This window comes from Cygnus olor, chromosome 1 (genome assembly GCF_009769625.2).
Source record: "Cygnus olor isolate bCygOlo1 chromosome 1, bCygOlo1.pri.v2, whole genome shotgun sequence".
In the NCBI taxonomy this organism is placed as follows: domain Eukaryota; kingdom Metazoa; phylum Chordata; class Aves; order Anseriformes; family Anatidae; genus Cygnus; species Cygnus olor.
The window spans coordinates 110,551,923-110,611,053 of NC_049169.1; the positions used below are offsets into that span (position 1 = coordinate 110,551,923).

Genomic DNA, 59,131 nt, shown 5'->3' on the forward strand with positions numbered 1-59,131 from the left:
AAAAAAAAAAAAAAAAGATAATAATAATAATAAAAAAAAGGATAATAAACCCAAAGGCTCATCAGTTGTTCTGCAGTCTTGGGAAAGCTCCTCCCTGAATCCTCTGTGACTCATTCCATTTAATGTTGGTTTTGTACATCATGTTTGATAAGTTCTACGTAAGTAAAAATGAAATCTGTGGCAAAAAGGAGGTATAAATCATTCATAAGACAGTTACAACTATGTGTCATTTTAGCTTCTTCTTGCTGAGACTTAGTTTTTCTAACTATGTATGCAAAAGACACCCCCTGAAGTCCTTAATAGCACCACACTGATTTTTCTTATGGTGTAGCTGGTCTCACAGAGGCTGATTTTACATCAAATATACTACATCTGCGCTAAAGACAATTATATAGTAAACCAATGGATGAAGTAGATTGAATTAAAAGCAAGCTGACAATCTGCATATAGCTTCTTTTAAAAGTTAAATGGAGCAACAAGGACAGTAAATGCCTAAGACAGAAACCTGTGCTGCTTTTCATTTTCCTGCAAAGAATGCTGATAAGGGCTTTTCTGGAGTGTGGCTAGGCTTAAAAGCAAAAACATTGTTACAGCTTTTGGCTCTGAAATAGCAGTTAGAGAAATCCAAGAGAGATTTCAGAACATGTTTCTGTTGAGTTCAGTGATTATTTTTTTCCAGTCAGCTTTAATATTGGCTACCTGTTTCAAGTGCATGTCCAATTAAACACACAGAATATGCAAGATAAAGGCCCTGGTTGCAGACATGCTTTCCTTTGCAATGCAGACATTGGTCCTTTTTCTCTGGTCAAAAAATAGTCTGCCTACAGAACTGAAGGCTCGCAGTAGAGAAGGAATGCTTATTCCAAGCTCTGCTCCAGAAATTCTGTGTTAGTGTAAGGAAACTGGTCCTTCTTTTTCTCTGTGACGTGATTCTGACTTTGTTCTCTTCCACTACTGCCTTTTTTAGCTGTTCTCATGGTCTTTGAAACAAGTACATGTAATATACTTGGAAAAAAAAAAAAAAAAAAAAAAGTTGTTTCAAGCAGTACTTTAGGAAACAGAAAGCCAGCAACAATGTTGTTTTTTGCCTCTTTTTTTGATGTCTACTAGCAAGACATAGATTTCCAAGAGAAAAACAGTAGCACCCTTTGCTCTAATCAAGGTTTAATTGAGTCTGCACTGTCAGTCAGAAAAAGGGCTGAAGGAAAGAAAACAGGATTTGAGAGAGTAGCGTTGGAGAACCACAATTTAGTAACTTCCAGAGGTTGCCAGCTGGGTGACAGAAGTGCTGCTGAGCTCTTTTTAAAACAAGCTTTTCTAATTACTAACGTTTCTGGTTTCCCTAATTATGTGCTCATTGTTCTATAAAGAACTAAGCACTTTTTTAGCATTCCAACTAAGAAATCATAATATGCTAGTAATACAGCAATATAACAACATATAATCTGGCTCCAGCAACAGCTGATGTCTCCTTCTGTGCCAGCCTGGACCCCTTCTGCCTCTCCAGATAGAGAACACGATCCTTCACTTTTTCTCTTTTTAATGCAGCTCACAGCATCTTCTGATGAACCAGTCAGCAGGTTTTGTTCCTCCTCTTCTTTCAGACTTCTATTCCCTAATAACAGTGGAGGTAAAATGACATACATTTTAAACAAATCAGTGCTTTTGTTTTTTAGCATAGAGCAAGAGAAGCTTTTCTTTTCAGAAAAAAGCAACAGGAACATTTTGTTTACTCGCAACTTATGCGCCTCTGGAACGCCATAGGAGTACAGTTTGGGAAAAATGAGAAGTTAAAAAGTTGTACTTGAAGACCATCTATGCTGGAACAGGACTTGTTCAACTGTTCCACCAGCCCTGCATACATATCTCAGCCACCACTCCTTGGTTGGAATTAACAGCTTAGCAGCTAACTCACATGACACTCCTTGCCATTTTGCTCAGCACTGAATCCCACATCTTCCACAAGCCTCCAAACCAGAGTCCCTACAGGGATCTGTGAAAACATATTGATTTTGGTGACCACTGGTACTCTTTGACTCAATTCTAGTATAATATGGCCCTGCACTGTAGATCAACGTGACCTTTTGAAAATGAGTATCAAACATTTGTTTTTAGAAGTTACTGTGTTTGCTTTAGAATATAATAATCCAGTTTGTACTGCTAATGTATTGTGGTCACTGCACACTCAATGAAGTCAATAATTGCTTGCTATACATCCAAACCTTTCAAAAATATTGTACTTTTCAGAGAGTATCTATAGTACGTCTGTTATTGCTTGCAAAACTGACTTCAGTGAGCTCTCAATAACCATGTATGCCTTTGGAATAATAATTTGATTTTTTCTTCTCATGGAGATATGGCAATGAGTCAAAATCATTCTGAAATGTAAACCCATTGATTACTGGTTTTTCATTCTCAAAGCCTTGCTTTGTTTTTCTTTTATTTGAGAGGCTTGTAGCTTGTGGAAGACTTTTATCAAATGTACTTCATGTAAATTGAATATAACCAGTGATTTGCTACTGACATTTTTTACATCTGGAGTTACAGCTTTTCCTCCAATGTTTGTCTCTCTTTGCCACCTAATCCTGCTGTAATCTAGTATCTTCTATGTCAAACGAATGGTAGCAATGAAATTTGTCACAAATCCATGAGTCTGAGTCTAGTTCTTCTTACCTTTAGTGTAAAAGCTCACTTTGGGCTAAGTTAAGGGACTTAATATTTCAGTTTTTCGTTGTCATATACACGAATATATGACAGGTATTCTTCATTTCTCAAGAGCATTTGTTTTAGGTTGATGGTAGTTTTCCTGGTGGAACAGAAGGATGCCAATACTTGGTTGTTTTACCTACAGAAGAAAGATTTTTTGGAAAATGTGACGTGTACAGTGTTTCTTAAGAGATAGATAGTCAACCTCTCTTCCATGGGAGCTTCCTCCAGGTGGAGTGAGGATATTCTGTCTCGTCTGCTATAATCTTTCTGCTGGTCTTCATATTCTGTATTTTCCCAGGTATCTGCAAATGAGATTGTGACTCCTGCATCAAAAAATATGTTTGTTTGTTTGTTTGATGGACCTCATGCTTTGTCTGTTAATCCACACTTAACATATTCAGCAGGGAGTACTCGGCTCTGGTGAGGCTCTGTACTCGGCTCTGGTGAGGCCACACCTTGAGTACTGTGTTCAGTTTTGGACCCGTCACTACAAGAAGGACATCGAGGTGCTTGAGCGAGTCCAGACAAAGGCAACGAAGCTGGTGAGGGGTCTGGAGAACAAGTCTTACGAGGAGCGGCTCAGGGAGCTGGGATTGTTCAGCCTGGAGAAGAGGAGGCTCAGGGGCGACCTTATCGCACTCTACAGGTACCTCAAAGGAGGCTGTAGTGAGGTGGGGATTGGTCTATTCTCCCATGTGCCTGGTGGCAGGACGAGGGGGAATGGGTTAAAGTTGCACCAGGGGAGGTTTAGATTGAATATTAGGAAGAACTTCTTTACCGAAAGGGTTGTTAGGCATTGGAATGGGCTGCCCAGGGAAGTGGTTGAGTCACCATCCCTGGAGGTCCTTAAAAGGCGTTTAGATGTTGAACTTAGTGATATGGTTTAGTGGAGGTCTTGTTAGTGTTAGGTCAGAGGTTGGACTCGGTAATCTTGGTGGTCTCTTCCAACCTAGATGATTCTGTGATTCTGTGATTCTGAGTAGATTCATTATTACTACTTTAAGAAACTACCACTGCCAGACCACTTTTTTGATGTTTTTACTGCCTTTATGAACTGTAAGTGAGGGTAGATATTTCTTACAGAGCTGAGAAATCACCCCTGAGTGATGTCTTCCAGATGGACGGTACAGAGGATCCTGACTCTAGCTGTGACCAGGTCCCAGGGCGAGCTCTTTCTCCTCAGAGAGGCAAGGTCTTGCCTTGGTATCGAGTGTAGGGGCAGTTCTGGCTGTTTCCTCCAGAGGCACATACTGGAGCTAATCACCCTTCCTGCCAAGTGTACTTTGCTTTGAATTTCAATTGTTGGCATGTATACAACAGCCACACTAGGAGATTAAGAGTTTAGACTAGCATCACAGTCCAAGCCACACATGGGGCACAGCTGTGGGCCAATATACCTGCAGCAGCCCAAACCATGGAAGGAGGAGACAGCTGCCCTCTGGACCAACCCAAAGCATGGGCATCATCTTCTCCCTTGGCCTTGAAGTACAGTGAATTCCAGTAATCCCTCCCAGAGGCTGCAAATTGCAGGATTATTACGGGTTTCTACTCCTGGCAGAGGGAAGACATTTTTTTCTTGCAAGCTACAAGTGAAAAAAAAAGAGCCTTTTCTTTAGAGTTTTTGTGTTAAGCTGGTTGTCCATGTTTTCTTCTAATACTAGAGAGAAACAGAAGTAGTGGGCAAAACAGCATTAAGCAACATTTGATAAACACACATAAAGTTTTTTACAGACAGGGTATCTGCTGCCAGATCCAAATAATATACCTTCACACTATACAATATTTATATACAACTGGTGGGAATCAGTGTGGTCCCACTAACGCTCTAGAGCTGGGTAACACTGGGTCACTAGCAAAGAGTGACCTTACTAGGTGTCCTCCCTTAAGAAATATGCCTAAAATGCCCATTCACTCTAAGGTATCACTGACCAGAGCACTGTACCATGGAGAAAAGCACAGTGACAAGTGGGAAGGCAATATCCTTTAAGAACTTGGCTGATTTCCCTGAGTTTTGCACAGATTGTGCCCACTTCAAATAGAATTATTCTGGTCAGGGTGATTATAAAAAGAAAATAAAACAGTTCTCCCATTACACTTTTGTTTCCTCAAATTGAGGATTTTTTTCCGGATCTTTTGCTAGAACTTCAATTTCAGTGCAATACTGATCATACAAAATTAACCTCATACTTCTGCATGGAATGGCTGCATGGAGGTTTCTTCTTGGGCAGAAAAATGGAGGCCTGGTGGTATACTGATGGATCATCAGCATATCAGACGGGAGATTTCTAAATTATTATTGTGAGTTCATAACAAATATCTTCTAAATATGCTTTTTCCTGGTGTCTTGGCATGTCCAAATCTGAGTATGCCAAGAGTCATAAGCAACACTCTTTGGCTTCCTCTGTGGCAATAAGGGAAATGTAACCTATACAATGGCCAGACATGGTAGAGTTATCACTGGAACATTGTCTGCAATAATTGTTAATTCTCAGGATTTAGAAGCTGGGATATTTTTAACAGTTGCTTTGTTGACCCAAGAATGGTGCAGGGTGATATAGTACAATCCATTATAAAACGTCATTATCAACCTGTTGCAAATAGGTCTCTCTCTGCTTTGGCAGAGGTCTGTTGCATCTCCTGTAGTTATACATGCTTTCCAGGAATTTCCTGAGAATCAGCCTATGATTGTAACAGACATGGCTTCCAAATCTATTTCAAGTCTTCATCATTCATTTTGGTCATAATATGGCTATAAATAAATCTGGGCTATGATAATTATATAAAAGGTATCAAAGCAACATTAAATAACTTCTTCTTTACTTCTTTAACCCAGCCCCACTCTCCAGTTCCAAACAGCAGAAGTTATTGGCACATTTTGTATGATATTAACACTGTGCTCGATTTAAAGCCTTTGAAGTTGACAGAAAGATTACCAGGGCTTTCATTCTGACCTTGACCAAGAAGGTAAACGCTAGCAGTTGTGCGTGGGTAGAGAAAGATGAATAGCATGTGGGTTAGAATTTGGAGGCAGTACTTCTAGGAAACAGTACTTTACCTCCTCACTTAATCCCAGGGAGAAATGTTGGCCCTGTTGAAATTACTGGCAGTTTTGGTGCTGGTCTGAATGTGACCTGTTTTGCCTTCCTTACCTGCACCTTGTGCAAACCATTCTTTGAGAGGTTCTAGAAGTTGTCTTGGATTAAAAGCTAGGGTTTTAAAGAGAAACAATGCAAATAAACATTGTTACTGTGGCAGAAATTTCCCTTTTGTAGAGGCTCTGAACAATCTGCTCTCCCCCTCACCCATATTTGTCCATAACATAGATGCTAGGATACAGTGGTCAACCCCAGACATCAGCCTGAGTGTTGTTCTTATGGAGGGATTTTAGATATTCATCCAGCAAAAACACACAAAAAATATTTGGCTGCCTTTGTAAAGCAGACTGTAATTCCAAGCCATTTGTGCTTCTTTCTTCCATAGCTGTCATACCCAATTCCACTTGAATATATCACATATACAGATATATACATGCATATATGTCTTGTTCATGAACCCTCCTCTAATCTTGCTTCATATTTTCTTTGTTACTAAAAAGTTCCTGTTGCAAAGTTTTACAAAACATACCATAAATATTTATTGAGGTGATGATGAATTTGCTCTTGAAGATGACTCAGTATTCCACGGAGCTTCTTTTTATTTTGGTTAATTTTGAAAGTGCTGGAAAGAATGCTACAGTTAACCAATGGGATCATTTTGAAAAAGGCCACTTATATATTTGGTACTTCTCTTAAGTGCTCATACTTGCACTTTAATGAGACAATATTTCAATTTCAAAGTAGCTTAACAATGAAGCCAGAGGTTTATAACATATCCCATGGTGGGAAATAGAGTCAGTTATCCTACCACTGAGAAGAGTTGTAATGCAGTGAGTTTTAAAAACAGGAATAGAGAAACTGCACTTCACTGGGGTGTTTTAACTTCCTAGTGTTCTGAAATAAACAGCATTACAGTCACAGCACTGAGAAATGAGATGGTGACTGCATTCCTCACCCTCCTGGAAGTGCAGTGCTGTAGGACCTTGATGAAGTTTTTTGCATCCCCCAGTCCAGAAGATGCATAAGACAGTGACAACAAAAACACTGGAATTCACTGTTTTCCACAGTTCACCCAAAGGCTGGTATAATGTGGGAAGGAGCATCCCCTTCTTGGGTGTCCAGAGGACACACAGAAGGAGCTGGCCTTCTGTAGGTGGCTCAGCCCCACAAGGCGGTGAGCTGCCACCAGACATGCATGTGTAGCAGCTTGGGCCATGGATTTCCAGGAGCTATCACAGGTGCCTATCTGCCTGCTCTCTGGGCTCACACAGCCTGAACTGTCACCATGTCAGGGATGTCAAGGGTGTCTGAAAGACATTTTTTTGTCTGATGGATGATATGTGCACAGCTTAGTTAAACTAGCCTACAACTTCCACAGAAGTAGAGTCTGGACTGAGACATCCTTAAAGCCAGTCTAACTGGCTTTCACCCACAGAAGACACTAGCAAGGATAAATGCAGAGTCTTCTTAGCAGTTTGGTCTGCTGAAGTTCAAGCTGCTCTACAGTATGAGAAATGATGGCAAGGTAGGAAATGATCAATTTAGGTCTATCCACCTATCCACAAATGCCAATTACAAGAAAGGCATTTTCCCTGACAGGTAATGAGGGGTTGACATGTTGTCTCTCTCTCTCTCGCTGTAAACACATAACTTTAAGTCTCCCATCTGAGGGAAAACATTATTCCTCTGTACTTTCCTTGGAAACGGAAAGTACTTGACAAAGGTAAATATATTCTACTAGAGGAAATATTTCACTGTGTTATAACTCTCCCTAATTATAGCTGTGTATCTGCTAGACAAGAAGCCATACAGGACAGCTGGTGTTGGTCCTGTCAGCATCAACTAATTTCCCATCTGGTATTGCTACATAAAGCACCTTCCACTGGCCCTGTTGCCTGTAAAAACACTGCTCCTATCCCTTAATATGGGGTTTTTAATATACTTTGCTTTAACTGAGATGTTCTGAAAGACATGTAAAACCAGGGATCCCATCTACTCGGAATTTCCAAGGGTCCTTTTTAGAATGCAGATTTTTCCATGCATCCTGTGGTTAAATAATTAATTCTGACTTTTCCCCATATTGTAGAGCTCTTTGTTAAGTGCATATTGCATTTCTCCTCAAGGTGGATTTATTTCATTGGTACTGCCTGTATATCACTTGCAAAGCACTTAGGTATCCTTCAGGGTAAAATGTACTGCATTCTGTTTTATTTCATATCATGTCCTTGCCTGGATCCTTGAAAGTTTTTTATTACTTGGCATATGTTGGTTGTTTTTTTCTTTCTTTCTTTCTATGTTTTTTCCACAATCAGTTTAAATGTAATGTGTCCCTTGTCCAAGTTAATTACTTGGTTGGGTTAATGACTCATTGCTTCAGGCACTTGAGTAGGGATCATAGCCAGTCATTAACGCATTGGCTATTTTACTGCCACTAAGCTGAAGTTTTGCTCCAAAACCTAGACTCCAAAGTGGTTACCTTCATCAGAATCAGGTGAAGGTAGAATATCTATTCAAAGATGGTTTCTTATGCAAAACTACCACTGAATTCAGAAGCTATCAGATTAGGTGTTTAGCAAACTTGACAGCTGAGAGTTAAGGGAATTGTATCAGATTAATATCAACGTGACAGAGGGCCAAATCCACTATAGACAATCAGATCAGCCTGTTTGGCATGGTATCTGCTGGCTGGAGAGCAGAAAATGAGCCCCCTGAAACAATTATAGAATCTCTGAGGACACTTAAAGTTACATCAGAATACATTTTTGGGGTGAAAAAACATAAAACTCAGAAATCATAAAAAGCCTAGTCAACCTGAACTGGAATACTGAGAAGAAATTAAGCAAGAGTTTTGAAAGCTGTGGTCCTGTCTATCTGTGGGAAGCAGGCATTACATTTGTTTTGGGAGACAGATGCCCATCCGTCACTGCAATTCTCTGTAGGAGTGAACAGAAAATCCCCTTCAGCACCTTTGAAAATCCCCATCTGTTTTAAAAAATAGATGTCACTGACCACCGGAGGCATTTCTTCCTTTGAGAACAAGAAGCAGAAGGAGTGAGGAAGTGGAAGGCTCATGGGCAAGTTTCATTATGATGCTAATTATAAACTCCTCTTCTGAGCTGGTTAGCACTTATTTCGATTAGCTGATGATCAAGACCACTTTCTGTCAGAATGTTGGCAGTTCTGGTGAAATGAAATACTTTTCTCATGCAGCTCTGCTCCCCTCCTTGGGTAAGCCAGTTCTTTGCAAGCCTGAATGCATCTCTGTTTGTATACAAGTCTCCCAAAGGCAATGTTTGTTTTCTTTGTTTCAGTAGACAGAGGAATTGGTTCTCTCATGTTTTATTCATGAAAGTATATCTTGTGAATGTGGCCTCCAATATGTATTAGAGGCAAAAAATATCACTAACAGTAACGCCTGAAAGAATCTTTACTTGTGTAACAAATGGACACACAAATTAAATTACCACTGGTAATGCATGCCCACTCCATAATTGTAGCCCGGGTTGGAATGCTGCTGAAGCAATTATCTTAGTTCAGAATTGCAAATCAGGAGTTCGTTTTAATCAGGAAAGTAGGACATCTCATCTTAAACAAAGACAGTAGTGCAGGTCTGTAACATGTCTGACAAATTACTGTCAGGTTGGCAGAATGTATCAAATTACCCTCTCCTGACACCCAGCCTTAAAATGAACCTCTAGCTAAGCACTCCTTTTCTTTGTTCATTCCCAGCAGCTGTACTTGGTTGCAGAACTGCTAATTAGCACAAATATTTTGCTTTATTTTCTCATTTATGACTTTGTCATTCCACCTAGATACAGCCCTTATATTTACCTGCAAAAATGATTAAAGACAATGGGAAGTGATTATTCAGCTGGTGATATCCTATTTGTTATAATTTAATCACATCAACACTGAAATGTTTAGAAGCCAGTGCAGGGTGGTAGCTGAACTGATCTAAGCAGGTGCACTGAAGCACCACATTAGTTCCTCTTTCCCAAAGCAAATGGATGTTGAGCCTCACAGTTCCACTGTCTGGATCTGGAAATCAGTCTTAGACGTGGATTAACATCAGTAGTACAAGCCGCTGCTTCTTCAGCAGATGTGTGGCTCAGTCTGACTTCATCACTGTACTGAGAGCAACAAGCTAGGGATCAAAGGTGGTTTCAAATTCTTGGACTCTCAGCTAGGAGAAACGCTCATCCAATGACTTTTGGTGAGAGGTTGGCTCTGACCCCCCACTGCTGCCTCAGCAGGCTCTGGGGAAGTGCATGATGTTATCCCCTCACACCTGGTTGCTTCTCTCTTGCAGATGACCGCTTGGTAGCACAACAGATCATGTCCCAGTGCCCCAGTCACTCCAGTTCTGCTGGTTTCAACTCAGGTGTTGAATTAGTTAAGGTGGCCCAGACATGCACACAAATTCCCACCTGTGGACTCAGTCCCAAAGGCATCGACCTGCAGCAGAGGATCTGGGCAGATGGGTGGGAGCTCATCCATCTGAGACCTAGCTCCCAAGTGTCATTTGTATCACTGAAAATCTCTCCTAAATCACTTTTATTAATGAGTTCAGCTCTCCATGTTTTTTTGATGTGACTGAAAGCTTGACTCAAGATCTTATATTGACAAATTACTATTTCATAACAAATAAGACATTTTTATGTCAACACACTGAAAAGAAATCCAGTTTTTAATAAAATAAGGTTGGTGTCAAACTGTAAATGACATTCTACTTTCCAACTAAGCTTAAGTAATCTGATCTGACTGAAGATTTATTTATTTCTTACCACCATTCACATTCTTTATGAATATGAAACAGCTTGCATAGAAAACAGAGCCTTCTATTTTGCAGAAACCAGAGTGGTTTTTGGAGGTCACTAAGGAAGGCAAAACTGGTTTTTATTTTCATTGTGTTGTTAACATGTCCCTAGCCACAAGTTTCAGCCAACAGTTTCATGGAAAATTAAACCCTGCTAGAAACTAGGAACTGTCTACTCTGTGTCATGCACACGCAGAATTCAGGAAAATACTTATGAGCTGAGGAAATGTGAGAAGTTCAGAACAGGGATGTCTTCTCAGCTGTAAAAATAGCGTTATTAGCACTATCATAAGAGAAAGAATAAAGTGCAGTTATCTTTTCTCCTGAGGCTTAGTACATGTCCTCCTAACTTCTCAGTGCTTTCCAAATATTTCACCCTTTGATATCAGAACTTAAAAATTTTAAATTCCCAGTAGAAGTAAGTTTTTAATAGGTCTTTGAATAAGAATTTCCATTCCCCAAACTCAGCAAGGACTGAGTTAGCTGCACAGTGCACAGGCAATAGATATCTATTTCTTACCTGTTCTCCTGAGGTGGTTTAATACTAATGATATAACATTTCATCAGATTTACCAACCCACCAAAAAAATCCTGACAGGCCCAAGCAGGTCCAAGAAGCAACCACAAGAGAAATAACTTTTCCTATCTTTCTCTTCTCAGGCAACGGAGCAGCTGTAGATCTACTCTTCCATGAAGTTTTGTTCAGCTCCAGAATCACAACAGAATTAAATAATATAAAAGTTCCTCTTTTCTTTGTTAGGCAGGAGTAATGTTGGACAAAACAACAGAAAAAAAAAAAAAAAAAAGATCGAGAACTAATCAAAGGACATAGTTTCAAATATTCTTGGATTACTTATGCTGGAGATTACACACATGGCCTCCAGGAATCAAAACCTGTAAGAACTGTAAATTCCTTTAAGGAAGGGAATAGGTCTTTTTATTATAGTTATGTGTCTATATGCAAATGCATATGCATATATATCTATATGAATTTAGTATGGCAACTATTAGGAATTAGTTGAAAGTCTAGCTTTTTTTGATCTTAAAATCCCTTGAATCAGCAGATTATGGAAAAATCTCAAATTCTTCCTAACTTAAAACACTATTTCGGATTTTATGATATCAGTGCAGAGTTCATGAACAAAAACCTAAGGACCTTAAGATGCAGAAGGCATAAATAAAACTAAGCCAGTCATTTTCTTTTAGAATATGATTTAAAGCCAATTCTGATTAATTTTGTGGCAGTGACAAATAATTCTGCAAGTTCTGGTGTAGGCAAGTTTGTGTCAAGTCCCAGGCTTTGATCCACACACTTCAAAACCCACCATATTTAACAATGTCTGCTTCTTTAATTCAATTTAATGTCAAAACTTTCAAAGTAAGACACTCAAATACTATGCTGTTCTTCATCTCTCTGATAATAAATGCCCAAAAGAAAGAAGTTGAGGTTCAGTCACCTGAGAAATAGTCAACACAGAGTAAATGTCTTCTTCATCCTCTCCAAGTGAAAAGCTAGTGATGAGCTACACCTCTTTTACTCCATGTTGATGTTTCTTTAGCCGCATTACCTGTACAAACTTGTATAAATGAGGGATAAGTTTTGCAGTGACATGGGCACATGCAGGTGTAGTTCTCAGTGGATTAACATGATGAAATCTGGGCTGTTCAGTCTCTCCCAGCCCTCCAGCCTTCCCTTGTGCCAGCACTCATGTCAACATAACCACAGGGTGAGCCATTTCAAGACAGCTGATCTGGCCGAAAGCTGATACTTCTTTTTTGCTGGATTAACTTCAGCGTTAGCTATCAGCTCAGTGACCTTCCTGAACTGGCTCACCATGGGGCCACAAAAGAGCTTTTGACAGCACCTTGCCATGTGACCAATTTATCTGTATTATAACAACGCACCTTGAGCATGTTTTCGTATTTTGTTGGTCTTCATAAATCGTTGCAACTGTTTTCTACCATATGTCATAAATAAATGCATTTGTTTGCATTTTCCCTACCCTATTTGAGTTAAGATTCTTTTTCAGGCAACTGGGTTAAAAAAAAAAAAAAAAAAAAAAGTGTTTTTCATTCCAGGAAAGAAGGCAAAAAGACACTTTATGAATTTCTATAGTTTCCCAAAGCATCCAAAGCATAGCAGAGTATATCCTATTGCAGACGCAGGGCAAGCTAGTATCACAGAGGCCAGGAAAGTCAGAATCATTTTTCAGTGACCAGTGGTAATTGCCTGGCATGCAATACAGCCATAGGACGCATGCTTAAGTGCTGGGGCTCTGGGGACTATGCCACACAAAACAGATATTTTAGGAATCTGCATTTGTCAGAAAGAAAGCAAGTGCTCTCCAGGGGACAAGGGGATACATCATCTCTGATCACAGGAAAAGGAAATTTTGAGGAAGGGCTGAAAGGCAAAGATATTCTGGAAGGGCAATCAGATAGCAAGAGAGAAATAAAGGAGATGGCTAGGTGAAATGCCAGCAGCACGACTCCAATAGTTTAAGAGTACAGAATACCACAGGTTTTCTGAATCTTTAGATGAGAACCAACCAGCACAGGACTTGTGCTATCTAGAGCTGCTTAGTGTAGAGCCACAGGGTATAGACATTGCTCTAAAGCTTCCTTCATCATGCTGGCATGTATTCATTCTACTTAGGTTATATAATACTTGTTTTAGTGGGGATGCTTTGGGTCATGACACAACCTGCTAGTCCGAGCTCTCAAGTGAAAGAAAAGGAATAATAGGACCTGCTGAGTGCAAGCCTTGTTGGTAGACTGCACACTAGAACCTGATCTCCTACTGTTTGTGTGGGAAAGACGTGGTGGTTGATTTTATTTCCTGAGCAGTGTTGCTGCCAGGCCTTCTTTAACATGCTGGGACAGAGAAGACTCAGAAAAATAGTTAACTCCCAACCATGTCAGTGGGGCTTCTAGCACAGATGGAGCAAAATACCTGTTTAAAGATTAGAAAAATGTATTTTAAGGAAGAAAATAGTCTAAGAAATAGGTCGTCCTGCACACATTTCTTTCTGAAATGCGCAAAACAGACAGAAGTGTATTTAATCATACAGACCTACTCAACAATCATTTATTAATCCATGATTAAAATATGTCTCTTCACTTGAAAGCCCTTGTAATAACTGCAGTATTTACATTATCTTGTCGCAGTCACCTTCCTAGCCGAATGATGAAGATGGAACAAAGCTGAATATGTCTGTGGCCTAGACTATACTTACTAAATTATAACTTTCCTAGTGGGCCAAATTCTTCTTTCTTGACAAGATCCCAAAGTCATGGAGATGAGTTTGAGATTTTAACACATGGGAAAATAATTTTAAGAACCATTTTACATACAAAAGGGTCTACCCTTTGGGTTTCCTAGAATACACTTAGCAAGGTTACCTAGATACGTACACGTCAAATTCAGATATAAAATGTGTATTGTATAATCATTATCACATTTACTGATTTCTCCTTAGCAGAAATTTCTCTCAGTCTTTGATCCCCTGTGCCAAGCAGGTGATTACAGAGCTAGCTAGCAATTTCTCTCTCTTACAGCCTCCCCAGTTGTAATTGCTGGTGGCAATTTTTGGACATCCATGCAGTAGGGTCAAATATATCCTTTTAGAAATCATAAAGCTTTCCAGGAAATAGATTTCTAGGCTAAGCAATACCATCTGATCGAATTTTCCACTTTTTTATTACATAATAAGCCTGAAAGTTTCCATCATATAGAAAGCAGACAAAGGAAAGGACCTCTTTATCCATGAAGTATCCTTTCACAGCTCATGAAAAAAAATTTCCTCCAAGAGACAGGCATTTGGCAAGTATGCCAACTCCACTAATTTCCATAAAGCTATGTTGATTTATGCTCCTGGACACCCTCTGGGTGTCTAATGTGGACGGAGCCTGTTTTTACCTGCGTGACTGTGAGAGTCATACACCCACTGCCAGCAATTTGGGGTTTGGGGTGAGAAAACCACTATAGATACAACTCACATGTAAAGACAACTTTGAAATCACTCTTTGGTACATCGTATAGGAAAGGAATATTGACTTTCTTTCTGGATAGCTCTGACTGCTCCTTAAGACAACATCCCTCTTTTTTTTCCAAATTTTGGCGTTTAACTCCCTAAATTCATTAATTTCCAACACTTTTATGCCTGACTCTGATGATTACTCTCCACAGCCACTGTCAGAGGCCAGTATTAATCTTCCCTGCTGTAACTAGACCTGATTTTTACTTTGGCATTCTGTAGTGAAATACAAGCAAAACTTACATTTTTTGAAGCACAGAAAGGGACCCCTATTGTGACCTTACCATTAAAATGTTAAAAAGTTCTTCTGCTCCAAGAAAACTAAAAACTGCTGATTTACATATTAGTAGACCTTTTATGCTCAGGAAAATAACAAATGCAATCTTTGGCCAGATGCAGAGAATTAATTACAGCAATAGAAAGTATCCCATGAAATATACAAAGCAAACTCTGAATATTCTGAAAGAATATTTTTATGTGACATTTCAGTATATACTATAATACTACAGGAAGAGTGATTTTTTTTCTGTTTGTTGCAGGGTTTTAGGGTAACAGAGACTAGGTAGATATTAGTATGTGCTGTCCACTCAAGACACTGTACCAAAGCAGATACAAAACAGATTAAATAGATACAAAGAAGGCTACTAAGCCTGCACAGCTGAGCTTTTTATCCATCTGAAAAGTTGGAAATCTGTAAAAGAGTTCACTACTGGCAAATAAACAGCCCAGTTCAAGGAGAATCAACATACTCCAGAAGGTAAATAACTTATTGAATCTGTTGTGGCTGCAGAACAAATAGGGGAGATGCCTGCCTCCGAGCTACTGCTTGCCAGCAGCATAGATAAGGCAATGTCAGAGACAGAGAGCTGCTGCTCGAAAGACATGAAGCAGAAGTGATCATTTAAACTGCAACAAGTCATCAGGACCAGAGATTTCAGCTAAGTGCTCTGCAGCAAATCGAGAGTCCTGAAAACTGGGGATTAGTCAGTGTTCCTTCATCCAGAATATTAAAAACCAGGTGGCATTTCCTCATGTTCAGTTAGATTTGATGAATAGGTAATTAAAGTGAGAGACATGAAACATCTATTTATCTCTTCATCTATATTCTTAAACTGTTGCTTCATCACTGTATTATTTAACAAGAACATCCTCTGCTAGACAAACCTGCGTGACTCTGTGAATGTATACCCACACTTCCCGGATTGTTAGAATTCTTTGAGCTAATAGAGACACAACGGAAGGACAATCTTTTATGATTTATTTGTGCTTTTCAGAAGCACTTAATAAAACCACTGACAGGACGCTACTGGTGAGCATAGGTAGTTATACTATACACTCACACATACTCACGTGTAGCTCCATCAGGAGCTGGCAGCTGGTCAAGATGTAAAATGCAAAACATTGATGAAGACTTTTCAACATTGGCTGGACCTATACAGTCCAATGAGAAACATCAAGTTCCTGTGCAGCACCCACAAATACTATTGCAGTGTATTGGCTTTACTGAGTTTTGAAAAAGGCCCTACATCACTGATTTGCATATATATTTAAGTCCCAGGCATACACATGCGGAGTGTGAATCATTTCTTCTTTAGTGAGCCACTTAGCTGCCACACACCATCCCCTGGATCATCGGATTCCCAGCCACCTATAGAACCTTTGTTAGATCCTATTAACTACCTCCATGTTGGAAATAGCTTGTCTCTCCCTACACTTTTATTTTTGATACTGTTTTGATAATTCCTAGTTATCCATTTTGAGCATAGATGAGTGGTCTGATCTTATGGCTAAGAACTAAATATTTCTTAGCCTCATCCCCTGTATGGTACAAACCTTTCAGGTTTCACTGGGCTGATGGAGCTGACAGTGTGCATATAAGGAATCTGGCCCTGGAAGTTCTAGCACTGTTTTGCTTCCTGGGTCTTGAAACATAGGAAATCACTGTGGCATCGAGTCAGGCATGCAAGAAGTTAGCAAAGGCAAGCATGTGCTTGCATGCATTGCATAACTAGGGCCTTAAAATTTCTTCTGTCTATAAAACCAGAATCATATACCTTCCCAGTTGAACAGAAAATGCAGACAACCCTTTACATAATATATGGACAATCATTTAAAGACACACACACAAAAAAATGTGGAAGTGCTAATTTCTAGTAGCCTCACCCTCTCCTTCTCATATGGTCTATACAGCCATGTTTCCCAGCACAGACTTCTCTCATTTGGGTGCTCGTAGCGTTTCTGAAGTCTGGCTGTTATTTGCTAGAAAACACTATGTATGTGTTGACATTTCAAGTGCAAGTACTGTAATTCTTATTACAGTGTTCCAAATGCCACTAGCGCTGTTTTTCTGCACTCTCTAAACCTTCCAGCCTCCCTCTGCTCAGTCATTATCCTTTTAAAATAGGTTTTTGCTTTTCTCTGTCCTTACCCACTCATAATTATTCCTTCTATCTATATCATATATCCTACCCTTCACACCCGGCTTTTATTTTTATGTATGGATTTCAGTAAAGTCTAAGGCATCCTCTAATAGTTCTGTTAGAAGATACTTTGCAGAAATAAATTGTTCTGTGCAACTAATCTGATCACCCGGTTTGTCACAAAAGAAAAGTGCAGAGTAATCTAAGAATACTTGGTTTTCCTGAATAAATAGCTGCACTGGGAATTTGGGGAACCTAAGATTCGTGACTTAACAACAGAGTGACAATATATATTTTAAATCTTAATAATTACAGTAGATATAAAAGTAAATATTCAAATGTATAAATAAAATGTGGGTGTGGGGGGGTTTAGCTAAAAAGGGACAGGGAATTCATCTCTTTTATTCAACAAAAACTCCAGTACATTGAATGTTGAATTTTGTTTTCAGTTGTTTTTAAGATTGATTGCTTTAGGCCTCATTATACTTCTTGTGGCTAGCAATTTCATTATCGCCACTGCTAAACATGCTTTTGGAAAAAATAAATTCTGAAGGGAGGGTGTCAAGAGGATGGAGCTGGTCTCTTTCCAGTTATGCCCAGCAACAGGACGAGAGGCAACGGGCACGAACTGAAGCACAGGAAGTTCCACCTCAATATGAGGGGGCGCTTCTTTACTCTGAGGGTGACAGAGCACTGGCACAGGTTGCCCAGCGAGGTTGTAGAGTCTCCTTTTCTGGAAATTTTCAAAACCTATCGGGATGCCATCCTGCGCAACATGCTCTAGGTGATCCTGCTTGGCAGGGGGGTTGGACTAGATGATCTTCAGAGGTCCCTTCCAACCTTGGCCATTCTGTGATTCTGTGAAATAGAAATTTGAATTCATTCATCTACTTGCATGGTTCCTGTTTTTGCAATTAGCTTGAAAAATAAAACAACTCTGTACTTGTAAAATTTAATTATTATCCATTATAAAAGGTAAGAGCTTTTCATACTTTGAATATTACATGGAATGGTATGAATATTTCAAAGAGATTGTTTTTTCTATCCTTCCCTCAGGTCACCTCACCCTTCCTCACTTAATTAAAGATCAATTAATAATTTTGTACAGAATTGAAAGAAAAAAAGAAAATTAAACATTCTAGAGTAGCACAAAAACAGCATTTTTGCTGTTCTGGAATCACATTCTTGAACAGTTTTTATCCCAACTGAAGTTTTCATTATTAATCCTGCTACTAATTTGATCTTTCTATTTTAATAAAGTGGTGTGAGATTTCTTATGCATTTTTTAAAAAAGCTTTATTTGTCATCATTTCTTCTTTGACGGTAGCATTAGGTCATCAAGTTCTAGACAAATCATGCCTTTATAAAAGCCATAAAGCCACTGGGATTTCTCCCAAAGAAATCATGCACAATGAAACAGAAGCCCAGTCATTTCTATTTCTGCGTTTCTTTCTCTTAATTCAGAATATTAGTAATAATTTCTAAAGTGCTATTGCATTGATTTCCTGGAGCAGCACTGCTCTGCTAGTAAAACAAGATGCATAATCAAAAGCATTACATTATTTCAACATGTAGATACCACTATTTTATTCTGCTGATGCCAACTGATAATTTTTTACATAACCAACTGCATACAGTCACAGACACACAATGTAAAATGAAAGTTGAATAATAAATACAGGGAAATATTATTTAAAATGTGATGGGAAGATTAAAAAGCCTAGATGTGAGAGTTTTACATTATGATGTTGGAAAGATTTCTACAACGCTGACATTAAAGAAGAATCAATTCTTATTAACTCAATTAGAAAAGGAAAAGACCACAGCAATAACCATTACTAATCTAGCTACTGTGCAAAAGATTAGTTTTTGTTGTCTGCTGGTTTGGAAGTTGAAGTTAAATAACTAGGCAATTCCCACAGCAGTGCTAGAAACCACTTATCTATCATATAAATAACATAGGAAAATATGTTAGCATCAAACCTCATTAAAAACACATTTTCAGCTCTTCTCATGAACATGAGTTTTCTGCAGTTATTCTTTCTGTCTGTCCAGCTCCCACAGTAGCTCAAGTGAGTAAATCTGGCCTGGGCAGCAGATGGCTGGTGGGGGGCTGACTGTGCCCAGCTCTGCATCCATGGTCTCCTACCAACTGGAAAACGACTGGCAGCTTGCACTCCCTTAAGACAAGCTACTGTAAGGGAAATAGTACAGTAACCTGAATGAAACCTGGATTCATAAATTCCCCTACTGACAGGACAACATACTTTCACAGAATCACAGAATCACAGAATCGTCTAGGTTGGAAGAGACCTCCAAGATCATCTAGTCCAACCTCTGTCCTAACACTAACAAGACCTCCACTAAACCATATCACTAAGGACTACGTCTAAACGTCTTTTAAAGACCTCCAGGGATGGCGACTCAACCACTTCCCTGGGCAGCCCATTCCAATGCCTAACAACCCTTTCAGTAAAGAAGTTTTTCCTAATATCCAATCTAAACCTCCCCTGGCGCAACTTTAGCCCATTCCCCCTCGTCCTGCCACCAAGCACATGGGAGAATAGACCAACCCCCACCACCCTACAGCCTCCTTTAAGGTACCTGTAGAGAGCGATGAGGTCTCCCCTGAGCCTCCTCTTCTCCAGGCTAAACAACCCCAGCTCCCTCAGCCGCTCCTCGTAAGACTTGTTCTCCAGACCCCTCACCAGCTTTGTTGCCCTCCTCTGGACTCTCTCGAGCACCTCCATGTCCTTCTTGTAGCGAGGGGCCCAAAACTGAACACAGTACTTGAGGTGCGGCCTCACCAGAGCCGAGTACAGGGGGACAATCACCTCCCTAGACCTGTTGGCCACGCTGCTTCTTATACAAGCCAGGATGCTGTTGGCCTTCTTGGCCACCTGAGCACACTGCTGGCTCATATTCAGCTGCCTATCAACCAGTATTCCCAGGTCCTTCTGGGCCAGGCAGCTTTCCAACCACTCATCTCCCAGCCCGTAGCGCTGCTTGGGGTTGTTGCGCCCCAGGGCGCAACATATAAAATACTTTAAAAAAAATCCCAAAATGTATCTTATAGGGAGGGGTGGATTTGCAGCTGTTAATTAGGGAAATAAATACACAGTGAGTAAATTGTACTTGAGTATGTTCTCATCTTTGTTAAATCTTGATGTTTAGCAACATTCATTCTATCAATGACATAACAGATTGTGTAATCTGGAAACACTTTTTAAATAATGGCAAATAATTTCAGTGTACATAGCCACTATGTCTCTATCATGTGAGTGTATGTGCAGATGTGCATGCATGAGGAGTTGGTGGACTGTTCCAGAAATGCCAAGGAGAAAGAACACCCAAACCCAAATTTTGACAGGCAGTTTGCAGGGTGTTATTCATCTCTATATGAAACTCTGAACAACTGAGCAAACATCTCCAGGAACGCTGACAGCTGATCCCAGACGAACATAACTCACACTGACATGTCTGATACTTAAAAGATCTATTGGACATAACATGAACCTTTCCATTGACTTCAACAAATTTTGAACTTTTCCCTCACTCCTAACTCATGAGTGTACTAAAACAACTTGAACATTTATATCCAAAGTCTTGTATCCCTATCCTATTTAGTTTAATAAAAAATATTATCTCTAACTTCAAACCTTTACTTCACTCCAAAAGCTTTTAAGAGTGTTTTGGCTCTCCACGTGAAATGGTATTGGTCTGAAATGATTTGCTGGTACTGTAAGGCCAGCTGAGTCATGGGTTTACAAACAGAGCATTACAAAGGAATGCTCAGTTTCTCTGGAAGGATAATTTGTTACTGGCAGTGCTCAAAGAAAGATTAGCATGTAAGTAGCTCTTGACAGTGGAGCATTTCCAAACTGTGGGATGTCAAACACATTTTTGGATGGCACACAAGCCAGGTAATGGGTGCGGTGAGCCCAAACACCAGGGAGAGGAAGTGGCCGCTGCTCTGCCCAGAGACAGATCGGTGTTTTTTGTTGCCTATGTTAACCAACACTTCATCACCCTGTACACATCCCTCGGCAATTTGTCTTTTAATCCACAAACTTCATTTCCTGGTAATTACTTTGATAATCACTGTATTTTCCTGCTTGAAGAGACATGCACAAAAATAGATTTGGGAAATGGGGGCAAGCACTGGTAGAGAGAAGGCACGTACTAACACAGCACCATGGACATGTGAAAACCTGGACTCCAGGAGATCTTCGAGCCCCGACACAGAGCCACTGCATTACACTATTATGGCTGGGGAATGTCAGCCCATGCATGCACCAACAGGCTCCACATCTTCCACTCCACCCAGTGTCAGGATGCTGGTGCCCAAGGCCAGCTCCGGTATGGTGCTGCCACATGACCTGCCTGCACCCTTGCCTACCTCCAGTGCCACCCTTGCCCTGGGGGCTGCTGTCCCAGCTGGGCTTAGTGCTGGCTGAACGGTGTCCAGCCCCAGCAGCATCCCCATCCCAGGTCAGCTCACCTCTCTTGGCTGAGGGCTGGTGGGCAGGAAGGGCACTGCACCACCTTGACAGCACCACAGCCATCCCTCACCACTGTACTCAGCAGGAAAATTTCTGTGGAGTTACATGTGGGTGCAGGTACCTAGGTACTGGCAGTGGGGTGCTGCAGGGCTGCTGTATGAGAGGAGGCATGGGCTGCACCATGCTGGATACAGCCAGTTCCAACCAGCTCTAAGGGCCCCACCACATGGCACTAGGGTGGTGGTGCCTCAGGGACAGCCTGGGGAAGAGAGGCAAACACCACACAGCAAGGAGCAGTGAGGGGAATGGTGTGAGAAATGGCCCTGTAGACACCCAGGGGAGAGGAGGAGGGGGGCAGGAGGTGCCCCAGGCACCTCCAAACAAAGATGGCCCTGCAGCCTGTGGCAAGCTGACACTGGAGTATATAACCACAGGGCAGGCTGTGGAGGACCCCATTCTGGAGGGGGCTGGATGTGCCATGAAGGAACCTGTGGCCTGTGGAGAACCCATACTGAAGCGGGGAATGAGTGTGAGGAGGCAGGGTGAGTCTTGCAGCCAATGTCAGCCCATCACACAAGTGCCTGTGGGCACCTTCATGCAAGGGGATGAGAGTGTTGCTCCTTTATAGCCCTGCAAAGCCCTGCTGTCATGTGTCCTCTATTCTGGGACTGCAGGCAGGAGCTTAACACCAGCATTGTCCTTCCTCACATTTCCACTTGCATGGCTGCAGCAGCCACCAGCTTGGAGCAGTAAGAGCTTGCGGCTGGCATTTTGGATGTGCCAATAGGCAACATGCTGGGCCTTGAGAGACCAGGACTCAGGCTAACCTGTGAAACTTGGCCTCACAAAAAGTACTTAGTTAACAACATACTTTTCTTCAACACGTGGAGTTAATGTTGCCAATTTTTTACTAAATTCAGGATGAATGTGACAGTATGCGAGGCAATGTTTGTTGGGGCCTAGAGATTATTTTCTGTCTCCGAGCACCATCTGGCATTACAGTGGAAACTCTGAATGAATAAACATTGCTTATCATTCTGTCAGTCACTCATCCATCGGATAGAAGCTGAAACGCTAATGTACTAGCATCATCATCTTTATCATTTGGCAATCAGGGACTACTTCACGGTAACGAGACAAAGACCACAGATTAAGGTCCATAGCAGAAATGGGCAACAGAGATTTAGCGAGTTTAATGCATTATTCAGTTTGACAGAACAGAACTTGATGGGTTTGTGGTTTCTATTTTTTAAGTGTCTTTTTTTTTTTTTTGCACACAGGTGCTGGATTTGTCAGTTAAATTGTGAGCTCTTCTTGTTGTTATTAGAAGAAGTGAGGTGTCAACAAAAAAGGGAATGCTGGAGAGAACTGCATGCTAAATTCATTTCTAGTAATGGATACACAGGTAGTGTTTGTTTATTATTGAGGCAACAGAAGTAGGATGATCAGTTCAAACATCTTGAGGCAATTCTGTCAGTTCCCTCCTCAGAGCACAGAGCTGCCTCCAGATTCTCCAGCTCTGCTTCCCTTGTCACAGCAGCAATCACTACAACTCGAGCGGTGAGCACTCCTGGATAACAGGCAGATCCAGAATTCTTGATTAAAATGACACTTCTTAAAACTCATCTTACCAGCAAGATTTCTTCTGTTTTGTAGGGCCTACATGAAGGAGGCATTTTGAAGAAAAATGTCACTTTGATACAAAATCTCTGCAGGAGCACACACGTGCCACTGGGTTTCCTACTTGAATCGGATGGTAACAGCAAGTAAAAGCACAGTAAAGTTTACTTTTCTATAATGCCTCAAACTTCACACTGTTCAGGTGATGGTATATTCAAGTGAGGAGACTTTTAGAAGGGACAGGTAAATGACAGGATAAAAGAATAAAAAGCCTAATGGTAAAAGTAGCTCACTCTTTCATTTTTAAAGGACTGGAAGTGTAGGGATAAGATTCTTGGGTAGCCTTTTGTATTCTGCTTTTCTTTTGGTACAGACAGAAGAGTTCAATATAGTATTTTCCCTTTTTCCTTTAATTGTTTTTAAAATGATGCTGTTGGTTATATTGTCAGTGAGGACACACCAGTGTCCTTCCATTCTGATACCTGGAACTGAACAGACCCTCTGGTGCTGACTCTGTGGGTGCACGTGGCTTGTTAGCACTGATATTACAACCCTTTCCCTAGCCAGTTCTGTTCCTTGATGTTGAAAAAAAAAAAAAAATCTTTGTGCTTTTGAATATTTTTGGTTTGTCCTCATTGATGGCTGGAACATTTTCTGCAAGGGGCAACTGAACACAATAAGCACTGTCACAGATCTTTTCTGCTGAAAATGTCCTACTTATCAGGGTATTTTTTGTTTTCTTTTTCTTTTTGTTTCTTAAAGTAGTCATAAAATGTCATAGTAGTCTTACTTGGACTCTGAAACTCAAATCAGGTTACCAAAGCATTCAAGTCAGAGAACATTTCTGTACCAGAGAAAAAGTAAAGGAAGTGTTTATTTGGAAGGTCAGCTCTGTCCCAGTTTTCAAAGACGATGTAGGACTCAAGGAAAGACAAGAGGAAAGACCTCTTGTGCCTTTTTCAAAGGGACAGTTATAGTCAATCAGAAGGACACAATCAAGATCCCATTTCTGACTTTCTCAGTCTTGTTGATTTTCAGGGCAGTTGTAACATTTTTTAACATAAACTTGTTTAGTGATAATGTTCTTTCCACAGAGGTTTTTCTCTGCATATCAGGACCGATGACTGCATGCATTCATTTGTCTCAAAACCCATCCGATTCATCTTTCTGTTATAATGAAATGTTTTGCTAAGCCATCACTTTTTGCAATAAATATGTTCCCTTGGCTGCATCTTAGTGGGGGATTATTTGCTCCACAGTCTTTTCATCTCAGAGATGAATATATATTTCGGGACCAGCTTTTGAAATATTGACTTGCTTCAGGAAACTTCTTATAAGCAAGTCTTGGAAGTCAGCACTAAATCAGTTTTGTGTATTTTATTTCCCAAGGAATCAGACCCACTTTGTTTATTATCTACTAAAAACTAACACATAATGTAAAAACAAGACTGAATCAGAAAAGGACATTGTAAAAATACTGAAGCTGTCTTTTCCTGCAATAGGGAAGTACATTCATTCCCTTTAATACAAAAAAAAAAAAAAAAAAGAAGCAACCTGAAGGCTTCATATATTTATTTCAAATACATAGCCAAATATCGGCTATTCAGTTCTATTTTCAAAGCCATTTTATCCTGCGGTTACAAAATATTAAAGTATATAATAGCATCAGGATATTAAACTAGATATTTAACCACAATATTTAATTAACTGTTATTAACAAATAGGGCAGGCCTGAAGTTTCTGACAGTTGTGCCTAGAGGAATGTGAACATAATACCACCAAAGCAAAGTTTGCCGCCTCCACTCCTCAATGGAAGCAGAGCTGCAGCACGTGAAATCCTGACACAATGTTTTAGTAATCTCTAGCGCATCCACATCAAATGACACCCACATGTTACGCCTTTTCTTCTGAGAGAAAAGTCCTGTTAATAGCCCTTACTCATGGCCTGCTTCCTCTTGGTCCTCCAGCACGTAGTGTGTAACCACTGCTCTGTTTTCACAGCCCTACTGCACTAAGTAGAGTGAAGTGGCTGTTTCCCTAAATGTCTTCACCGCAGAGCACGTGTTTCTGAGCATCTTTACTCTCATCCACATCACACAAGGAGGAGACATTCAGACATTTAAATAAGCACCAAGAGTTACTGTAGACACAGGGAGTTACTGGAGATCAGCTCTGTCTGGATGTAACCCAGAAGGGGCAGAAGCTCTTCTGGAGCAGGAGCCAGAGGCTAGAAAGTGCCGCCTTGGGCCCTAGAGATGTGTGCAAGATCCTCCATCACCCCCTCAAGCCCAAATCTTGCTGACTGATACCCTCAGATAACTCATGAACAGCAACAGTTTATTTTTGAAGCTCACCCACAGTTTTTGTTTGTTTGTTTGTTTTGTTTTGTTTTTTGTTAAAAAACTTAGAACTTCCTTTTCTTTCTACACCTCCAAACTGCAGCTTCCAGCTAGTCAGTTCTGAGCATCACAGTTTGTGAAAAGGGGAAAAGGAAGGAGAAAAAAACTCTGTCTCCTTTAACAGATGCAAATACACCCATGCAGTTTACTTAAACAAATGCGTTCCTCACATACAGAGGTAAAATATTTTGTAATCATTTTATGGGTTTTCCCCACACCGGCATCGCCTACAACGGAATTTCTATTCTGTTCAAAGGCAGAAAGTTAACCACTGTGTTGCATCTCTTGCAAATTAGCTTCTCATGAGAAATTTGTTCCTGTATAAAATTCAGAGATTTTAGTGCCACAGGCTCTTAAACATATGTGGGTGAGTGTAAAGCGCTAAATCACATCACTGGAAATTGCCATTTGTGTCAATAAAATCCCACACATCCAAACAGCAGCCCAGCCTAGCTGTACAGTTGGAATCAAGGTCAGATTCCAAACACACACAAGTACATTATTGTCTGAGATCAGAGATTTTGTCTGGGCTCATCTTTAGGTTAACTGGCAAAAGAAAAATATGGAGTAATTTGCAGCCATCAGGTGTTAATATTAGACATAAAAAGCTCAGGTTTTCTTTGAAATGAACGCCAAATGCTCAAATAGAGCAGTTTCATCTTTAAATTCTTTGAAAATAATGTTACTACTGTAAATGGCACACCCAGTTCAAATTTGATTTCTAGATCATCCCACTGATAGTGGAAGCATTCAGGATCCTTTAATTAATGTTGTAGAAAACTGCACTTTATTACATCTTAAGCACTTGTATCTACATAAAGTGGCATTATATTGCATACATCGTTATTTAAATCCATTACCTACATATAAGTATGTATCAAATTTGCATTGCAAATGTCTTTGTCCTCTGCTGGGTTAATCACAAATGTCAGATCTAAATCAATCAAAAATCTGAAACTCTGGCTCACAAACCAAACATTTATTAAACAAAATATGTATTATAGGACACAAATACAATAAAATATCAGGTGAAGTTCTTCAGGGTAGTATAAACTATAACCAAAGTCAGAAGAATAATTCCATTGAAATGAGCTGTCTGGCCCAATGAGAGCTGCTGTGACAGGCACTGTGTGTACCACAAATATCGTAGCAGCAGCAGCTATGAGGCAACATTAAAATATATACTTTAGTACCAGAAAATCTATTTACAAATGTTCTCTTAAAGGCTTATCTGGAATTAATAAGTGCTGATTTGACAGTTCAAGTGATGAGCAGGATACTTTAAGCCTGTTTCCTGGTGACTAGAAAATTCCCACTAAAAGACGGTTTGCCCTAAGTGTAAATGAACATTAGCTAATATATATAATGAATGTCCATGTTTGATGGCACTGTTTCATTTAGGTTCATCCGAAGTCAAGTTAACAAAAGGCTTTTTTAATTAAATGCAGCTTTCCACGTTCTTCAAATTGAACAGTCGAATGAATATATAGAGGCATTGCTCTGCACAACTTGAAAGGTCATTAAACTTGGTTTTCAGATACCAGTCAAAGGCATAGAAAAGGAACAAACTGTCTACCCGTGTCATTAAATTATCAATGAAATGGAACTATCTATTACTACTGTGTGAAGAACAAGAAAAATTGTTTTTAAATGGAACTTCTTTGGTCACTTATCAATATTGTGATATGCATGCATTCAAAAGCAGGTTCTGAGTTTTCAGCTGTGAAAAAAAGAATAGCTGCAAATACTGTTGGATTCTGCACATTGGACAGGCAAGCATCAGACTGCTTGGCTCATGCTTTAAAGTGAGTCTTGCAAACACAGAGCAGTCAGAACAACATTGGGGCTTGGCTTTTGTGAGCATGATGGAAGATATAGGCAGGAACTCTTGATCCCCCAACGGGCAAGTGGGGATTGCACATTAACATTTGCCTGGCTTGTTTAATTATACTTGACATTACCACAGTGCTTTAAAGTGCATAAAGACAGGTAGTCTGTCCTGAATTTTACAGAAGAGGAGATGCTATCTATAGAACAGGAGAAACCATTGAAGATGGAAAGTACTAGGCAACGGTAAGCTAATACATTCATGACAAAGGTTGGTGAAGTGAATAAAAAATTTATTATTCCACGAGATGGATTCTGTGCCCTGCAGAAGAGGTAAGAAGGACACATCAACTCTGCAAGCATCTGTGAAACACATAGTCAGTCATGAAGATCTCTAACAGGGGAGCATGAACATTTGTGTGCTGATATTGAAAATAAGATCACTGGGGGCTTCTCCAGTCATTCAGCAACTGCTTCCACTGTGCTGCCAACTCCATGCTTCTCATCACTGTCCTGGGACAGTCCTGACAAAGACTTTACCTTAGAATAAATGCACTGATCCCCTTGCATGTCACAGGTTTAGGGGAGGGCAAAGGTACTATTGCACAATAGGTGCCTGCCTTCCAGCCCAGCCATACTCTGTTAGTCTTCTGTGAGAGGCTTCTAGCTGCTGCTGTTCCCATGCCAGTTTTCATTCCTATAAAATAGTGAGATTTTTCTTCTGGCTGAGGTCTAACATAATGCCCGTGTAATAACATTTCCCGTAATCATGTTAGAGAGCAGATATGTATGTTAATAGTAAATAGCAAATTAAAAAGTTGTTCCTCCACTACAGACTCACAGTTTAGTTAGGTACTGAATCAATCAGTACATACCAACATGCTAAGCAGAAAGATCACAGGTAGCAGCTACACATATGCCTGCATGCTTACGGATGGCCCTCCTGCAGAGGCAGGTTTGTGCAATCTGTTGGGGGAAAGTGATGGATACCTGGATTTTGGGGATTTACCAGCCCAGCACCAGAAACTACAGTACATTGCTCCCGCAGCGATGAGAAGTGCAGCGCTCACCCAGCCCACATAGAGAGCAGCTCCCAGTTCTCGTTTCAGTGGTGTAGGGACTTTTGGATTATAGAAGTCATGAATGATGCTGCCACCAGTCCAGGACACGGGGATCAGAATGAGGATGCCCGTCAGGAGAAAGGCAATTCCAGCTACCAGGATGAAGATACTGATGCTCTGGGGATTCTCCTTGGTCCTGCGAGTGTACTTCACACCAACAATGGCCAACAAAAAGGCAATGATTGACAGGAGCACCGCAATGCACATGAGGGCTCTGAATGCCTCTAAAGATGGGGGGAGAGCCAGGATAGATTTGTAGAATTTGCACTGCAGCCTGATGCCCATCTGACTGACGCAGTTCATCCACAGTCCTTCCCAGATAGTCTCAAACACCACGATGTTACTCTCAATGTGGGCAGAAACTCTCCATTGTGGCATAATTGTAGCTGCCAAAGTCCCGACCATGCCCACACCTCCGAATATTAGCCCGGTGATTTGTAATGCACAGCAAGCCATGCTCCTTCTGAAAAAAAGGCACCTCAAGCAAGATGGCCTAGCGAGTCTTCCAAAATCACTCTTTCGTAGAAGAATTATGAACCCTGAGAGACAACACTTTCTCCAGTAGCTTCCTCATACAGCAAGTTGGGTTTTTTTAAGAGCAGCTCTCCCCAATCGGAGGTTCACACAGGTGGAAATCCATTTCTGACTGGCTAGAGGGAGCTGCTATTTATTTGCTTTGAAATCCCCTCTAACTAGTGCACCTACCCATCAAGCCTAACAAGTTTCCAGCCAATGGGGAACTAGGGAGGGGTTGATTTTACTGCTTTTCATATTGTGTCAGTAGTGATGTTATAATTAAGTGCGTGCCAGGGATTCAATTAAAGGCACCTAATTGCAGGGCTAATCATTTCCTAACTGCAAGATTGCAGCTATGTTGAAATTCAGTACAGAAAGTCTGAACTTCCATCTGCTAAAATATTATATAAAATAGGTCATTACGGTTGTTCTTATGACAAAAGCTAATCTTAGTCTTGGTGTGGGACTTACCTTCTAAGTACTATAACCCTGGGAAAACATCTGATTTTTTTATTATTTTTTTTTTTATTTTAAATCAAGCTGGGAAGTAGTTGGTGTAGCTCTTTAATGTAGATTCCTCATTTTGATCAGACACAAAAGTATAATCATGATATTAGACAGGTACAGGAAAGTCAAGTATTCCAATCAACATCAAAGCTTTACTCTACCAGCTGCATAATTCACAAGGATGGCAAAATAGCTGGCAGGGTTTCACAGCTTCTTCTTCTGAATCCAGGAGTAAGATCACTGTTAGGAAATAATCTTCTATGAGAATCTCTCCCTGTTAGGATAGTATTAGGATAGTGTTGTTACTATGTTCTGTACTAATAATCTTCTCTAGGTAACAGTTGTACAATTCGAAAAGGGTGAGCTTTTCTTTCAGTATATAATGTACATTGAAAGAAGTCAGAGGACCCTCCCATAAGCATTTATCTTGGCCTGCACAGAGAGCTACAAGTCTGGACAAAAATGCACACCAAAGACTGATTTGCCTTGGGCAAGTTAGGAATAACTGCTTCATTATGATTTTTTTTTAACTTTCTTCTCCCTACCTGGAGATAATAATATATGATGACACCTCATAGGTGTAATTAAAACAGAGGTGTTTCTGGTTACCCCAGCTCTTTGAACCAATAGGGCTAGTTAAAAAACTTGTTGGCTAAAGACAATGAAGGCCTCTAGAAGTGTTATCCAAGAAAGACGTACTCTTAGATTGCTTGTTGGTTGTTGTGCTGTGGGGTGTGTGTGTTTAGAAATTTCAGACTTTGACTTTGATGGAATTCATTTAGTTACAGCCTTAGGTGTAACGTATTCAAAGCAAAAGCTAAAACCCAGGGAAAAGTGAATTGCCTATCTAAAGCATTCACAGCCTACAAAATCCCCTTCTTCCTATAATCACTAGCTGAAAGTAAGGACTGCCAGGTAGTGTGAGTTATATAGTATAACGTTACATGTCCATGTGGAAAATACTCCCAAGGGCTCTGGGTAATTCTTTTTTTGTCTTCAAGTCTGCCAGCATGAATCTGGGCAGAAAAAAATGTCCTCAGCTAAGATGTCAAATTTAACCTTTAGAAATCAAATATGTTCTTGGACTTGTTCTTATAGAGATGAATATTGCATCACTCTTCTGCTTACGCAAAAAAAGAATGGTGTTGAAGAAAAGATAAGACTTTTTGTTTGACGCCGTAAAGATAAAATAGCAGAGATGAAATCCAAAGTCATAGATGGCTACCTGTCTAAAAGAAACTCCTTCATCTGGCAGGAGACTGCTCTCTTAGAAGTAGACAGTCTGCACACTAGACCTGTGCTATTTCATTTGAGTCCAGTCTCCGTTTAGCTTGTAGAACATTTTTACCTCTAAATTATCAAAACTGAATTTTGATTTGTTATTTTAATGTCAAAAAATAGAAAATCTTTTATGGAAAAGCCTTCTCGAAACTAGCATTTAATTTTTATTTATTGTTTTTCCAACAGAAAAACCCTTCATGTAACATTTTCAGGCAGCCAGCTCTTGAAGGTATACGCAGCTGGAGAACTGACCATGCCTAATGCCCTGAATCTGTTTATCTGACTGCCTTATCTAGCAGGATTGCTCTGAAATCATTTTTCCTTACATGACTCTGGGAGGGTCAGCTGTTGAGGTCATGCATAAAATTACACTCTGAGGCAGTCAGGGCACGGTTTGTATAGAAAATAAACTGCTCCCAAAAATACTATAAAAATGCATCATATGCTGGTTGTGTAAGAATACACCCAGAGAGTGCTAAACAGTTGAGTGTTTTTTGATCTCTAATTGGCAGTAGTACCTACAGTGAGTGACATCCGGATATAGGTGTCAGGCAGGAACACCCAGGCTACGATGCTCCCTGTACTGTCCGGTGGCAGAATGGTTCTTGTTATTGAAACCTGAGGGGAAGAAAGCAGGAAAAGAAAATGAATAAATGACAGTTTTGAAACCTGAAGATACATTTCAGAAATGAAAATGAGCCACAAGAGACAGGCTGGAAAATAAAACCAAAAAACAATACCACTATCTTGGAAACTCATGAGGACTGGAAAAACTTATCAACCTGTTAAATGCCAAGGAGTTCCTGGACTTGCTGATCACCAGAAGATCTGTATTTTGCAGCTGAGCCCTGTGTTTGATCAGCCTGGAGGGAGCTCTTACTTCTATACCCTAGAGAGCTGTACCTCCATTTAAAGGCTCACCCCATCTCTGAGAAAGAAATTCACTCACAAAATCACTCTCAAAAGCAGACATCTCTCAAAGTAGAACTTAAATACGTGCGTACATAGTGGGTATGACAGACACAATGGCTTTAGAGTCAGATGAGCAGAAATAAAAGGAAAACCCCTTTTCTGCCTGTCTAGACCTCAGAAGTCTCACCATGCTCTGTGTATCATCCGTGAATCTCTTCTGGGTATCATCCTGTCATGCTACTGGCATGCTTACCTGCCTCAAGATGAGAGCACCAGTTCTTATGCAAACATGTCCACCCCAAGATTTGCCTTCAAAGAAGAAAACAGACAATGGAGGAAGCATGTAGGCTTTACATTTAATCTTCCTCTGAATGTCTGTTCGGATTTACATCTTCTCTTCCCCTCAAATCAGGAAGTTCATTTGAATCTTTTCCTGAGGGAGTACCTTACATTCCCTCCCTAGCTTTTAAAATGATGATGCCACTTGAAAAATAGGAAGTAGAGCATCTCCAGTCCAGAAGATTAGCAGAACCTGTCAATGATCCCCAGTGCTTAATTAATTATAGGCATCAATAATGTAAACATTTCATTGCCTCCTAGAAACCAGGTTTCATTTCTCTGTGTATATCTTCTATGTACATTGAATTTTACAGTCCTTATACATATACGAACACCTATATATAGTGTGTATGTGTGTATATATATCATCATGAGTTCATGTCAAAAATAGGTTGGTTATGTTACAGGCTAATGAACTAAATTTAAGGTTCAGCAACATTATTTGAACAGGCAAATATATAGATTTATCAAAAGCACACTTTAGTGATTATTAAGAATTACAGCTAAGTCTCTTAACCTCCTGGAGGCTTTTGCTGTCCAGTAAGGCTGCAAACCTGCCTAACATCAGCTGCAGACCCTGGCAATGGGGAGTCCACTGAGCAGTGGCTCTACAGTCCCTCTGCATCCTGTCACCTTGGCCAGCGGTGCTGTGTGAAGCCACGCAGACTTCAGTCATCCTTTACATGCAAAATCTGCATCAGACATACAACAGGTAGGGTTAGGATTGTCTGCAGATCGTTTGTTTTGGAAACACATGTGAATAGCATCAGTTTTATGGCAGCCTATTTGTGGCTGCCACCGGGCAATTCACTACATGCTGGGGTGACCTGTTTGTTTTCAACTCCTTACAAAAGCTGACCACACATTTAAGGTAGTGGTTCCGTTGATTGCTATGGTATTTTGATTCACTACTGTATTTCCAGCCTACCGGTGAAGCAAAAATTACTTTAATTCTGTTTTAATTTAATGGACCGAAGCCAATGGAGGCCTTTTTATAAGTGCTTGCTTTAATAATGCTGCCTGCACGTACGTTAAAAGATGAAGCCACATCTCCTTCCCCCTCTCATCAAGACTGACACATTTTGGAGTGAGAGGAACATCTGCTCAGTGTAGCCTAGAGAAGGATTTCCTCCAGACACATAAAAGGCACTGTACTTGGGGTGTCGACCTCTAACTCTAGCTTTGAGGCAACCCATGTCTGACAGCTGAATCAAAAAGAACTACTTTGGTTTTAGTCATTTTCCTCAGCATGCCTGAAATCCACAGCCTGACAGAACTGCCAAAGGCTTAATGATATTCCATGTCTGAGGAAGCCTGACTCCTGGACACTGTGAATGAACTTGAGTTCTGTATAATAAAACCTCTCAGTAATAAAATATTAAATACTCCTCTGAGTATTTAATCCATCTAAACTGCTTCAGGCTTTACAAGGTATTTGTCACCTCAGTAGTTATGTACAGGGAGCAGCCATCATGATGGAAATAGAACATGCCAGAAAATATGCGATCTTACTCGGCTGCTTAATGACAGGACCTCAGAGCACTCCTCTAGAAAATATTTGGGGAGCATTTGATTGCTTGATTCACATTAGGCTGTTGTAAATATAACAGTGGCAAATTCCCAAGACAGTATTGATTGTTTTCATAAGGGGTAGCAGCAGGGTATACAGTTAGGCTATTACTGGATGAGGCACAGGAGAACTCTTTTATTTAAATGATTTACTGTGATGGAATAGAATAGGATAAGTTATATTGTGGCAGCGATGGCTTAAAGATAGATGAGAGGCAAAGTTGGTAGAAAGAGGTTGGAGCTTTTATTAGGCTACCTAATGCAGTTAGAAACAATCTCTCAGGCTCAGGATCCCAAGAAAGCTTGCTTTTGGAGCACAGCATAACAATACATCCTTGAAGTAGCTTTCCAGTAGCCAGGTGGTGCAGCAAACTAAAAAAGTCACAGACTTCTAAAAACAGGGCTTTTTATTCCATCTTTCTCCGTAATTTGTGCTCCTGCCTGTCCAGCGTATGTAATAAAGTCATCCCATGTATATATAGCCCTTTCTTTTTCACAGAATCACAGAATCACAGAATCGTCTAGGTTGGAAGAGACCTCCAAGAGCATCTAGTCCAACCTCTGACCTAACACTAACAAGTCCTCCACTAAACCATATCACTAAGTTCAACATCTAAACGTCTCTTAAAGACCTCCAGGGATGGTGACTCAACCACTTCCCTGGGCAGCCCATTCCAATGCCTAACAACCCTTTCAGTAAAGAAGTTCTTCCTAATATCCAACTTAAACCTCCCCTGGCACAACTTGAGCCCATTCCCCCTCGTCCTGTCACCAGGCATGTGGGAGAATAGACCAACCCCCACCTCACTACAGCCTCCTTTGAGGTACCTGTAGAGAGCGATAAGGTCACCCCTGAGCCTCCTCTTTTTGCCCTCTCAAAAAGCCTACCTCCCGAATGTTAATAACCACACTGGTAATTTCCACCCTCCAAAATAAACCCTAGCACCACGAGTTCCACCACCCCTAGCCCCAACCTTGTGTGCCCAGTGACATCCCCAAACCTGGCATCTCAACCCACAGCACTGTCACCCTCTACCCCCAACCAATCTCCTTTCTCTCTCAACCCAAATCCAGAGCCCTTTATTGAACATCTGTGCTTCTGGCCAGGATGTTCCTATGGCTCCAGCCTCCGTATGATTCCCAGAGGAGTCACCTCTTCTCTGGGACATCCTGGCTCATTTTCCCCAGCTGACAAGCTGGGCGTCCATTAGGAAGGAGCAGCACAGACCCGTACTGTCAGGTCTGCATAGCTGGCGCTGTTCATCTCCCGATTTAGCTCATTTCCCTTCCAACAGAGGGAGAGGAGGGAATGCAGAGGAGAAGTGAAGCTCTGCCCAGCCAACCAGCTGTTCCTGCACTCACCCTTCCTGGAAGTCATTAATCACTCTGGATTTGTGCTGGCACAGAGGCCAAAGCAGGAGCATTTTGCAGGAAGCAATTAATTTTTGTCACATGCTCTCAGAACACCCTCTCCAGCATGGTGAATCGTGGCAGCTCCAAGGATGCGCCACAGTCACTGCATTTTTGCACACTGATACGTATTCCAGGGGACGGTATGTCCCTGCCCAGTAACAGCCCACTGCCTGCAAGGGGCACACATTGGTTCAATACAGCTCTGCTCCTAATCACAGCGTACTATGTAGTCAGTCAAAATATGAACATCTTTGTCCATGATCAAGCAGTATCTGCTTCTATTCCAGGCCTGAAATGTGTAGTTATCTCTGCTGTCAAAACATGGAGTGATTCATGTAGTATTACTGCACACAGTGCAATGCTTCAGAAGCAGAAGAGTCTAATAACTATTTCTGCCAGCCACATGTTGGGAGTTAAGAGCCTGGAAGTTAGGGAAAGGAAAGGAAAAGAGACAGAAAATGGTCTGGTGCAGTCTGACTTAAAAACAGCTATAAAATGGAGGGGAGGAAAAGGCCTTAGCAACCATGATGCTTTTAGGTTGGAATGGAGCTCACATTGTGAGGCAGGAAATGGTATGTGAAGGATCATGAGGACGAAAGGGTCTGTGTCCCTGCAGAAGACCATCTTCAATGAGGTGAAAATGCCTGGAGCACTGGAGGAGAACTACTCCTCTAATCCTGATCATATTCTTCTTTATTAATTAGACTGAGCAGCCTGGGGACATGATTGTGGATGAGGTTTCAAAATTCCTTAGGGAGTGTCTGGAATATGAATCCCATGGGAAAGAAAGAGAGAGACTTGTAGAAGTCCATACTCAGCTGGATGAATAACTCCACAGAGAAGATATTTGGTAGAACAGAACAGAAAAAGTAACTGACCAGCAAAGAAAATGAATCTGAGGTCAGAAAATGTAAGGAGAAAATGAGAGCCAATAAAAGTCAATCCAGGTTAGGCTTTACAAAAGTAAAATAGGAAAAGGTGCTACAGGCATACGAATAATGCAGAACAGCATGGGAAGAGGCATGCTAGGCTGTATGAGTCTAAGAAAGGTCATTAGTCCCCCTTCTTTGAATTTAAGTTGCAACAAGGATATAGAAGAAGGAGAGCATAATGGAGTTGCTATTCACGGTAGGCAACAAATTTCAAATCTTTATGAGCATAAACTGAAAAGAGAGCAATTTCCACTGAAGGAAATTCAACGCGTACAATTCCAAATCTTGTAGCTAGGGCTGTTAGTGTGTGTTTCAAATCAGGAGTGATATTGTGTGCCTGGAGAACAGTGAAACTAAGGGAATGAGCAGGGAGGTGAAAAACAGTGCACAACCAGACACCCATTAGTCAGAATCTAATAGTATAATACGATTTAAAATCCATTATGAAGAAAAGAATAAATACCTGGAAGTAAATGGGAAATTAAATAAAATGCAACACAGACTTAACAAAAACAGATTCATTTTTGTTTGATAACATTTTCTAGAAAATAGAAGTTGAGAAAATCTAATCCATTTGGATCTTGTTAAAGCGTCTGAAACAGAGGTGGGAAATTAACAGAGACACTGAAGGGATGGAGTAGAGCAAAAATAATATAATGTGGATACAGAAGCCATGAGTGAGTAAAACAACAAAAGAATATGTAGGAAAGAAAACTGGATGTTGCTTTCTGCTACTGGTGGAGCCAGGGATTTCTCTGGGGCGTCATCTTATCCTCAGGTATCCAGTGGTAAAGGAGGAACTGCAGCAAGGAAATTTGCATTAGACTCCCAGTTGGTCAATGCACTGTCAATAATTAAGTCCCACCACACAGGAAAGTGGAGAACTTGAGGCCTGGAATAACAGAAATGAAATGCACTTAATGTATTCAAGAAAGATATTTGCTTGTTTTTGTGAATAATATACCCTAGGTTATGATAATCTGCAACAACTGTATTCACTGTGCTCAGCAGTGGCAAGGCGTCCCCTGGATACTTTGTCCAGTTTGGGCCATTAAAGAAAGAGGGGGGACAGCCAAAAACAACCAGGGGAGATAAACAAGAATGAGGAAAGATTTAACAAACATGCCAGTGAGGAAAGAATTAGAGATGATAAAGTTAAGCAAGAGGTGTTCAAGAGGCCAGATGGTAACAGTCCTGAAACACAGAAGAGACTGCCTTCTTTAGAGGAAAGCAGAAGTCTGTTTTCTATGCCTGCTGCTGGTGGGACAGGAAATCATGGAGCAGCCTTAGCCTGCAGTGGGCACATTTAGCTTAAGCATCATGAAAAACTTTTTTAATGAAAATGATAGTTAAGCACTGGGATAGATTGCTAAGGACTTTGCAGTGTAGCCATCTCTAGAAGTTTTTTGTTGTATAAACATCTCTCAGGAACAATTTTGGCAGATCTATTCCCGGAGAAGAGCACTGGACTGTTTCATGACTCTCACCTGTTTTGGAGTGAGCTTCATTCACACTGTCTTCTCCTCCTATTTGCCCTCTTTGGCCACCCTATATGGATCTCCTCCCACTAATGAAGGGAACTGATGATGGGACTCCAAGCTGTACCCAGGTAAACTAGTTGTTTAGGCAGCCTTCTCCTAATTCTTCAAGTAATGCATATTATACGACTGCCATGGCCTAGATCCCTTAGGTGTCAGTTCCTTGCTAAGGCTTAGAAGGAAAATGTTGTGGCCACCAGCTCCATGGGGCAGTGGGACGAGTGAGGAGGCAGCATGGTGAGCAATAGGGTCAGCTTGCTTTGCTGCCTGGGGACTGCCTCATGGTGGAGAAGCAGGGAGAGCCCAAGGGCTGTGAGCATCCAGACTGCAAAAGATAGGGGGAACTGGCTGAGGGGCTCAGTTCAGGTTCTCAACCCTGCTCTGCAACGCAAGATTGTGGCAGTGGGGAACATGCCTCTGTCAGGACCGTGAGAACTGGATGGGACCTTCACAGGGCTGGAGTTACCTACACTGCCCTTCCTTCAGGTTAGCAGGAAGGGGGAGCTGTGCATCGTGCTCAGAAAGCCCACTGTACCTGCTGTGTGGGGTCCAACTATGATCCTTGGTGAAGGTCTCAAGTCCCAGACAAAGATACCGTGAGTACTGGAGGCTGGAAGTGGGGACGGTAACCCTGGCACTGTTGGCTTTGCTGGCATCATTGTCTGCTGGCCCGGGTCTTCTGCTGCTGTGTAGGTAGGCACCTGTCTCTGATGGTGGCCGTAGCAGATCTCCATATGTTTCCGGGCCAGCACAGTAAGGCCATTCATATATTTCACTATTTCACAGGCCATTCAAGACAAGAGCTCAGCCACACTCAGGCTCTGTTATGGCACAACTTTGCCTGCACAAACAGCTCCTGAAAGGACAGCTCTGCTGCCACCTGTATGTTCACCACCTCACTGTCTATCCCTAATGAAAGCAGTGCCTAGAAATGCAGGTAGCAGCTCTATCTCCTAGACTTCCACAGCAGTTGCAGCAGCTGGAGGAGAATTTCAGAAGAGGCTCATTATAAGTGAAAGCCTAGCTGCTGAATCACAGAGCAGTGATTGAAATCTTGAACTTTCACTCACCTGAGTTAAATGAAGCATTACTCTCCTCTGACCTGCAAGTTGTGCAGTCATTTACAAAGTGCCCAGTGGACCTGGCAAGGCTCCACATCCCTTTCACATTGCAGGAATGCATACATGCACCCTACGTGCAGGACAAAGGTGAACAAGCAAGACACCCTGGCTTTCACTTACAGAGGCAAAGCACCTTATCTCTCCCCAGAATTTCTTTTGTTTGTAAGCAAGAAAATTAATTCCAAGTTACAGGATTCAATATTTGGAAGTTTACTGTTGCAGACAGTTGATTTGAGCTTGGATGTACTACCTTGTATGGCACCCTCTGCTCAGACCACTTAGGGTTCATTTAACACACAGATCTGGAGGCCAGCTCCATTTAGAAGCAAAGCTTTAATTTCAGTGCTCTTGAAGATACGGTATGCAGGTAAGATACAATTTAAAGGAAATGGCTGGATATGCACAGGAGGTACTTACAGGGGATACGTGTTTATTGTAATAGGTGAACTGTTTGTAGCATATACAGAATCTCTAAGGGAGATCTGTGAAATCTTTTAGAGTCCTACTCACAGTCCATGATACTTGTGTTCCTCTTTGTTCTAGGGATACTTTTGGAAGTCTCCTTATAGTCTTCATGCATCTTCTTTTGCATTTGTACAACTACCTCATTGTGTGCTTTACCAGGAACAGATAACACTATCTGATGTAGGGCCAGTGTTCAATATGCACAGGGCTTTTACAGAGTTGTCGTCCTTATCTCACTTTCCACTGAAGCCTTCCTCAAACACGTAGATTAATAGTATATGAATCACTCCGTGTTTTAACAGCAGAGATAACTACAGTGCACCAGTACATACATGTAGTAGTCTGAGTAAGATTTTTCGTGTACCCTTTAGAGGGCTGATTTCAGCAGGTGACTATTACAGACAATGCTATAGAGCCTGGTGTTCAAGCTGCGGGTCCCATGTAGGATATTCACAACATGCTGCTAACAACAGGATTGCTCCTCCACTCTTGTCTCAAAAAAAATAAAAATAAAAAAAAAAAAAGACTGGACTTGGGTATAAGCATTAATGAAGGCATACAAAGGAAATATAGCCACACACTGCTATATTACAGAAAGGTCATGCTCATTATACATATACATATGTAGAAATAATTTGCTTAAAAATAAGGAAGAAAAATAAAGTTACATGCAGAGGCACATCTTAATATGCATATTATAAACACTATGAAAAGAGTTTCAGATTTAGCACACATTTTTTTTCTAGCTTGTTTGGAATTGCATTTTATGAAGTTATTTTAAGAATTTGATTCCAAACTTTCAAGTAGTAATAGCTTAAAGATTTTACTAGAGAACTACAGATCACATCATAAACTTCTTAAAAAATATTTTAAATCATCAATCAAACTCTAGAGCAAGAATGTTGTTCTCCATTAAACACCACAAATTGAATCGTGTAATCAGTTAAGTCAAAGGCAAAATTCCATCGATTTCCACAGGTTTGGGGTTACAAAATTCTATTAAAAATATTACCACTATTGATTAATTTGGTCATTTATTAAATTAGTTTGTATGGAACTATGCTTGTTTTTCAGTAGACTTGGTTTCATTACGTTGTTCTCTATCATGGCTGTGTGATCTTATTAAAAATATTGTTGAGGTTGTTCTAATGTGAACTGTGAGAAAATGCTGTTTATGTTCTTTATGCCTATAAACCATGCTGGTATGAGTGGGTCTTAGTAAAAATATGGGCCTGACTGACCCAAATATTGTTTTTTAAAAATATATATATCACCGTATCCTGTGGCAGGCAGCCAACGCAGTGTTTGTGATCTATGCAATATTGCAAAATGTGGTGAGCCACAAGGAGTTTGCAAGGGAATACTGCTGCTTCTAAAAAGAAGGATGTGAATGAGTTTGGCCTGTACCGATTACGAAAGAAATTGTCACTTTCACCAAAAAGATTATATTTTGGATGAATATAGAGCTATGTTTATTCTCTGAAATAAGGGATATTTTTCATGTATTTCAGCTTACCTTCCTCTGATGAATAAATTCTTCATGCAACCCTCCATTAAACCTACAGTAAATCAATCTGCTTGTGAATGCTTTCCTTTTAAACCACCATCATCTTGTCTTTATTCACTGTTACCCCCTCTTTCCCAGGAAAGAAAAAAAAAAAAACCCTGAACCAGCTCTTTGACTCTTATTTTCAATAGGCCAGTACTTCATATCACAGTGGAACTTTAAGCCCCTTATTTCTGTTTTCTGCATAAAATGCATACAAAAACAAAGCCACACAACCCCAAAGCTACCCTAAGTACAAGGTACTATTAAAATAACATTCAACAGTCACCTTGCTGTCATTACAGCTGTGCGTGCTGCAGCACTAGTCCTAGCAAAGCCCAGTGGGGGTAACACCAGCTCCAAAATGCAGCAGCAGTTACGGGACAGGAGGCAACACCAGCTTTCTAGCTGTCCTTTCCTGTGAACACTGAAGTACATCCAGACAGACTGAATACTTAAAAAACAAATAAAACAAAAAAAAAGGAAAAAAAAGAAAAACAAAAAAAAAAAGGCAGGAGGCATCTAGACGTACTGACTCCTGGAGTATGAGCTTTCGGTGGTCCTGTGCAGATGCTGGCTGTGCAGCAGGTGGTGGGGAGGTGCGGAGTAGCCATAGCTCCTGGATTTCTCACAGCAGCAGCAAAAGCAGCAGAATATGGCTCCGGCTGTCAAGAGGCAGAAGGCAGCCACCCAGCCTAGGTAGAGAGCCTCACCAAGCTCCCTTTTCTGTGCAACATTGACCGCGGGGTTATAGAAGTCCCTGATGATGGTGTTGGCAACCCAGCAGACTGGAATGAGCGTGACGGCACCCGAGAGGATGAAGAGGAGCCCAGCCGTCAAGAGAATATAGCCCTTGGCCGGCCAGCTGCTCTGCCTGCACCGCATGCACTTCATCCCAACAACAGCAACCAGGAACGCCAGGAAGGAGAGCGCTGACCCGGCACACATCAGTCCTCTGGATGCCTGCAGGTCCGGAGAGAGGGCCAGCACGGAGTCGTAGACCTTGCACTGCATCCTGATGTTGGCTTGCCTGATGCAGTGCATCCACAGGCCTTCCCAGATGGTCTCAAACACGATGATGTTGTGCTCGATGAAGGCAGACACCCTCCACTGGGGCATACCTGTGACTGCGAATGTCCCGATCATGCCAATGCCACCGACGAGCAGCCCCGCGATCTGCAAAGCCCCACTAACCATGCTGCCTTTGAGAGGTGTGCACCACCCAGCAGGTTCACCGAGCCAGGCGCACACTGATGGCAAAAAAAATAAATAAAAAAAATAGCAATTTTGTCCAAAAGTAGCTGTTCCTTGTGCGAAGAAAGTTTCAGAGTCAGGCTGCACAACCTTAAATCAGCTTAAATCTGGCACGCGCTACCTAGGACTTGGCTGCGCCTTCGTCGCCTTTATAATTCCCCTGCCACCACTGACTCAAAGAGGCAGACCAAACGATCAAGTGGAACAGCTTTCCAAAGCAAGAGACAGGACGGGGTGTGAGTAAACCAGCAAGAGCCATTTATAATACGTGCACCGTCTGAGGAAGGTACATTTGCATTGAAGTTGCTTATTAAAAAAAAAAAAAAAAAAAAGACTGGTCTGTGCAGGGGGACCGTGTGTGCATCGGTGCAGTCAGTGAGGCTGTTACACTGAACGCACAGGAAATTTCTGCCTCTGAGCCCTGCTCAGCTCAGGTTCCTGCAAGAGTGGTGGCAGCGGGCCAGGAGGAAAGCAGAGCCGCCCACCCTGCCACAGGGCCTCTGCTTGCAAAAGTGCTCTTGTGCTGGAGCCTGGAGGGGAGTGCTGCGGTGAGAGGATCAAGGAACAAAGCAAATCAAAAGGATAAAGTGACTCTGAACCTGAAACGGATGGCTCCGTGGAGGATAGTCAAAGCTGCAAAGAACCATTTAAGAGTTAGAAAGGAACAATGAGAGACCTCAGTCCTGCTAATACCTGTCCACATATATAGCTTCATACATACCTATTGCTCTACAGAGTGTATGGGGATAGCTTCTGGAGATATCTATATGCAACCTGTTACAGCTATCCTTGTACAAACAAATGCTTTAGAAAAACATCATTAAAAAACAAGTATAAGTTAAACATAATAATTATGGAAATAATAACAGGTAAACGGTTTGTTCAAGAATTCTTGGGTGAACCGTAGACAATCTTGGAAAATGACAGGTGTGGAAATTTGTGAAAGTCAAAGCAACAGAAACTACAGTCGAAAATCTAGAAAAAAAATCAAACGTAACAGCAGTTTCTTTTTACAAATTCATACAGCTAGGAACATATACATGAAATATTCAGCTTGATCTCTAGATGTGTCTCAACATGAAAAAATAAAAAACTTAGGCATAAACTAAGATCTTTTCTTATAAACTAGTATACTCCATATGTTAAGACAAACTAATTTGTTTATACTGTAATAGATCAATTTAGGATATAATTAGATAGATAACAAATACTAGTCTGCTGCTATTCATTTGAACTTTCTTCCGTCTATTTCTTTCCTTGCCATTTTATATCTTCAAAAGCTGAAATAAAATCAAAATAAATAAATAAATAAATAAAATAGATCAGTGCAGTGCTAAATATGCCAGCTTGTTGGCTTATCAAAGATAGGGAAAAGATAAAAGTCCCTCTTACATGTAATATTTTATACTCCCTAAGCGTGTTTCTGTGTTAGTGCATAGAAGTATGGTTAGGAGGCAGGCAGAAGTAAGAAGCACTCTACAAATCTTTCCGTATTCAGTTTGGATTTCATAACCACCTGCTTTTCCAGCCTCTGCAGCAGGCTGCTGCTTATAAAGACATGCTGGAAGGGTGAAGGCAGGCATCCTCTCCTTTTCTTTCTGGTCCCCTGAGCCCTGATTTGTGGTCAGGCAACTTTTCATTATGCCTTTTTGGTTTCGTTCCTATCTCTGAAATCAAACCTGCTATCTCCGTGCCTCTCCTATTGGAAAGGCAACGAATGCCTTGCTCTGAACAGTGCAGTTTGTCTGATGGCAGCACCTAAAGCATTTTCCTGGATGAGAAGCCAAACAGAGGTCTGCTTTTTGGGTTTGTTCCTACAGCATGAGAGGCCCTGGATTTGTGTAACTGAAATCACAACTTGATGCTTTGCATGCTACCAACTAGTCCTGTCATACTGACCCATAAGTGATGGGGGTCTGGGTACAGGACTTTAGGAAAAGTGAGTGGGCAGAAACTCTTGAATAGTCTGAGCCATAGAAACAGGTAATAATAGTTCTCTGGATGCCATCAAATCACACCCATGCCTGAAGCTGTGCCCTTCAAAGCCATGAGGCTAAGGTCCCTTTCAGTCACCAGAAAACTACCACTGTTTTCCTGGGGGAAGAAGATGGTTAAATCCAGTTACCCCAAGGGTGAGACAAGATGGATTTTGAGGAGGTTATAAATGTTCAATATTTTGACACTGCAAAAATGGATTTGGTATATTAAATATATAACTATGTAAATATCATCACATGGCTTTGCAGCCCCGTGGCTGCCACTCAGACAGCAAAGAAAAAGCTACGAGTCTGTAGCAGAACAAATAAACAAGCACTTTAATAACATACCAGTAAGGAAGCACAAATATGAGACAAGCAGCAGGACTGATTCTTCTTAAAGACTACTGAAGTTCTAATTTACAGGACATGGAAAATAATTAGCTGAGCAAATATAATTTAACCACGTTATTGATTAATTTACAAAGCCATTAAAGCTCCTATATAAATTCATGGCAAGATTGTGTCTGTGCCAAGGATTCAGTATTTGCACATTGTTAGGAGGATTAAATTTTAGTGCCTTATCTTGCTTAAAACCATTTCCAAAAGGAAATGTGGGGAAATCTTTTTGAGCATTATGGAATGCATCTGCTTGTCTACAATAAAAACACAGGAAGGGCGGCAAGTCAAGAATCTCACTGTTTGTTCTTGCCTGTATTCAAACATGCCATTTTAATACAGGGAAATATCAGAAATACCTGTGATTTTACCATGGGCCAAAGGATCTGATCCATTTTGTTTTAAAACAAATACATACACCTATCATTGTACCATTTTCCTTTCTCCTCTCCTCTCCTCTCCTCTCCTCTCCTCTCCTCTCCTCTCCTCTCCTCCCCTCCCCTCCCCTCCCCTCCCCTCCCCTCCCCTCTCCTCTCCTCTCCTCTCCTCTCCTCTCCTCTCCTCTCCTCTCCTCTCCTCTCCTCTCCTCTCCCTTTTTTCTTCACTATCTTAAGGAATTAATATCCACACACTCAATACCAAGCTTTTCTGTGTGATCTGTGTAGTTCCAAGCTCTGTATTCCCTTCTTGCCCTTTCTCCTCTCCAGAGTGGGTGAGTAAGCCAGATGCAGGCACTCATTCTGTGTTTTGGTGAGTAACAAAGACCTAAAGCAATTACAGCACTCCATGGGCAGAAAATGGGTAATGTTTCAACATTGGGCTTGGTTTGTCTGTTAACTTCAAACAAACAGGACCTCAGAATGATTTGTTTCTTTGTCTCTTCATCAGTTTGATAGCACCTTTCTCCAATAAATCCCCTTGCGTGGGAGCAAGAAGGGATTTCTCACCCTTCTTACATGGCTTTTCTTCTGAATGTTACTCACACTTTGGGAAGGAGATGAAGTGAGGAGATAACCCTGTGATTAGCTCAGCTGCCACTTAGCACCATTTCTCACAGTTTCTCTGGGAACCCACTACTCCCCACAGGGGCAGCACAGCCCCCAAGTCCCTGTCATGACCCATTTTCAGCCACTAAAGGTGTTATGGTATAAAACACACCAAGAAAATATGTTTTGAGCATAATGTCCTTCATCTTCCTGAGAAAATAGCAAGTGTTTTAATTCCAGAATTGTGAAGTGCTAAGAGCAATTGCTGATGCTGAGGGGGAGGTGGGAAGAGGGGGAAGAATTGGTTGCTCAGCACCTCAGAAAATCTCACCCTGCATCAGTAACACGTTGCAAAGAATCCTGATTATTGATACTCTTATGGAAAACAGAAAAGTGTTGATGTCGGACGAGTTGTTCAGCATTTTCTTTCTTGGAAGGCTATTATTACTGTGTCAGTGGATATGCACTACTCTATGGCTCGCCCCAGGTACATCTGACATTTATTTTGCTCCAAGATCTTTTACCTAATGCAGCAGAACATGAAAAGCCAGTTCAGCATATCTATTCCACACAGAAACAATCACATACATTCATAATCAGCTTCACTGAAGAGCCACTTCTTTTCAACTGAGGTAGCTTTTACTTCTGTACCATCTCTCTCCCCATCACTTGCTGCTAACAAGAGACCATTGTCTAGATAGCAAATGGCATAATCACAGAAATGCAAAAAGTAATAATCCTTGGCTGGTAATGTAACAGCATTGCAGATAGTTGTTCTGTGAAATATTTTTGCCTAATATCCCAAATAACTTTACACATTTGGTTCTCTTGCTCCCCACGCTTTAAATCCCATATATAAAATCCATGACAATGTGATGATGTTCCCCTCGGATTAACATGCGGTACAGAAATTTCAATTTCCCTGCTTTTAACTGCTGTTTGTTTTGTGAAGTGTTAATGCAGAAAATTTGCCTAACTTGGAACTGGGGCATATGGGATTTGGACATGCAGAATCGTGAAAAATAGTATTTCTGAAGATACTCAATGCCAAGAGAGCATCAAAGGCAACAACTTATGTTACCTTCCTCGGTACGCCTTTAGAAACAGCAGAAACATCATGGAGAGCTGGGTACCTGAACAAAGAACTGACCTACTCATGTTGATGAATCTTCATAAGAATAAACAGCAGAGAATGCTAAACTAAAGAAAGGGATGGAAAACCAACCACTTAGTGCCATGAAAAAATGGACTAGGTAAAGTTTACAGGTAGATGTCAGAGTATCATTCTGCACCAAGACAGATTGGCCCTGAGGAGGTTATAGGACATTTCCGGCCCCAGATTCTTGCACTTGATGCTGAGATCTTCCATCCTCAGGAAAGGATCACATCAGGAAGATGACTTCTGCCTGGAGATACCTAGCTTACGCTCACTGAAACCCATCACCCTTCTGCTGTGAAATGAGTAGGAACTTGAACTATTTTGCATGAAGTCAATTTTTTCTTCAATGCAGAAAGAGAAGTGATCATGTATATGAAGGCCTGGGATTAATATAACTTCAGTGTTTTAAGAAAATGTTATGTGATTGACGTATTTGAAGGAAAACTTAAATCCCAGTTTATCCCATTCAGATGGTGGCCTTAGTCACATTCTCTAGCATCTCCTGCAATCAGACTACAATTTACAGGTGCCAGACCTTCTTTGAAATGAAATGTAACGTAAGTTGACTTGATTAAAAGTTTCATGTGTCCAGTCAAAACCTATAATTTGTGGCATTTCTGCTCCAGCCCAGTGGAAGCATCACCATATTACATTTAATTTTCTATTCTAAAAGCTCCCAAGGCTTCTATTTTTAGCATTCCTGACATTCTTGCTGCGAAGGGCTGCCCATCCTGAATCATAAGACTTTCACAAGTGTGACATGATAGTTCATCAAAGATAAAAACTATTGGCCAACGCTTGTCTTCTGTTATATCCCAGATGCCTCAGCAACTGTGGCAGGATTTCACAGGTGGAACTAAGAACAAAACTTTAGTTTTACCTGCTTACATAGAATCTATGTTGAGAGTTGTGCAGAGGAAATGTTCAGGGGAGATAAGGATTGTTTTCAACCTAATTAATAATGTTTTGGTGCAGTAAGAGCGTTGTGGTAATAACATATATATTGTAGACACAGTTTAGCATTTTTGAGACATAACAGTAAAGTTGCAGTTATTTGTAGTAACCTAAGGGGAGAGAAGGAAGAGGGGACTCAGGCAAGCAAAACCACGAATTTAAAACACATGCTGTATGTGAAGTCAGAAGAATGCTGAAGGGGGAGTGTTGTTTCTTTGGTGTAGCAGTTAAGCTACAGCCCACAAAATCTACACATCCTTGCACAAGAGGCAAGGATGCTGTGTCAAGACCTCGCACAAAAATAAACAGCATATGCTACCTGATTCTAGTTTTCTGTTTTCTTGAAAGGTGTCCTCACTCTTTTTCTTGATTTTCCTTTTTTGTTCTAGCTAAAAAATTCTGGGCTCAGAAATCTCAGAAAATTTTTAACATGTTTTTGCCTCTGCAATAGCTTACCTGGCTTTATCACTGATGGATTATTGTGGCTGAGCAAAACAACATCTTCAAAAACATATCATAGCAGTCTGGCATGATTTCTGGAAACAGAACAGACAAAATAGTAACACAATAAATATCCTCAAGCAGGCCAAATGAAGCACTATAGCTTTAGTCTTTGTATGTCAGTCCCAGTAACGTGATACACGCGCCATGCCAGAAGCCAGCAGCAGGTAGGTTTTCGGAGCGCTCCCACAAATCTTTCGAGGCACAGCCTGGTGCTGCTGGCGTTGCTGCTCCCTTCAGCAGCTGTGCCTGCACTCTCTTCGGCCTCAGATGCCGCAGCATTGACTCACATCCAGACCTTACCTCTTCTTCCATGCTAAGCCCACCCAGATGCCCAGCTGTGCTCTGGTATTAATAAGCCCTTCCCCTCCCTGTACAGCCTCCACGGTGTGTTTCTAATGGTAGGAAAGACAACATAAATATGCAAGCTGCTTTACAAACAAAGCCCCTTGAGCCTGCAATAGCGTTGCAGATCACGGAGTCCACTGCTATGCAGCGTATGCCTGCTGCAAGCTCCCACCCGCCACGTTTCATAAATCACCATGAACCCTGGGATGAGTGAGATGACGGAGGCACCTGCTACTGGCAAACATTTTCCACTCACTCCTTACCCCGGCCAAGGTCCCGCCTTGCAGGGGAAGGAAGGATGGAGCTGATGCTTCCATGCATAGGAACCCATCACCTGTGAAAATGGAAGGCAGCAACCATTTTTCTGTCTCTTCTGTGAATGCAGCATGATCAGGAATTAGTACAGCTCAGGAATTCAGTCTTAGGAACATTTATGAGAGCACAGTGATGGTTGTTTTGAATGCTGGCCCAGGGGAACAAACTTAGATTCATATTCTAAATACCCTTTGTGTGTGGGTGCAAGCCACCTGGAGGCACTTTCTAAAGTTCAAAGGGGATAAAGCTTTCTCTTTGTAAACATCATAACTGTCAGTAGAGAGCTAGAAAAAGGCATCTAAAGCAGGTATATATAACTAAAAAGCCTTTAAAATCTGAAAGAAGGATCAAAACACCATATAAAGAGTGATTTCAAAGTTTTCTCCCTTATCCACTTCTTCCTCAATTTGATTGTGAAGCCACACTTCCCAGTTTATTTCTGAGTTAAAACTTCGTCTTTTATTGCTAGTTCCCCTTGTTCATCAGGTTTCCACTGCTGCATCTGTAAATAACTTGGGCCAGGGGCAGCCAATATTTGTGCAGACCAGGCTTTCCCATGTAGGACCCCACCTGAAGCCTGCAAGAGATCTGCTCGTGGAGGAACATCAACACCAACACACTTGATGCCAAAACACTTCAAGATCAAGGCAATGTGTACCAGCTGCAATGTTATCACAGATCAATATCCTATTAAATTAGTTGGGGTGCTGCACAATAAATCTTCACAAATTCACCAAGAAATACCTATATGACTAAATGGAACAACCTCTTGATGAAACAGGTGAGTGGAGGCAAGAAAAAGGAAGAACTTTCTTAACTGTTAAGTATTATTCACAGTATTTAAGCAAATGTGCAAGAAGTTGTTCAAAGGACATTTTAGCCAAACAGTGCTCATCATATTCAACACAAAGTTGTTTGCTCAACGAAAGGCATAAAGGCAAAAAGAAAAGGTAAGATGCAGTTTGGGGCTAGCAGAACAACTGAAAACAAGGACAAGGAAGAGAAGAGAAAGAAGGCAAACTGGGGAGGCTGATGTGCGCTGAGCTGTTAGTTTTTTCACTTGACCCAAAGAGAGAAATTGTGGCTGCTTACAAGCCCTGGCTCCTAGGGGATGCAGCTCCTTAGCTTCCCATCCCCTTACCTGTCCATACTCTTTTCCCTTTCTGACAAAACTGCAGGTACATACCGAAACAGTCATTCAGACCATTTATCTGTGGCCCCTGTATCCCATGTATGCATGCTGACTGCTCAATTCTGAGTGCTTCCCATCTCCCCCATTCCCTGGTCTGGCTGCTCCCTACATACCAAGGTGGAAAAGACACTCTGCCGAGGTGAGGGTCTGTGCCCAAATCTGTCTTTGTTTCCTCTTAGTGCAAGTCAGACTGATGATGTTACAGAACATCCACTAACAGGACTTTAGCAAAGCACAATGTATCTGCACATTTGGTGATGGCTTTCGTATTTGTTTGCAGCCTTCCTGACTGTGCCTTTTAGATCATTACCTTCTCCCAGATTTGTGCTAAAAGCTTATGCCAGCGAGCTCACATTTTAATTTGGTCTATTAAAATGTAAGCCATCAGATGGCACATGTTCAGCTGGCACTCTGCACTTATACTTTCATGAAAGTACTGAACAAAAATACTTTTCAGAGATACAGCAATCATCCTGAAACATTATCAGTACTATGACACTGCATCTCCTCAGATAAGTTAAATTTATCCTCATTGGGAAAATGTTCAATTTTCCCCTGCATTTCTTTGTTTGGCTCTATGACCTGTTCTTCTGGAGTGTGAGATTGGGATGCACACATGGAATGCAAGAAGAGCTGGGTGCAATTCTTTCAAGGACAATATTTTTCAGTCCAAGCAGAGTTTGGCTTTTAACAACAACATATGCTGCAGCAAATGTTCTTTTCTGTCGATGTTATTCATTATCAGAAGAAATTTCCAAATGAAATATTTAGACAATGACAGAAATTCTAAATATTTAATTTAGAACTCTAACCAATGAAAGTATGTTAAAAAATAAGTTGTTAAATAAAAACCCAACATTTTTCTCCATGTCATCTATTTAGAAACCCAAAAACTTTTTCTCTGCACACCAAGAAGTATTATTGAATTGAATTTTATATGAAAATTCCTATGGAAAACAACAACAACAACAAATTCAAAAGGAAACTATTTAATATATATATTTCTCTATCTATTTCCTAAAGGTCCTTTTTTCAAATAGGTAAGGAGTTTCCCATACACTGTGTTCCCCCACTTCACATATGCACAAACACTTTTTCTCTCCCCTTTAGAAAGGCAGACTGTACAAGCTGCTGTCCCTTGGTTACGTCTACTAAAGGAAAAGGAAAGCCAGTAACACAGTGCCACAGCCATGTCCCTGCCTTGGGCAGCAGACCTGACAGAGAAAGCAAAAGACTTGTGCCTGAAACTATGGAACGTTTACAGAATTCTGGGCCCCAACTAGGCATATGCATCTCCCGGACTATAAGAAGAAGAAAAAAGCAGTACTGATCTAAGCTCTGCCCCTGGCACAGGACTGTGGAGAATTCACAAACTAAGCCTTGAATTGGTTTCAGCCACCCAGAGCCACCTGCAGCCCCAGAGCTTTGCAGGTGCCCACAGGAGCTGCTTCAGCCCCAGAGCAGTGATATTCAGGTGCTCACACAGGCATAGAGAGAAAAGGGTTGAATGCACCCAGACCAATATAACTTTGATAGAGTGAACATAACCAGAGTCCCGGGAGATGAAGGGGAAGGATTTCTCAATACATCCATTGCCATCCCAGGGGTGAGTTTCTGCCCTCAGTCCTGTCTGGATTCACTCTGTCAGCTGCTGTTTCTCACCCCATCCAGCCAGGGATACAAGGATGAGTCCTTAGGTTATCATGCAAGGTCTAGATTAGGATTTATCTGCCCTATACACTATACCACAGCACAGAGACACAGGAGCTCCAAACCAGGATGGGTGTTCCAGCAGCTCCAGGTGAGATGATGGCTGCCTTGGCTGGGCTGCTTCTTCTGCTGAGCACACAAAATTATCTCCCCACAGCCTGCCAATCTGCAGGCTATGTACACACTTCAGGGCATGCACCCCTATATATATATTGACAGATTAAGAGACCATACAGTATTGCAGCATTTAATAATACAATATTTCTCATAGATTCTTAAGTCCACCCTTGGAAACCTGTAGAGCAAGGGGGCTGTGTGAGACCACAGTCAGTAACTGCTCACTCCTTCTAATCAATACCAAAACAGAAAAATACGGCTTATTACAGACATAAACAATCCCTTAAATGTGCATTTCAGCAATATTTAAGTGATAGCAGTCTGTCTAGCTGCTTCACACAGTTCTCACCTCAGTAGTATCTGAGCATCTCCCAGTTTATGGCTATAATGTTAGGCACCCCTCAATTAAGAGTGACAATACCTAGCACTTGTCAACAGCCCTTGCCAGCTGGTAAGCACATTACACTTATTAATTAAGCTTCATGATATTCATCAGATCTAGGTTCCTAAATACGGTATGGTTACCTCTGTTCAGTGACAAAAAGCCACTAATGTGGTTACAACTCTCCAGTGATCAGAAAATGCATGTGGTTCATGCCTCAAAATTTCAATATTCTGTTATATCATGGTTCTCATCCTTTTCAAGGACCGAAATGGCTCTTTTCTTCTGTGCTTTCCTGAAATACATACCTGCATTGTCAGCATTTCCAGCTCATTTTCCCTTCCCGTTAAATCATCAGCAATTTAGAAGCCATTAGGATATAAAACTTGCTTACTGGCTGCCTGGTCTCTGAACACGTCGGTGAAACAGACTCTCAAGCATGCACACGAGGGTAGGGAGCAGGGCCCTGCCACTCTTAAAAATTTCTGCTAATCCAGCTTCAAAATGCCACGTGTTACCTGTAAATCAGTCAGTGGCTGCTGAGCTCCTTCCTTACGGACCTGGGCACAAGGTGCACGTGAAGAGCAGGAGTGCACATCTGTAAGCAACAGCAGACATCTCCTAAGAATATTAGTAAGCCAAAAGGTCTGCACACAAGTCAGCCAGCAAACGTATGGTACAGTCTGCTGGGGCACGCACTTGGTAACAGCCCAGTTCTTCCTGAACAAGGTGCAAGCACTGATAACCTGAACCAGTCAGGGCAAGCTCAGAGGGCATGACTTGTTTCCTGCCTCTCTGCACAAAAGCATTGGTGGAATCTGATGTTTTTCTTCCCATTGCTTTGGTTTTGGTGAAAAGAGGAAAAAAATCATAGGAATCATGATTTGGAATACTTCCCCTGATTGCTGCAAGGCACCCAGCAGCTTCAGGACAATTCAAGGTTACATGTTGGCCCATTTGGAGAAGTCAACCTTGAAAAGAGATAAGTCTTTCCTTTTATCTAAGACAAAATAACATTCCCTTATAATCCCAAAGATAGGAGGCTCAAGAGCATGTCTGCAACAGTGATTTAAAGCAACCTTTTGACTTTGTTCTGAAAGAGTCTGGAAGGCCTCATGCAGTCACTTACAGCTGTTCCTGGCGTCCTGCTGCGGCCTGAGCTTCCTGTACTGTAGCTAGGAGGCTAGCTGGAGCATGGAAGGACAGAGCCGAGCCGCCTCTGCCAAGGAAGGGACAGGGTGAGATGAAGGGCAGAGCTGAGAGGAAAGCCCCAGAGCGTGAGCCTGCCTGTTCCTGCAGCCCCTGGGCAAGGAGCCCAGCAGCTCCCTCCAGCTCTGGGACCTGGCACCGCTGGAGTCATCACGGGAGGGAACTGACCATTCCCACCACCCCACTGATGGCCACCACCAGCTCTGCCAACACCTGTCCTCCAGACAAAACTTCCAGTGCTTTTTTCTGCTTGGCCCGGCAGCAGCAATGTGCTGGCCTGTGGCTTTCCCCACTGCTGTCCTTAACCCACAGCCAAAAGCTGCCCTGTGCCAGGCTGTTTGGCGGGCAGGTGTCCTGGAGGTCCATCAGCTCAAGGCCATGCTAGCTTGGATGAGCTGGTGGGCCTTGGGGTATCGCAGGGCCTTTGCCAGCTCAAGGCCACCCAATTTCTGGGTTCTGTGTCTTTGGGAAAGACTGGCTTAAGACATCAGTAAATACTTCCAGGGTTTGTTCTACGCCCATTGAACTACATCGTGTGCTTATGCCTGTTAGGTTAAACAAGGCTTTTAAGTCAAGTTCTTTGAATCTGTTTTGGTTAATTGGCTCTAAAATCTCTAGTAACTGCACCCATCTGTAATATAAAATATATATGTGTATGTATATATATATATATACACATGTGTATATATACACTACCATTTAATACAAAATAAAATTAGTATCAGGATTCTTGGAAGGTGTTTTACTGCAGTTGTAAAAATTACTGTTAGCTTTTAAATTGGACCATCAGATTAGTGTATTACAAATAACAGCTCCTATGCCTTGAAATGTTACATCCCAAATATTACAACAATTTACTATCAAATAAAAATGATAAGGTCACTTCTTCTGGCAACATTCACCAACAAGTTCTGTTCAAATTATTTAAAAAGTGCTATCCAAACATCACTTTCTTACACAGTTAAAAGAAGAATTATTTGTCTTTTGACCATAAAACCTTACACAGAACCACTAGTCTTGGCTTCCATCCAAAAAATTAAAGATGTGATAGGTAATGACTGAAAAAGTAGCAAAAACCTGCCTGTTCCCAGTGACACTGATGGTAAATTCTCATTTTTGCAGTTGATACCAAAGAAGGAAGAGATGCCATTCAAAGGGACCTGGACAGGCTGGAGAAGTGGGCCCATGTGAACCACATTAGGTTCAACAAGTCCAAGTGCAAGGTGCTGCACCTGGGCCAGAGCAATCCCAGACATGAGCACAGACTGGGAGAAGAACTCATTGAGAGCAGCCCTGCAGAGAGGGACTTGGGGGCTCTGGTAGACAAAAAGCTCAACGTGAGCCAGCAGTGTGCACTTGCAGCCCAGAAGGCCAACTGCATCCTGTGCTGCATCAGCAGAGAAGTGACCAGCAGGTCCAGGGAGGTGATTGTCCCCCTCTGCTCTGCCCTTGTGAGGCCCCACCTGGAGTGCTGCATCCAAGTCTGGGGCCCCCAGACCAAGAAAGATGTTGATCTGCTATAATGGGTCCAGAGGAGGGCCACAAAGATGATCAGAGGGCTGGAGCACCTCTCCTGTGAAGAAAGACTGAGAGAGCTGGGGCTGTTCAGCCTGGAGAAGAGAAGGCTCTGGGGTGACCTTATTGTGGCTTTTCAGTACTTAAAGAGGGCTTATAAAAAAGGTGGAGAAGGACTTTTTGCTCAGTCGGATAATGACAGGACAAGGGGTAACATTTTTAAACTGAAAGAAAGTAGGTTTAGATTAGATATAAGGAAGTAATTCTTCAGTTTGAGAGTGGTGAGGCACTGGAACAGGTTGCCCAGAGAAGCTGTGGATGTCTCATTCCTGGAGGTGTTCAAGACCAGGTTAGATGAGGCCCTGGGCAACCTGATCTCAGGGGTGGCGTCCCTGCCTATGGCAGGGGGGTTGGAGTTAGATGATCCTTAAGGTCCCTTCCAACCTGAGGCATTCTATGATTCTATGATTTTCTTGTTTTGGGATTTCTGCAATAAATGTATGATACACAAGATGTCAATCCAAAATTTGCCCACTATAGGAAAAGAGTATACAGTTATGAATCTTTTTTGTTAAAAACCAAGGCAGGTCAGAATTCTTTGTAACGGTACTTTCTTCAGTGCCGTCCTCACTAAGGGATAGGCACCACATGTAGGAGACTGAAGGAGACTGAAAACTCAAATGTGATGTAGATAGATAAAGGAGAATGAGAAATATGCGGAAGAACTCAGTGTGAAGACAAACATACTTTTTTTAGTTAATCCCTTCCCTCCTCTGCAGCATCCCAAATAATCCTTATCTAAATATTTTATTCTGGAACTATGTTGTCTCTTATCTTCTTACACCATGCTTTTGTATTTGATCTTAATCTTCTTCTGTTTAGCTTGTACCAGCCTCTGGCCCTTTCACATTCAAGAATATTCTTTCTGCCGAAATTTCCCATTAGGAGTAGAAAAAAAATATAAGTGTTTCTGTGGGTAAATAACATAAGATCTAATGTTATATGTGGAAAAAATATATGGCTATCTTAGCATGAATTCATTTTCCTAAAACTTAAAGACAAGTCACATCATTTCTTTCTTGTAACGATATCTTCCATAGGGTGGAGGCATGCTGAAGGCAGTGCAATGAAATTACAACAATTTACAATATTGCAACACATCAGAACTCCAACCTCATGTCTCAGGAGTGTGCCTCCAGCTCCCATAAACAGCTCTGGAGTTCTTTGGAGGAAACATTTACTTTATAATTTCACCACAAACTAGAAAGTCAACATCAGCTATAGTGTTGCGAAATTATTCCCCACTCACAAAAGCAGCTGTGAAAGAACATTATCATTACAGACCTCAAACACACACTTTTTTTTTTTTTGGTTACAAATTCTCATCTAAGATTGTCACTGAATATTAATTCTCATTAACTCAAAGTACCACTGAATGTGCATTCAATCATAAATTCCTTGTCAGACAATCATGATGTCATATTTTCTATAGCCACTTGAGTTTCTTCTGGTAGACAAGGAACACCTTTTCATAGCTAGTCTGAATTTTGATGGTAATTCAACCCTGCACCTTTCAGAGCAAAATCAGAAACTTAGTTCTTGTGGTTTCTCTTCTCTGCTCTAAGACCATTGCCCAGACAGACTGTATACAGAATTGGCATTCCTCTTCCTCACCGATTTCAGAGCAGGGGTTGAGATAAATAAATCTAAGCATAAAAAGAAAAAGCTTTTCTTTACCAAATATGTATTTACTCTGACTTTATCATGTACACAAAAGCTGAACCTGGAATATATCTCCACTGACAAAAGCTGCAACTGCAGAGCACGTAGGGAAGCCAGCAGTACATTGACCCCTGTCTGCCACAGGTAACAAACGAAATGCAAGGACGGACTATAGAGGAACCTTGAGTTCAGTCTTCAGACTTATCCTGAAGTCTGAGCCACTGACAAGCCATTACTGCTGTTGCTTTTAGTAACTAAGTAGAAACTGGGACATGTCCTAATGCTGTAATCACATTTCTATTTAAGTAGATATGGCAATTATTGTACAGAGTTATCAGCAAAAGCTGTGCAAAATATTTACAGTGAGTGATGAATCCTCAAGCTTATGTTTCCAAGAACTTGGACCCCAGTTTACTGGCTTCATAATTATAACAGAAACCTCCTCCCACTTAGCCACCCTCACACCATGCTGCCTGAAGTTTTCTAAACTCAAATAACAAATGAAGACACTGAGGTCAAGCATAACTGAGAGAGGGGGGAAAAAATCTGCCGTAATGAATTCAGCCTGGATATTTATTAATTTTCCTCTTGCTAAACACCCAAACAAACCCACACAGGATGTTTGCTTCCAACCAATGCAGACTGCAGGGTTTAATTAGCTGAAAGCTCCACAAATTGAGCCCTGCTGAGTTTACTGCTGTGGTTATAATCCAAGTTTTAAAGGAGACAGAAACAGCCATAGGACATCTCATTATGTCCTGCATCAAAGTGAAATGGTGAACACCTGAGTTCAGGTGATAATATCATCATTATTTTTTTTTAAGTGCAATCAAAATTGTCATTTTTGTTCCAGGGTCTTTTTGAACTGCTGAAGTACTGTGCTGCCTGGAGAGAGGCACAAATATGCAGCTAATGTAGAAGTAAGTATCAAGCACAGTCAAGGTGAGATAGTGTGCTGCATTCTTAATACTTTTGTGGTTGTTTGTAAAAAATAATAATAATAATAATAATAAATAAATAAAATAAAAGTAATATCTTGGCAAGTTTGGGTAACATTTAACCTTTGTTTTTCTTTCTTGTATGAAAAATGAACATAAAAGTCTCAAAAACAGTGAAGCTGCAAGAATAGCCCGCTTTAATAAGTTGATTATCATCTTGTCAAATATGGCTTTGTAGGGCTTAACATCTCTTATTTAGATTTAATAACACAGTTATTTGTACCATTCTATACTAAAAATATATGGTTGCTTACTGGTTCTGGGCAGGAGTGCAATATTGACTTCTCATAAATATGATGAAATCTTTCACTATTGTCTAGCAGAAAAAAGAAAAAATGAGTCAACCACACAGCAGCATTCTTCCTGAAGTCAACCCTTGTTGGAAAACCTCCCTTCAGGAGTTGTTCCCTTTGCTCACCAATGAACTTGCTCTCTTTTCTCTCTGAAATGGCCTTGAGCTTTTCTGCATCACTCTCTGCAGTCCTGGCTGCTAACCCTTGAATGAAACGGCCGTTGCTTTTGGAAAGCTTTCAGGAAGCCATCCTCTCCCAGGAAGAAAGAAGACTCTAGAAGTCTGCCTCAAAAGAGGCATACTGCTTTGCTTATTTGTTTTGGCTTCTCCTGGTTTGGTTCCTTGGGGAACTGGCTTACAAGCTCTCATCCCTTGGGAGTCCATCTGTCTCCTGGCTGTAGCGCTGGCTGTCCTCCTAGCTTCCCAGTGCACTGCTTATCCTCCCTCTGCTGCTTTGGACATCATCACCCACACTAGTTTGTTCTGCATAGAGGTTCAGTAAATGAAGGAGAGATTCCCACCTGAGCACTAAAAGGCCTGCACTGGGAACTCCCACCCCCAGAATGCACAAGGCCAAGTGCTTTGACAGAACACAGTACTGTGACCACCTCTTATTGCCATTGTCACCGTATTATTTGTGTGCTTACTATATATAAATATATATATGTATAGTGATCATTTGCTATGCTATGTCTTTTAAATAACCTTGGCTAGAGAAGAACTTTGAGGTCAGGAAGGGTCACTTATAAAGCTAAGGTAAGATCTGTGGAGTCCCTGGACTTCATCCCAAGGGTATAACCTCATTAAATGAACTCACTAAGTGAAAGAATTTGAGGCTAGTCTTCATCTTGTATATATCAAATTTTATCAAAGACTCTCTTGAAAAGTAACCGCATGACTGTGGCACTGCATCATGCCAGCTCACGCTACTAGGTTTGTTTCCATGAAATCACCAAATTTGTATTGATGTTGAGTTAGTGTAAAATAATAGAAAAATAGGTACACGAGCACTGATACTCTGGTCAGTGCTGTGATTATTTTAATGAAGCCTGTTTCGATGAGCTGGTGCCAGCAACAAACTGTCCGCTATTTCAGAACTTGTCTTCCAGTGCTTTGCATTTTGAGCACTCGTACATATTTGTGCCAACTACATGTCAGCTCTGTTCTGCCGTCATTTCACACCCACTTTACATAAAAGTCAGCAGCCAGACAAGGGGATGGCAAAGAAGAACGTCTCCTTTGAAAGCAGCCTCCCTGTCTCTTCCCCTGATACCACCAGACTGCAGGTCCTGGGGCACAATCATTGGTGACTGAAGCTTATGCAGGGCTTGGGGACAGGGGAGAGCAGCAATGGAGATAGCGGGGGGGCTTCCATCCCCATCTCCCTGGAGAGATTTCACTCTCCAGAGACATCTTA

General features: G+C 41.3%; 2 protein-coding genes across 3 annotated transcripts; both read right to left on the minus strand.

Moving 5' to 3' along the window:
- Nucleotides 1–26,556: 26,556 nt before the first annotated feature.
- LOC121079447 (claudin-8-like) lies at nt 26,557–29,683 on the minus strand. Its single transcript, XM_040576741.1, has 2 exons — nt 28,416–29,683; nt 26,557–28,122 (listed from the first exon to the last, which is right to left on the minus strand). The coding sequence occupies exons 1-2, from the start codon at nt 29,000–29,002 to the stop codon at nt 28,089–28,091; spliced, it is 621 nt and encodes a 206-aa protein (XP_040432675.1). The 5' UTR covers nt 29,003–29,683; the 3' UTR covers nt 26,557–28,088.
- Nucleotides 29,684–30,897: 1,214 nt separating this feature from the next.
- LOC121079451 (claudin-8-like) lies at nt 30,898–42,195 on the minus strand. 2 transcript variants are annotated; one of them, XM_040576762.1, is made up of 2 exons: nt 41,218–42,195; nt 30,898–31,468 (listed from the first exon to the last, which is right to left on the minus strand). In XM_040576762.1, the coding sequence occupies exons 1-2, from the start codon at nt 41,880–41,882 to the stop codon at nt 31,459–31,461; spliced, it is 675 nt and encodes a 224-aa protein (XP_040432696.1). In that variant the 5' UTR covers nt 41,883–42,195; the 3' UTR covers nt 30,898–31,458. The 2 variants fall into 2 exon arrangements, with proteins under 2 accessions (XP_040432696.1, XP_040432689.1); XM_040576755.1 differs by lacking the exon at nt 30,898–31,468 and adding an exon at nt 36,670–36,907.
- Nucleotides 42,196–59,131: the final 16,936 nt, after the last annotated feature.

Excerpts from the sequence above, each read along its gene's own strand:
- LOC121079447 (XM_040576741.1), bottom strand. The coding sequence starts at position 29,002 with ATGGCTTGCTGTGCATTACAAATCACCGGGCTAATATTCGGAGGTGTG. Across the intron at positions 28,123-28,415 it reads GGTAAATCCCCAAAATCCAG|GAATGAAAACTGGCATGGGA; the intron begins GTATCCATCACT and ends ACTATTTTATAG.
- LOC121079451 (XM_040576755.1), bottom strand. The coding sequence starts at position 41,882 with ATGGTTAGTGGGGCTTTGCAGATCGCGGGGCTGCTCGTCGGTGGCATT. Across the intron at positions 36,908-41,217 it reads AGCTCATACTCCAGGAGTCA|GCCTCAAGTTCTCCACTTTC; the intron begins GTACGTCTAGAT and ends CTGTTATTCCAG.